The 72,089-nt window shown below is 42.8% G+C and overlaps 2 pseudogenes; both read left to right on the top strand.

The window, feature by feature from the left end:
* Positions 1-6,484: 6,484 nt before the first annotated feature.
* Positions 6,485-7,769, top strand: LOC147461521 (sm-like protein LSM1B pseudogene; annotated as a pseudogene).
* Positions 7,770-24,992: 17,223 nt separating this feature from the next.
* Positions 24,993-53,566, top strand: LOC147461522 (sm-like protein LSM1A; annotated as a pseudogene).
* Positions 53,567-72,089: the final 18,523 nt, after the last annotated feature.

The raw sequence follows: 72,089 nt of genomic DNA on the forward strand, positions 1-72,089 counted from the left end.
TCGAAGGTGGAGAGAGCTAGCGGGGAATGAGGATAGGGAAGAGGAAGAAGAAACATTCCATAGGAGAAAGAAGTAGTTCCTTCCTTATCATTACTCTTCTTGCTAGCATACATAATAGCATAATGATGGAGATGGAGAAGATGGAAAGCTTAAGCATTGAAGCATGACTTTTGGTTGGATTTGCATTCCATAGCCAAGAGTGTTGGTGTAGGCTTTCACTCTCACAATCTTGGAGAAGGAGGTGTTGGTGTAGGCTTTCACTCTCACAAGCTTGGAGAAGGAGGTGGTGTTGCTCAACTTTCAGCAAGTGAGAATGGTGTCTCCAATTATTGTGTGTGATGGTGTATATCCCCCTAGCACCCCTCTTTCTTGCTTTGGGCGAAAATTCTACTTACTACAAGCTCATTGGACCCCTCTCCCCTTAGCCAATCACATCCAGCATGCAGTCTAGCATATGGGTAGTCTTTTGACAAGTGTCCTCCTTACCCCTTAGAGAGAGAGATCTTGAAAATATCTAGATATTTTTTAGGTGGAAGTAAAAGCTCATTGGACCCCTCTTTAGCCCAGCCATTAGCATTCAAGCACCCATGTGGTTAAGCTTAGTGAGAGTTTGACATGTGTCCCATGTGCTCTTTTAGAATTGCCCTAACTTTGAGATTTTTATGCATAGGAAGTTTCTCAAGCAACTTCCTCATTAAGTGAGTAAGTTCTCTTTTTGACTGAAGCATCTTACCCCCCATGCATAGGAAGCTTCTCAAGCAACTTCCTCATTAAATGTGACAAGTACCTCAAGTACTTTAGTCATCAAGCATGACAAGTACCTTAGGTGAAGTTCCCACCTCAAGCACAACCCTAGATTTCCTAAGGTTCTCACCTCAAGCACAACCCTAGCTTGCCTAATTTTAGATCGGGTTCCCATTTTAACACTAACCATTGGAGGTCTTTAATGAAGCTTCATTAGTTAACCTTGCTCTTTGGCAGACCATCTCTCATTTGGGCCCCTTTACCATTGGACCCGTGTTGAGATAGATCTGTAAGCACATGTCTATATTCTAACCCTTGTTCCCGTTTATTATCCCATATTAAATGGGCAGTTTAATATATTTGATGACATTACCTCTCTCTTGAAATCATAGTCTCGTCCTCGACTATGAGGTAAAAGAGATAAAGTCATAGCCATTAGTCAATTTGTCTTAGTGGGTAGAGGATCCCTTTTTACCCTACGACATCATTCCAAGATAGATGACTAATCCATTTGGTGCTTGGGAGACATAGCTGCCGCAAGCATGTCTGCTCTTTAGTCCATTTCATCCTCCCAGGTAGAGTGACAAATTTTACATGGTGTTTGAGAGACGTCGTCATCCCAAACATGATTCTTAGTATGCATACTACTTAAATTTGTGCACAATAAAGAGACAATTAGTCTTATAAGACAAAAACATTAATCATTTGAAAGAAACATGTACATTTGGTTACTCTAATGCAGCATTGTAAGCGTTGTGACAAGGTTCATACTATCCTTAAGCTGGATTATTTGCATCCATCTAGCATCTTCAAAAGGATAATTTTTGAACTTAATAAGATACCGTTGGATAATCTTACCATGTCGTAGTACATGTCTTCATGCCGAAGAATAGCTTCGGGTTGTAGTACCTCTTCTTGATCTTCTATTTCGTGAGGGTCTTCAATAATTGGTTCATTTAGAGGTTCTCCTTTGTAGGGCTTGAGTAGGCTCACATGACAAGCATTGTGTATGAGCCAATGGTTAGGTAACTTGAGTTGATAAGCTACCTGATTGATTCGCTTCAAAATTTGAAAAGGACCATAGGATCTTTTTGCTAGTTTAGCATAATACTTTTGATGGCCTGTAGGGTTTTTGCCCGTCGTTTGCCTCAATAAACTTAAGTAAGATCCAATCATTTTCTTTGAACGTTAAGACCCTTCTATGCTTGTCAGCAGCAGCAGCTTTTTGGATTAGTTGGGAGATGGATATAGCCTCCTTAATCTTTTGAAAAGATGTTTGCAGGTCACGGCTATACTCATCGGCAGAGCGAAGATCTTCCCATGTACTTTGAGTAGCAAGGGACTTTTAGGTCTTCCTTCTATGATTTCAAAAGGTGCTTTTCCCGTAGAAGTATGGATAGTATTATTATACGCATACTCTACAAGAGGTAAGTACTTTTCCCATTGTGAGCGTTGATCTACTTCTGTGACATAGGTCTTTAGTAGATCAAGAATCGTAAGATTGGCTATCTCACTTTGGCCATCCGTTTGTGTATAGGCCGAAGAGAAATTCAATCTTGTACCTAGATTTTCAAAGAGACCTTTCCAAAAAGTACTAGTCATTCTACGATATCTATATGACACGATGGACGTTGGCAATCCATGGTGTTTGAAAATCTGTGATATGAAGAGAGTTGCCATTTGGTGTGCCTCAATAGTCTTCTTGACAGGGATAAAATGTGCTTGCTTGCTAACCTGTCGACTATTGTCCATATTCCCGTATTCCCATGGATAGATTTTGGTAATCCAAAGATAAAATCCATGGATATACTCTCCTATGGTGAATTACGAATTGGCAAGCTGGAGTAATCCGGGTTGCTTCCCTCTATCATGCTTGGTCTTTTGGCATACTACACATTTTGAAACATAGTCTTATATGTCCACTTTCATGGTAGGCCAATAAAAGTACGTCTCTACTGCTCGAAGAGTAGGTTGAATGCCTCTATGCCCCGCATAGGGAGGAGCGTGGGATTCATACATGACTTTCTCACGAAGGGAGTGGGTAACACATAGCCTATTGCCATGGAGAATGTAACTATCCTTCAAGGTGAATGGTTCCTCTGTCTTCCCCAAAGCAAGGACTGACATTATGTCTTTAAAATCAGGGTCAGTAGCATACTCATCTATCATAGATGAGTATATGTCTTTAAAATCAGGGTGAGTAGCATAGTCATCTATCATAGAAGATATATCATTGTGAGTTGCTATTGACACAACATTAACTTTTGGTCATCGCGAAAGTGCATCAGCCACTTGATTGTGCTTACCAGCAATGTGAGCAATGTGAAAATTAAATTGTGAAAGAAAATTTTCCCACCTCATTTGTTTGTCGGAAAGCTTTGTTTGCGTCATGAAGTACTTGAGACTTTGATGGTCTGTTCGTAAGATGAATGGAGTCCCCAATAGATAGTGCTTCCATGTGTCTAAGGCATGTAGAACAGCTAACATCTCTTTCTCATAAATGCCTAAGACCCGTTCATCCGTGTTGAGCCTTCGGCTCTCATAGGCTATGGCATGCCCTTCTTGAAGCAAGATTGATCCAAGGCAATCACCACAAGCATCACATTGGACCTCAAATGGCTTTGAGAGATCCGGAAGCATAAGGACTGGTTGGGAGATAGCTTCTCTTTGAGCTTGTCAAAAGCACTTTGCTCCTTAGCGGTCCATGAATACTTAACGTTTTTGTTTGTTAAGTCATGTAATGGTCCTGCTATTTGAGAGAATTTTGCTATGAAGCGTCTATAGTATGTACACATACCAATAAAGCTTCTTAGCTCATGTAGATTCCTTGGATTAGGCCATGCTTTTATTACCTCCAACTTTGATGGATCCATACGGATACCATCTCGAGAGATAATATGACCTAAGTATTGAATCTCTTGAAGGAAAAATTCACTTTTCTTTTGATTGAGAAAAAGCTTATTCTCCCTTAATGCTTGAAAAATCACTTGGAGATGTTGCTTGTGCTCCTCCAAGGAATTGGAGTAGATCTCGGGGGATTCACTCTATATACAAAATTGGACGCCACCTGCGAGTAGGAAAATTTGATAAAACCCCTATATACGACTCATATTAGGGAATATAACCCCCCTTTCTATGCTTATACGACAATCAATGAAAAAAACTATCATACCCCTATCTTACATATAAAATTTAGGTCTCACATGATCTAACTGAGTAAAACTAGTCAAAGAGTGTGTATCATAGTGGCTCGCACGTACTAAGGAACCACTTCTATTGATAACTAGATGTATCCTAAATGCATCTTAGTTTGACTTTCAAACTATGTGCTCGATCAGCCTGTACTCAGTCTACTCATCCAATTTTGACCCATCCAAAGTTGGTGTAAATCAACCCTTAAACTGCTCCAAATCAGCCCTTATCTATGACCGGCTTGATGAAAAATTTGATGTGTGACCTGATTAAAAAATTCCCCAAAATTTATCCAAGTTCTAGTGCAGACCGATGACCAATCGTTTTACAAGTAATCAACCCAAGTCAATCCACCCCCCTTCAAATATGATACCCCCCTCCCTTATTTTTAAGCTTGGGAGACAAATTATTGGGGGCCTGCCCCTAGCTTGTACGCTTATGTGACTTGTAAAAAAAAACCCCTCCCCTGCACTTACGTGGTGTGATAAGTTTTCCATGGTGAATCCCACGGGGAGTAGATGATGATATCATCAAAGAACACTCCAGTGAGTTTGCGGTAGGGTCTAAACTTTTTCTCCATTAATCGATTGAATGTAGCTGGTGCATTAGTCAAGCCAAAAGGCATGACTAGAGTTGTACGAAACTCCATCTTTAGGATATCTTCATTCACGATCCTTATTTGATGGTAGCCACTTTTAAGGTCAATCCTACTGAAGTAGGTAGAGCCTTGTAGCTTATCAAACAAGTCGTCTACTCGGGGTACGGGAAATCTGTTTTTGATAGTGATATGATTTAGTGCTACATCCCATGCTTCTCTTACCTTTTGTAGCTCTTGTTTCTTCATCTTGAGTTGCATGGGCATGAGAGCTTCACTAATACAAATTTTTGTACCCTTTTGGAACGAGTTTGTGTCAACGTCTATCGCATGTGTCAATGCAAGGGACTTGCCATACACTATGTGCGAGCCACAAATGGCTGCAAGCACACAACCAGACTAATCTAGAAAGTTCAAGAGAGCAAGGGTGTGTCACTCACCACCCTATGCTTGCCTTTGTGGAGGATTCCTCGCCGTGAACAAGAGGGAGCTACCAGCGTGCCGTGATCAACCGCCTTGCCGCCATCGTGCCATCATCGCAATGCTTGATCTCTCTCTCTCTCTCTCTCTCTCTCTCTCTCTCTCTCTCATGCATACACACACACAAGGAGATGAAGAAGAAGATGGAGATGGAGCAAGAGAACACTTTAATTGCACAAATGAGAGAATCAGGTTTTTAGGTTTAGATTGACTTTTATATGGGCTTGCTCGTTCACATTTGGGCGCCCATACTTAGCCAATCTTACCCAAACATTATAGTTTTAGAGTGCGCCTCTCATCGACGATCACTCTTACCCTTTTTCTATTGGAAGCTCGCTCCCTGACTCAACACAATGTAATGTTTGTGGATGTTTACTGGGCCGACGCCCATTTGCCAAGGTCAGGACCAAGCCATAGGGGGCGTTGGGCAGCCCTCAAGCCTCATAATCGCCCGGTTTTGACTTCACTGTCTCATGTCATATCTTAGACACCAAGCGATAGGGAGATTTAGGCAATCCCCAAGCCTCCTATTCGCCTAGTATTGACTTCACTTTTGTATGTCATATCTTCGACACCAAGGTCAACACCAAGTGATAGGGAGCTTTAGGCAATCCCTAAGCCTCCTATTCGCCTAGTATTGACTCAACTAGCTCTTGTAATGTCTTTAATCCCAAGGTCAACACCAAGAGATAGGGCGGTTTAGGCAATCCCCAAGCCTCCTATTCGCCTAGTAGTGACTCAACTACCTGACTTGTCGGTTAACATGCCCCCCTTCCTCATGTAGATTCCGTCCTCGGATATAACAATGCAACATCGAGATCCACGATAGGAGTACCTATAGCAGAAGAAAAACAACATTCTGAAAGCTCAAAGGCAACATGTGCAGGCGTGCAATAAGTGAGATGCATTGTCATCAAATATCTAATATCTAACCAACCCAAATGATTTTCTCATATTAAACTGATCATTTAATATGGGATAATAAACAGGAAAAAGGGTTAGAATATAGACATGTGCTTACAGATCTATCTCAACACGGGGCCAATGGTAAAGGGGCCCAACTGAGAGATGGTCTGCCAAAGAGCAAGGTTAACTAATGAAGCTTAAAAGACTTTAGGGTTAGCTTCATTAAAGACCTCCAATGGTTGGTGTTAAAAGTCCTTTTGACCTTAAGAAAGCTAGGGTTGTGCTTGAGGTGAGAACCTTAGGCAAGCTAAGGCTGTGCTTGAGGTGGGAACCCAATCTAAACTTAGGTGTATCCTCCCCATGTTTTCATAGTAGCCACCTCAATCTTATAAGTGACACGTGTCACAATTGTTTTATAAATTCATCCAACCATCTTCCTTCCCCCTCCCTTTGTAAAACTTGATACCCTCTTCGTCAAAAGAGTTTCTTTTTATGCCCGTTTTCTTGATCCCACGGGTCACCCTGTTCAGCTCTCTCATGCCAGATTTTCTTGCTCCGCTTGCAACTATGGTGGAAACCATAACTCTCACAGCAACTTTGAAGGGTCTTAGTGACTGGTTGAAAACCATTGCCTACCCCATTTTTGTTTGGTCGCTTACCAAAGATGATAGCTTTGGCTACACCAAGAAGCATCTGACAGGTCAATAGAACTTGATTCTACTGAACCCAATTTTTCCGCTGCTCCCAAATTGCTAGATTTTGCTTGTGCAGCCACACTTGCCTCCGATCTTCTCAAGGGTAAGATGAGTTGGTGATCGGCTCTTGTCTCTGCTGCACAGAGTGCCGAACGTGAAAAAGGGAGCTGGTGGACTCTATGGCGGCCTTAATAAAGCCGTCGATGCAAGTCGGGCAGATGAGCTCTCACTCCCTTTCACCACTGCTTGAGCAGGGTGTTGCTTTGATCCCTGCGTTGCACTGGTGGCACCAGTTCATGGGCAACTTTCTTCAAGATGTTGTTATCTCCTCTGACGAGTAGTTTGCTCCCTCTGAAAGATGGGATGGAGAATTGTGTTTGTAAGATCTCAGTTTCTTCAAGGCAAGCAATACGAGGCACGTCAAATCGCCAAGCAGCTTGTCCAAATCGTAGAACTAAGGCTTCATTATCCTCAATTTGGACTTGAATGTCTTCCACCTTGTACCCTGTGAGTAATTCATGGAATTGTACCTTGTTAGTATGATAATTTCGGACATACCAAGGCACTTGAAAACGGAAGTGAGTGCGGAAAATAGATGCAAATGCACTTCATCCTTATTATTTCCTCAATAATGTGTGGATGGAAGCTTCTCCAAAGTGAAGTAGAAACAATATCAACAACCAAAACTATAGTATTTCCTACCGTGAACTGAAGTCAAAGTTGATCATGTGCATTGTGTTTGATCATGTAGTTTTAGCTGATAATGTATCGATATAAAATGCTTATTGTCCAGATCCCTTCTTTGGTACTTTGCTTGCAGATAAACTTGACAAGAAATTATTGGCTATTTTACGAGATGGACGGAAGCTGACAAGAATTCTTAGGTCATTTGAACAATTTACAAATGTTGTCATTGAAGGTGCATTAGAGAGGATCATTGTTGGGGAGCAGTATTGTGATGTTTCTCTTGGGCTTTACATAATTTGCAAAGAAAATGTGGTGCTAACTGTGAAGTGAACTCAACTAGCGCTGAATTGCCACCACATATGCAGAGAGTAAGCCGTAATATGATTGAGCAGGCCCTCAAAGCGGAGAAAGAAGCAACTGAACTCAAAGGTTCAATGAGGAAACAAATGGAATTTCTAGATTTGGATTAAATGCTCGACTGGTACATAGACAAGACGGATTCTTTGAGGTTCAAAATAATATTTGCTAATATACATCGGATCAATCTTCATCAAGAACGTGCTTAATCAATTTCTGGTTTTAAAGCCTTTTGGCTCGCTTGTTTTAATAGCGAAAAGCACGTTTGAATACAAGTGAAGGGGGTGGTATTTCAATAGGTAACTTTTGTCTGTGGGGAGGGGTGGAGGGTAATACGAGAGAGAGAGAGAGAGAGAGAGAGAGAGAGAGAGAGAGAGAGAGGAGAATATATATATGTATGTGTATATATATTTATAAATACACAAGTAAGCACACACCTACACACATATACATATACATATACATACATACATACATATATATATATATATATATATATATATATATATATATATATATATAGAGAGAGAGAGAGAGAGATTAAGAAAAAAGCTCGTTCAAAAAATTGATTTTGGAGCAAAGCAAGCTTTTTTTTTTATTGCTCAATTGAGCAAAAATTTGAAAACAGCTACCTCCAGACCTTTCTCCAAAAGCTCCCTCAAAACCTCAACTCCTATCTATCAACTCTCTCTCTCTCTCTGTCTCTCTCTCTCTCTCTCTCTCTCTCTCTCTCTCTCTCTCTCTCTCTCTCTCTCTCTCTCTCGCTTGCTCGCATGTCACATTGAGGGGGCCGCCTCAGTCTTTGTTTACTTGCATCCATCCAAGGAGAAGTGACATTGGGCCTTAACCAAAACCTTGCCCATTTGAGCTAGCTAATGGTTGGGCATAGGTCAAATGGTAAGGTCTTCGCGCAAATTGTAATGCTCGTTAGAGTCCAATGCATGTATTGTCACTTCTTGTGATACTCTTTGTAGGGCCGAAGCCTTGGAAATCTGACCAAGGGTGTTCCCCCGCCCACCTTACACATTTTTGAGGCCATCTTTTGCCTTTTGCTTGTCAAATAGCAGTGTGCCAGCTTGGCATGGCCATCATATGCCTACCTCTGTGTGACATCTATCGAGTTTTCATAAAAAGCCTTTAAATAGTTACAATGCACCTGCTACGTTTTTGGTTGTTAATTGTGAATGTTATTTTTGCAATCTGGAAAAACTACAATTTTTTACAAGGTTTAGTTACAAAATTTGGAAAAAACTACAAAGTTTTGGCAAAAAACTGTAGCTTTCAATAGCTTGATTTTTCCTATTTGTTTGTTGGAAAAATGTCATTTGGGAACATTGCACCCACCTCATTCATGCTCATCTACCTTTCGCTTTTGCCTTCCCACTCTCAAATGGTGTATGAGTCCAAGAATGACACTTTCACCGATCTTGACAAGATTCAAGTGCCATTGTTTCACTATCAAGATTGACAAAAGTTAGAGAGGTACAAGCCTTCATAGGCCATTGTGAGTACTATAGAAGATTCATCTATATGTACGCAGTCATCACCAAACCTCTCTATGATCTTATCACAAAATTTGAGTGGACCGGAGAATATGAAGAAACATTTCACTTATTGAAGCAGAGATTGATTTTTGCTCCAATTTCTAAAATCTCTTGATTGGGCGAAGATATTCCATGTCCATGTCGATGCATCAACATATGCTATAGGATGTATTTTAGCACAAATTGGAGAGAGCAATGTGGATTCTCCAATTTGTTACTCTAGTAGAGGACATCTTAATAATGCAAATAACAATTACACGACAACGGAGAGAGATGGGTTAGGAGTGGTCTATGCTGTGAAAAAGTTCAGACACTACCTTCTCGCTAACAAGCTTGTATTCTTTGTGGATGATCAAGCACTATTATACTTGGTGAACATTCCCTGCAATACATAACATATTGTTTAATGGTTTATTATATTGCTTGAGTTTGATTTCATCATATTAGTAAAAGAGGGAACCACACACCAATGGGCTGACAATTTGTCTAGAGTAACTCATGGGGAGGCACCTAAGGGAGTTGATGATGACATGCCAGACTCTTATTTATTCAATATTGAGATGCTGCTAATGTGGAGTGAGCATGTCATATCTTTTCTCATGGCATTTGATCACCAAAGATTGAAAGGTAGCCCCATTAATCAATCATTGATCAAAGTAGAACACTAGTGCTAATAGCTGGAAGCCTATACAACAACAAGATGATGGTATATTGAGGCTATGTATAGAGCCAACACAGAGAAAGGTACACTTGAGCCAAGCTCATGTATACACCACCGGAATACACAATGGGAAACCACAAACATTTCAAAGATTAATGAGACTTGGTGTAAACTAGCCTAAAATGCAGAGAAGTGTTCATTACTACATTAGTTCATGAAAAATTTGTGCAGGTTAGGCACCTATGGAACATGCAATATTGTTCAGAGTAGCACTTGCATCTTAGTGGACTTTTTACATTGTGTATTACCGAACCAAAGGAATTTTACTAGTGGGGTTAAGTAGATGGAGAATGAAATCCATTCAAACTAAAGGGAAAGTATGATCAATTGCAAATCAGTACCACGAAATATGAATACATTTTGATTCTTGAGCAAGCACATCTTGGACAAGCAGGCGGATATTTTTTTGCAGATAGAACCCCGAAAACAGATCTTGTTGTTGCAGGATATAGAAGCATATGTGAAGAGATGTGACAAATGTCAACAAATGAAAGCACCTTTGCGGAGCGACAAAATGCCTTTACAAGCTATGATGAAAGCAAGGGATTTTGCCAAGTTTGACAATGACATTATCAGACCGATGACACCCCCCGCATATCATACGAATGCTCAATATATCATTGTGGCCACATGTTATATAACCAAATAGGTTGAAGCTAGGGCGACACATACAAAGGATGCAAAAACGACAGCATAATTCTTTTGCAAAAACATCTTTACAAGATATGGGCAAAATAGTGAGCGACAGAGAGACTCACTTCCTGAATGATTGAATTCTTGTTGAATGAGGGAATAAAAGACAAAGAGACATGACAAAAAGGACAAATACATGAAGAACAGTTGTAGCCAAAGGGATGGTGATTGCAAGCCCACTCACAAAGAGCATGACGATCACAAAGATAGAGACAATGGATGAACAAAGGCATTGCGATGATAGAAGCCTTTGCTCTTCCAAGGGCATCAACCATACACAACGTTCTCTCTCCCTCCCTAAATTCTTGGTTTTTTTTTTGGGCATTTACAAGCTCATTCACACTCGCATTGTAGCATTTGAGTTTGGCCCCATGGTTGTACATCCGGCAACATACGGTGCGCCCTCCAGATTTCAACTATGCATCACTTGTAGGGACCAATGGAGCCTTCTTTGGATTCTCTGGATCCAAGGTGTGCTTCACACAAACATCCACCAAATTCCCCTACGATGTACTTACGATGTGCTGCATTGTTGGGCACCATTGGTGATCCTTGCTCGGCCTCGTTCACGTTCATTGGCTTTTGGGGTGTTATTGATGATGATTATTGAAATCTAGAGATCTACAAATCCCACTCAAACAAATGGGAAATTTGTGAGCCACGTTTCTTGATGGCATCTCATCCTACTGGATGTCCTCATTTTCTATGTGCAATATGGATCTTGTTTGAGAATAAAATTGCTCAAAGAGAGTATTTTCCAATCATGGGATGAGTGAAACCCCACACAATCTCATCGCATCACACTCTGAAATAAAGGAGCTGCAGGATAATCTCTTGGAGAAGGCATCTTGCTTATTTTTGGAGTCATAGGAGCTACAAATGAGAGACCCTCCGCTTATGTGTGATGCTATTCAAAACATGTGCACCCAAAATCTTTACATTTCTTCATCATTGTTCATCTGTGTCTACTTCACCTGCCTCTGCTCTCACTCTTTAAGGACACAACTGATAAAATAGGACTCGCAAGCTTAAAATGTGTATTGGCTCAGGCAAGCTTGTGTGTGTATATAGCAAGCAATATTATAAGGGGTATCCCATTTGCATGTGCGACCTCATCTACGGGGGAGAGAGAGGGACCATCCTAGAAGCTATGTCACCTCAAGGAACTCCTCAAACCTATGAAAATTAGCCTCTCGACCCTCCAAAACCATGCCCAGTTCATCAGTAAACTCAACATTTAAAAGCTCCTCTCCCTGACTTGGCAAGTGTAATCCAACCTCTTGACAAGTCAAAAACTTACTCATGACCTCAGTATAGAAAAGGAACAAGGAGGGGGCAAGAGGTCATCCTTGTCATATTGACCTTGTAATCATGGAGTGTTCTACTCTTTCCATTGCCAATAGCACCTCGCTATACGCACGCTTGTAGAGATTTGACACCCAATAATCCAAGCATCTGAAAAGCCCATCCTGTGCATAGTGCCCTCAAGGAATCCCCAATCAACTCTCTCATAGGCCTTCTTAAAGTTAAGAAGGAGCACCACAAGATCCTCTCTTTGGCAACGAGCAAGTTCACTTGCCTCCTAGAAGGTGAAAATTCTGTCAAAGTATCCTATGCTACTTGAAAAAATCTGTTTGTGTCTCGTGTATGATGCTTTCAAGTAGTGGCTAAATTCTCGTCTATGTCTTGTGTATGATGCTCTCAAATAGTGGCTAGATTCTTAAATTGAGAGCCGTTGCTAGTATTCTATAGTTTGAATTGATAATAGTGATGGGTCGTCAGTGCCAAATCTCATCCAAAGAGGTCCCCTCCTTGGGAATAAGAGAAATCAAGCCATCACTCAAGCTATCCGGTATCTCACAAGTGTGTAGAATGTGCTAGTGTGCACTACATAAGTCTTGACCAACAAGCTATGATTACTACAAGAAGAATTTGGGAGTCAAACCATCCTCCCCTGTCAATTACCATGGTGGAGTGCCCTGAGAACCATCGTGCGTGAAGAAAAATAACTCGCCGGAAACCAAAATTTTCACGCCCAGTCTCGAGCCTAAGCCGCAATATTATAGGCCAGCCGGCGGCCGGAAAATGGTCAGAAAACGACCGTTCGGTTGGCCGGTAGTCAATGACCGGTGGCCGGTGGTCGAAAGTCAATGGCCGGTGGCCGAATTCAAAGGGGTGAACTGTCACCCCACATGTACACATTCAAAGCAAAGAAGACAATGGAGCATAATAGCCAAAGAAGAACCGAGAAGCACCCCCAAAGCGATCCATCAAACCACAAAAGTTAGCAAGTTCCATTGCACCAGAGAAGACCGCAACAAAGAAACCCACATCAGAACCTTCAAAGGCCACACCATGAGCAAAGCCACACCAGTCAAGCATTGCAGACAATAGACACCAGTAACATATCCCAGACAAACACAAGCCGACCACGCATCGAACACCTCTTGAGACCTTCTTCTTCATATGGCAGTCCTTGCATCAAGAAGGGATCAAATTGCATGGCTCGCTGGGAAAGACCAACCAAGATGAGCGGTTCATCGAGATAGGCCGTACATGTACCACCATGGAGCTCCCACCCCACCCAAGGACACTTCTAGAGCATCGCAAGCTACCTCCACCCAAAAGTAGCCCTAAGATTCCCTCTCGGAGAGAGGAGGCGGCCTTCCCACTTGCAATTCCAAAAAGAGGTTAGGTCTCTGCACCTGAAATAGTGGCAACAAGATACTTACCCAAGAGCCCATCCCCAGGGATCCTTTGCTTTGTGGACCTTCCCATCCTCACACATTGCTTCCCATCCTCACACATTGCCCAAACCCTAGATACAAAGCACCCTTGGCTTGGAGGAATACACCTCTTTTTTTTTTTTAAAGCAAGTATACCCAAATTTTTCAACAATTAAAGTACGTGAAGAAGTAACGGTGGACTTCTTACAACATGAACTTGCCATATCCAATGGCGAATTAGTAAAGAAAGAAAAGAATAAGGCCAAGGTCCTATTTAATCCAATCCAATACATTCAAAAGAATGGAAATAGGTTCACAAGTTGGGCTCATAAAACCATACTATCACCAGTCAAACCCATACATTTTCGTAACCATAACCTGGAGGATGCATGCAAGGCCATCTACACATTCATTAATTCGTTTTGCAAAAATGGCTTTCAGAGGGAGAAATTATGGAGGATTATTAGGAACTATTGAAGGGATTGCCAAATTTCTTCATATGTGTGGGACCCAACCAATCTCTTATAGAGAGTACTAATTGGTGGGCAGTAGGTCTTGAATGATCTTAGAGAGGGTAAAATTTAGTGGATTAGGACACCATTGGGGGCTTAGAGGGGTGGGGGCCTAGCCTCAGGACTAAGTGGCACGGACATGGGAGGGTGGGATCTACGGCCGGGAGATTGTTGGCCGTAGATCCCAATGGCGGCGCCGAAAGTAATCTAGGGTACCCTAGATTACTTTTGGCTGCCGCCCTTATGCATACATGTTTTAAGTAAATTACGGCCCCCACGTTTCACAACGCGCTCATGGCATAGTGGTTAGGGTATCCGCCTCTAGATTACTTTCAAAACTCGGGTACCCTAGATTACTTTTTACAAAAGTAATCTAGAGTACCCGCATTCCAGATCTACGGCCCTCAATCCCCTGGCCGTAGATCCCACCCTCCCATGCCCGTGCCATTTAGTCCTGAGGGGGGCCTAGTGCCCCCCAAAACACTTTGAGACTTGTGTCAGATGGATCACCCCCCCCCCCCCCCCCCCCCACACACACACACACATTATGCACCTATGCCCACAGTAATGCTCCCTTGCCATCAATCTAGGTGGGGCAATACCCTTTCAAAATGGGGAGAGAGAAAAAGTTTATAGAGAAAATCAAAATCCATATTGCATTATTGCAATGATTTATGCCATATTACATAGAAATGCAATGCTACAAGGAGAGTAGGAACACATCCCCTTATCCATGCCATTATTGAAGCTAACGAGGTTTTCTTTCCAATGATGGTCCACATTTCCATGACTTCAAACATAGTGATGCACATTAGCAAATGGTTGCATGTATACCCAAGCACCTTTGATAAATGTTTGTGGCACCCATTCACGATGCACACCTCTTGTGTTGTGAGCTCACCCTTTGGCCACCTTTAGGGAGTAGAGCTTGCCATGTGTGAGTAACGGAAAATAAGAGAAGGAGGAGGACCTTGCTTGGTTCTCCAAGGTAGGTGGGACAAGGGGGACGAGATTTCTTCGTGTGGCAATGGGAGGTGGGAGGGGAAGAGAAAGGGGAGGAGTTTGGTTGATGTTGCAATGTAGGTAGGAGAAGGTGGATAAATTTCCTTGGTGTGGCAATGCGAGATAGTAATGGCCATTCGCAAATGGTTGCATGTATACCCAAGCACCTTTGATAAACGTTTGTGGCACCCATTCACTATGCACACCTCTTTTGTTGTGAGCTGACCCTTTGGCCACCTTAGGGAGTAGAGCTTGCCATGTGTGAGTAAAGGAAAATAAGAGGAGGAGGCGGACCTTGCCAGCAACACTAAGATGCAGTAGTACCTCAGTGTTGGGGGTTACAACATCTGCCATTTTTTAATGTTTCTTTGCTATAGGAGTGCAGGGCTTTGGTGAAGGAGTCAAGACGTTCTTCTTTCTCTTTCTAGCAGGGGAGTCCGAGGGTGGATCAGGCGAGGGAGATTAATGACAGGCCCTCTTCCGCCTCCCAGTAATTGTGGATGATTTTTCTTCAGCTGTGCAGGAGCTGCTTGGCCACCTGAGTTGCCCCCTCTCTGCAACCGTCGACGAGCAGGAGGCGTCATGATTGTGGAGTAAGGTGGCCCCCCCGCACTACTTTCACACACACAGTTGAAACTGAAAAGATAATTTTTAAATTTTTTAAATCCAGCTCGCTACTCAAGCCTTTTGATGAACAATTTTCAAATAAAACCTTATAAAATATTCTCAATGTTTACTCACCTAGCTACCAACCAGCCCACCCCCTAGCTACCACCCCCAAAAATGGGTAGCTAGTGTACCACCTATTCATGCATCCACCCTCCTAGGGATAACTACTCTTTAATCGACATTTTTTAATTAATGTTGGACAATCTAGTACTTACTTTAGCCCTAGCCCTTGTGTACTTCTCTTAGAGTCAACCTAATAGACCCTAACTCAATTGCATTTTATTGAGGTACTACGCTTATTATAGTTGGCAATGTTACAATTCAGTAATTTTTTTTGCATTTCCTAGAATATCATGTATGCATGTAATGGAAATGGCCTATGAACTTTGAGAGTAGCGGAATTATGAAATAAGGTGAAGCACTTTTAAGAGATTACTTTGTGAGCGTAGCGGGTGAACTTAATTGATGGTAGCAACATAAACATGGTACCTAGTTAACTTGGCATAAACAATACTTTTGCAAGAGAGAGAGTTTAGACAACATGACAATAGTTGAGGACCGGATTATATGGAGCCGGTCCCCCCTCCAATAGGCATTTGTATTATAGTTTCTTCCATCCAGAGAGACTTGGTACAATACAATCTTTGTGCTCCTTGTGACCTTGGTGATGCAATGAAAATGGAAAGCTTCATGCATCACAAACAATAACATAAGCATTGAAGCATGACTCTTGGTTCAATTTGCATTTCATAGCCAAGAGTGTTGGTGTAGGCTTTCACTCTCACAAGCTTGGAGAAGGAGGTGGTGTTCCTCAACTTTCACCAAGTGAGAATGGTGTCTCCAATTATTGTGTGTGATGGTGTATCCCCCCCTAGCACCCCCCTTTCTTGCTTTGGGCAAAAATTCTACTTGCTACAAGCTCATTGGACCCCTCTCCCCTTAGCCAATCACATCCAGCATGCAGTCAAGTATATTGGTAGTCTTTTGACAAGTGTCCTCCTTACCCCTTAGAGAGAGAGAGCTTGAAAATATCTAGATATTTGTTAGGTGGAAGTAAAATCTCATTGGACCCCTCTTTAGCCCAACCAATAGCATTCAAGCACCCATGTGGTTAAGCTTAGTGAGAGTTTGACATGTGTCCCTTGTGCTCTTTTAGAATTACCCTAACTTTGAGATTTTTATGCATAGGAAGTTTCTCAAGCAACTTCCTCATTAAGTGAGTAGGTTCTCTTTTTGACTCAAGCATCTTACCCCCCATGCATAGGAAGCTTCTCAAGAAACTTCCTCATTAAATGTGACAAGTACTTCAAGTACCTTAGTCATCAAGCATCACAAGTACCTTAGGTGGAGTTCCCACCTCAAGCACAACCCTAGCTTGCGTAAGTTTAGGTCCGGTTCCCACCTCAAGCACAGCCCTAGTTTGCCTAAGTTTAGATCGGGTTCCCACCTCAAGCACAGCCCTAGCTTGCCTAAGGATCTCACCTCAAGCACAACCCTAGCTTGCCTAAGTTCAGATCGGGTTCCCACCTCAAGAACAACCCTAGCTTGCCTAAGGTTCTCACCTCAAGCACAACCCTAGAAATCTTAAGGTCAAAAGGACTTTTAACACGAACCATTGGAGGTCTTTAATGAAGCTATCCCTAAGGTCTTGTAAGCTTCATTATTTAACCTTGCTCTTTGGCATACCATCTCTCATTTGGGCCCCTTTACCATTGGCCCCATGTTGAGATAGACCTGTAAGCACATGTCTATATTCTAACCCTTGTTCCCGTTTATTATCCCATATTAAATGATCAGTTTAATATGAGAAAATCATTTGGGTTGGTTAGATATTAGATATTTGATGATATTACCTCTCTCTTGAAATCATAGTCGTCCTCGACTATGAGGTAAAAGAGATAAAGTCATAGCCATTAGTCAATTTCTCTTAGCGGGTAGAGGATCCCTTTTTACCCTACGACATCATTCCAAGATAGATGACTAATCCATTTGGTGCTTGCGAGACATAGCTACCACAAGCATGTCTGCTCTTTAGTCCATTTCATCCTCCCAGGTAGAGTGACAAATTTTACATGGTGTTTGAGAGACGTCGTCATCCCAAACATGATTCATAGTATGCATACTACTTAAATTTGTGCACAATAAAGAGAGAATTAGTCTTATAAGATAAAAACATTAATCATTTGAAGAAAACATGTACATTTGGTTACTCTAATGTAGCATTGTAAGTGTTGGCAAGGTTCATACTATCCTTAAGTTGGATTCCTTGCATCCATCTAGCATCTTCAAAAGGATAATTTTTGAACTTAATAAGATACCATCGGATAATCTTACCATGTCGTAGTACCTTGTCTTCATGCCGAAGAATAGCTTCAGGTTGTAGTACCTCTCCTTGATCTTCGATTTCGGGAGGGCCTTCAATAATTGGTTCATTTGGAGGTTCTCCTTTGTAGGGCTTGAGTAGGCTCACATGAAAAGCATTGTGTATGAGCCAATGGTTAGGTAACTTGAGTTGATAAGCTACCTCATTGATTGGCTTCAAAATTTGACAAGGACCATAGTATCTTTTTGCTAGTTTAGCATAATACTTTTGATGGCCCGTAGGGTTTTTGCCCATCGTTTGCCTCAATTGAACCTTAGGAAACTTAAGTAAGATCCAGTCATTTTCTTTGAACGTTAAGGCCCTTCTCTGCTTGTTAGCAGACCAGCTTTTTGCCTTAGTTGGGAGATGGATATAGCCTCCTTAATCTTTTGAAAAGATCTACTTCTGTGACATAGGTCTTTAGTAGATCAAGAATCGTAAGATTGGCTATCTCACTTTGGCCATCCGTTTGTGGGTGATAGACCGAAGAGAAATTCAATCTTGTACCTAGATTTTCAAAGAGACCTTTCCAAAAATTACATGTCATTCTAGGATCTCTATCTGACACGATGGACGTTGGCAATCCATGGTGTTTGAAAATTTGTGATATGAAGAGAGTTTCCATTTGGTGTGCCTCAATAGTCTTCTTAACAGGGATAAAGTGTGCTTGCTTGCTAAACCTATCGACTATTGTCCATATTCCCATATTTCTATGGATAGATTCTGGTAATCCAAAGATAAAATCCATGGATATACTCTCCCATGGTGAATTAGGAGTTGGCAATGGCTGGAGTAATCCGGGTTGCTTCCCTCTATCATACTTGGTATTTTGGCATACTACACATTTTGAAACGTAGTCTTGTATGTCCACTTTCATGGTAGGCCAATAAAAGAACGTCTCTACTCCTCGAAGAGTAGGTTGAATGCCTCTATGCCCCGCATAGGGAGGAGAGTGGGATTCATACATGAATTTCTCATGAAGGGAGTGGGTAACACATAGCCTATTGCCATGGAGAAGATAACTATCCTGCAAGGTGAATGGTTTCTCTTTCTTCCCCAAGGTCATCGTGAAAGTGCATCAGCCACTTGATTGTGCTTACCTGCAATGTGAGCAATGTGGAAATTAAATTGTGAAAGAAAATTTGTCCACCTCATTTGTTTGTCAAAAAGCTCTGTTTACGTCATGAAGTACTTGAGACTTTGATGGTCTGTTCGTAAGATGAATGGAGTTCCCAATAGATAGTGCTTCCATGTGTCTAGGGCATGTAGAACAGCTAACATCTCTTTCTCATAAATGCCTAAGACCCGTTCATCCGTGTTGAGCCTTCGGCTCTCATAGGCTATGGCATGCCCTTCTTGAAGCAAGATTGATCCAAGGCAATCACCAAAAGCATCACATTGGACCTCAAATGGCTTTGTGAGATCCGGAAGCATAAGGACTGGTTGGGAGATAGCTTCAAAGAATACTCCAGTGAATTTTTTGTAGGGTCTAAAAATTTTCTCCATTAATCGATTGAATGTAGCTGGTGCATTAGTCAAGCCAAAAGACATGACTAGAGTTGTACGAAACTCCATCTTTAGGATATCTTCATTCACTATCCTTATTTGATGGTAGCCACTTTTAAGGTCAATCCTACTGAAGTAGGTAGAGCCTTGTAGCTTATGAAAGAGATCTTCTACCCGGGGTACGAAAGCTGTTTTTGATAGTGATATGATTAGTGCACGATAGTCCACACATATGCGGTATGTACCATATTTCTTTTGCACTAAAAGGACTGGAGAGAAAAAGGGAGAGGAGCTAGGCCTCACCATTCCTTTGTCTAACAGTTCTTGTACTTGCCTCATGATCTCCTCTTGTTGAGCTTGTGAAACTCGATAGGGAGGTTTGTTAGGCGGTGAGCTTTGTGATAGGAGCTCAATTTGATGGTCATCATCCCCTCGTTTTGGAGCTAAGTCCATAGGGATATCATCAATGAACACATCTTGGAATCCTTTTAGAAAGTCAGACAAGTCTAACTCTTCTTGATTCCTACCATTCACCTTTGATATGAAGTTGACACCAGAACCAGGGTCAAACAGGATGAAAGCATCATGCTCCCTTACCTTTCCCCAAGCATAGGAGAGAGGTGATCCTTTGCAATGAGTATCCTCTTCTGAAGCTTCGATAGTGAAAGCTCTAGGAGTCTCATTGCGAGAATTTCTTTTGGGGCAAGAACAATAGCCATGTCCTTGATACCCACACTTAAAACATTTGTGATCCTTGCGAAAAGTTTCAAGCTCTTCAGGAGAGAGTTTATTTTTACCTTTGTAAACTCCTTTCTCCTTGGACCGATTGTTGTTGTTGTTGTTGGAATGGCCGTGGGAAAAATTTTGGGCATTAATTTTTCCCTTTGCATCACTTTTCTCTTTATTTTCCATGGGTTTGGCATTCCATCTAACCCCTTGTTGGAAATTGATGCATGAAGCAACCATGGTATGGTGGATTACTTCGCTGATAGAGTCAGGCCATTGAGAGTTGACATACTCGGCCATCTCCTCAGGTAATCCTGCACAGAATTGTTGTTTTTGCTCAGCAAAGTCAATCTTTTGAAAGACAGTAGCCTTGAGATGTAAATCCCAAAACTTGTCCACATATTTGTGGATAGAATCATGAGAGAGAAGCCTTAAACTCCGCCATTCGGTGATCACTTTGTCCTTTGCATCACTTGCAAGGAATTGATTCATGATGGAAACTCGTAGAGTTTTCCATGTCTTTGGTGCTTCGCCATTGCCTCAAAGACTATAGCCCACCTTTGACGAGCCGATTTTTGGAAGTGCATAGCTAGATGGTATAGCTTGGAGGACTACGTGAAGCCCTCGTCTCCAAAGGCCGCATCAAATTTTTGGATGAAGGCCAATACTTTATTGGTAGCACCAAAGGTTCCATCATAGGTGAGAAAAGGGATACTCTTTCCTCCCTCTTTGAACTTCTTGAGCTTTTGTGACCTTTGCCATGCAGGGTAAGATTTGCGATGTCCTCCCCTCTTATATTCTCTAGGAGAATAGCCATAGCTTTCATCGGTAGAGGAGGAAGGTGAAGAAGAAGGAGAAGAGGGTGATCTCTTTCTTTCCCTTTTATTCCTTGGTTTCCTCTCTTCCCTTTTGGAGTGACGATGAGGAGAAGGACTATGGGTTAATCGTTTCCTCTTGGGAGGAGCTGGTGATCGTTTAGTCCTCCTTCTTCGTGGAGCCACATCTTCGGAGGAATTTAGGGATTCATTGCTTTCTTGATCTTTGGATTCCTCCTCTTGTATGGGAGAGAGTCTTCTTTTGGGGGTCTCTTTAAGAGGCCTCGTAAGCTCTCTCTCCTCTTGGAGAGGCAAGGAAATCCCATAAGCACAAAGTTGTTGAGTAACTTTGGCTTGCAAAGTGGGGTTGTCCATAGCTTGTTGCAACCTAGTGACAAGATAATTAACAAACATGGGAGCATCATCATTGGCACCTTCATGTGCAAAATCAAAGTTATCAATGTTCATTCTCCTCTCTTGATTATTGTCAGCCATGCTAATTAAACTTACGTGTTTACTTAGTGTATGCTTTGGCAATTCAAAACCTTAGTTGCTACTCCTCCTAGCCTTTGAAAATAGGCACTTAATTATCTACACCCACGGCTCGAATTGGTTAATTATAGAGAGTAGTGGAGTGAGTCTAACATAGCGAAGTTGTCGAGGGATAGCTACTTTCAGACTTCTTATGGCTCAATAATGGTAAAGCCATAGGCAACAAGTCTAAATAGACTCCATTATTAAGTCCAAAGCTCCCGAGGTGTGCACCATATCCCACATAGTGGGCTCAACAAAACCGATAGTAGATCCCAGTCCCACTTACCCTAATATAATTAACAAAATCAACCATTAATAGGCTACTTAAGGACCTCTCTTCTTAAGCAAGAAAAGAGAAACCAAATGCTCTGATACCAATGTAATGGAAATGGCATATGAACTTTGACAGTAGCGAAATTAGGAAATTAGGTGAAGCACTTTTAAGAGATTACTTTGTGAGACTGGCGGGTGAACTTAATTGATGGTAGCAACATAAACATGGTACTTAGTTAACTTGGCATGAACAATACTTTTGCAAGAGAGAGAGTTTAGAGAACATAACAATAGTTGAGGACCGGATTCATATGGAGCCGGTCCCCCCTCCAATAGGTATTTGTATTATAGTGTCTCGCATCAAGAGAGACTTGTTACAATACAATGTTTGTGTTACTTGTGACCTTGGTGATGCAATGAAGATGGAAAGCTTCATGCATCACAAACATAACATAACATAAACTTGAAGAAAGCATTAACTATCTCAAGCCTCAGTCCCAAGGCCTCAAACACCTTCGAAGGTGGAGAGAGCTAGCGGGGAATGAGGATAGGGAAGAGGAGGAAGAAACATTCCATAGGAGAAAGAAGTAGTTCCTCACTTATCATTACTCTTCTTGATAGCATACATAATAGCATAGTAATGGAGATGGAGAAGATGGAAAGCTTAAGCATTGAAGCATGACTCTTGGTTGGATTTGCATTCCATAGCCAAGAGTGTTGGTGTAGGCTTTCACTCTCACAAGCTTGGAGAAGGAGGTGGTGTTCCTCAACTTTCACCAAGTGAGAATGGTGTCTCCAATGAGTGTGTGTGATGATGTATATCCCCCTAGCACCCCCGTTTCTTGCTTTGGGTGAAAATTCTACTTGCTACAAGCTCATTGGACCCCTCTCCCCTTAGCCAATCACATCCAACATGCAGTCAAGCATATGGGTAGTCTTTTGTCCTTACCCCTTAGAGAGAGAGAGCTTGAAAACATCTAGATATTTGTTAGGTGGAAGTAAAAGCTCATTGGACCCCTCTTTAGCCCAACCAATAGCATTCAAGCACCCATGTGGTTAAGCTTAGTGAGAGTTTGACATGTGTCCCATGTGCTCTTTTAGAATTGCCCTAACTTTGAGATTTTTATGCATAGGAAGTTTCTCAAGCAACTTCCTCATTAAGTGAGTAGGTTCTCTTTTTTACTCAAGCATTAATCCCCATGCATAGGAAGCTTCTCAAGCAACTTCCTCATTAAATGTGACAAGTACCTCAAGTACCTTAGTCATCAAGCATCACAAGCACCTTAGGTGGAGTTCCCACCTCAAGCACAGCCCTAGCTTGCCTAAGTTTAGGTCCGGTTCCCACCTCAAGCACAGCCCTAGCTTACCTAAGTTTAGATCAGGTTCCCACCTCAAGCACAGCCCTAGCTTGCCTAAGTTTAGATCGGGTTCCCACCTCAAGCACAGCCCTAGCTTGCCTAAGGTTCTTACCTCAAGCACAACCCTAGCTTGCCTAAGTTTAGATCGGGTTCCCACCTCAAGCACAACCCTAGCTTACCTAAGGTTCTCACCTCAAGCACAACCCTAGCTTGCTTAAGGTCAAAAGGACTTTTAACACTAACCATTGGAGGTCTTTAATGAAGCTAAACCTAAGGTCTTTTAAGCTTCATTAGTTAACCTTTCTCTTTGGCAGACCATCTCTCATTTGGGCCCCTTTACCATTGGCCCCGTGTTGAGATAGATCTGTAAGCACATGTCTATATTCTAACCCTTTTTCCGGTTTATTATCCCATATTAAATGATCAGTTTAATATGAGAAAATAATTTGGGTTGGTTGCACATGCTGCCTTTGAGCTTTCACAATGGTGTTTTTCGTCTGCTATAGGTACTCCTATCGTGGATTCCCATGCTGCACTGTTATATTTCGAGGACGGAATCTACATCAGGAAGGGGGGCATGTTAACCAACAAGTAAGGCAGTTGAGTCACTACTAGGTGAATAGGAGGCTTGGGGATTTCCTAAACCTCCCTATCTCTTGGTGTTGACCTTGGGGTTAAATACATTACAAGAGGCAGTTGAGTCAATACTAGGCGAATAGGAGGCTTGGGGATTGCCTAAATCTCCCTATCACTTGGTGTTGACCTTGGTGTCGAAGATATGACATACGATAGTGAAGTCAATACTAGGCAAATAGGAGGCTTGGGGATTGCCTAAAGCTCCCTATCGCTTGGTGTTGACCTTGGTGTCGAAGATATGACATGAGATAGTGAAGTCAACACCGGGAAAATATGAGGCTTGGGGGCTGCCCAACGCCCCCTATCGCTTGGTCCTGACCTTGGCAAATGGGCGTCGGCCCAGTAAACATCCACAGACACTCTTGTTGGTCCAATAGAAAAAGGGTAAGAGTGATCGTCGATGAGAGGCGCACTCTAAAACTGGAACCTATAATGTTTGGGTAAGATTGGCTAAGTGTGGGCACCCAAATGTGAACGAGCAAGCCCATATAAAATTCAATCTAAACCTAAAATACCTGATTCTCTCATTTGTGCAATTGAAGAGTTCTCTTGCTCCATCTCCATCTTCTTCTTCATCTCCTTGTGTGTGTGTATGCGTGAGAGAGAGAGAGAGAGTGATCAAGCATTGCGATGATGGCACGATGGCGGCAAGGCGGTTGATCACGGCACGGTGGGAGCTCCCTCTTGTTTGCGGCGAGGAATCCTCCAGTAAGGCAAGCATAGGGCGGTGAGTGACACACCCTTGCTCTCTTGAACTTTCTAGATTAGTCTGGTTGTGAGCTTGCAGCCATTTGTGGCTCGCAAACAGTTTATGGCATGTCCCTTGCATTGACACATGCGATAGACGTTCACACAAACTCGTTCCAAAAGGGTACAAAAATTTGTATTAGTGAAGCTCTGACGCCCATGCAACTCAAGATGAAGAAACAAGAGCTACAAAAGGTAAGAGAAGCATGGGATGTAGGTAAATGGGACGTCTAACATGGTGGTAGAGCCATCATTGAGGAGTTTTTGACACAAAAATCCCCCTAGAATCCTCTTGTATCCTCCCCATGTTTTCATAGTAGCCACCTCAATCTTATAAGTGACACGTAACACAATTGTTTTATAAATTCATCCAACCATCTTCCTTCCCCCTCCCTTTGTAAAACTTGATACCCTCTTCGTCAGAAGAGTTTCTTTTTATGCCCGTTTTCTCGATCCCACGGGTCACCCTGTTCAGCTCTCTCATGATAGATTTCCTTGCTACGCTTGCAACTATGGTGGAAACCATAACTCTCAGAGCAACTTTGAAGGGTCTTAGTGACTGGTTGAAAACCATTGCCTACCCCATTATCTCCGCCTTACGTGACAATTCCAGTTTTGTTTGGTCGCTCACCGAAGATGATAGCTTTGGCTACACCAAGAAGCATCTGACAGGTCAATAGAACTTGATTCTACTAAACCCAATTTTGCCGCTGCTCCCAAATTGCTAGATTTTGCTTCTGCTGCCACACTTGCCTCCGATCTTCTCAATGAAGCGGATCGGGGAGCACCACAGACGGAGAGTGAGAGAGAGAAGGAGACACACGACACACAGATATGGGTGGGGAGACTCAAAGAGTGAGCAGCCCCCTATACACTTATGCTATGTATAAGGTATACAAGTCAGTGGGCGCCCAGACTCTGGGCGGCCGGGCAAGGCACAGGCGCCTATACCCCAACAACCTCCCACTTAAAGGCGACTGTGCCTTTAAGCAAGAGAATCTAGTCTAAAGACTACAAAAGGCGAGAGAAAACTGCTCTCAACCGATGCCCACTGGCTGGCTGTGATCGTGTGCATCCGCTGTCCTGCTCCCGTGTAAGTCCATACACCACCAGACGTACCGCAAGTATGTACGCAATACCTGCATATCTCCCTCATGCACTATGCCATCATCAGTCAACAAACGACTGACAACCCCAACTGCAAATGCTCTCACTGCAGCTGCGATATCTGTCCTCACGATCAACATCTCATACATGAGACCACCGAATGCCGATGCAATGCTAGCGGGCCCTGCTAGCTCTACAGAGCATGCATCAACATATATATCCCTGGCAATAGGCATCTCTGACTGACAAGGCGTGTCAGCCACATGCATCTCCTGACTGTCTGCAAAAGACGCATCAACCTGTCGTGCAACCTCAGAGCAAACCAGCTGCTCTAAGTGTCTGCTGGAAGACATATCCTGCACAATTATATCCCCATGCTCACTGTCGAGCATAGAAAGGAATGATTGCATAATCGCTGACGTCTCAGCCTCCTCTGCAATCATCCACTGCAAACATGACCACTCAATCTGCTGTGACTCACTAGAGCTCTCATGCTCTAACTCCGTATGCATAGACTCTTGCACAACGTCCTCCTGTTGTGACTCACTAGAGCAAGACCGCTCTACCTGTCTATCCTGCATAGAAGTATCTCGCACAACTAAGTCTCTGCTTTGCTCAGTCACTAGCAAAGCATGCATGTGTGACTCTGTCACCTCTCTGTGTGACTGCTCAAGTCGTGCCTCAACTGTGTGCACAACGAGCTCACTACTCTGCACTCCATCCAAAGCATCCTGCAACCCATAAGCAAAAGAGACTTGCCTGCTCTCTCGCTGTCTACCTGGCTGCATGATCACAGAGACAACACAGTCTCTCGCGTGATCCACATGTAATGGGTAACCTATACCACTCCTGGCACCTCTCGCAATCACTAGAGAACCCAAATGCAACGCAAAAGATCGCTCAAGCAGCGATACCCGACATCCACTATCCCGTAACTGTCTGACTGAGATCAAATCCCGTCTCAGATCTGGCACATAATGCACATGACGCAGGGTAAATCTCATACCAATGGGCAAGGACAAACATACGTCTCTTGCACCCTCAATGTCATACAAAAAACCATCAACCATGTGCACACAACCAAGTCTCCCACTAGAAAACGTGCTAAACCACTCACGATGCAACGTGACATGGAAAGTAGCATCTGAATCTAGTAACCAATGTGAAGACAATGTGCAATCCGTAGACATAAGATCGTCTGAAGACAAGCTAGATGTAAATGTGACATCGCCGTCACAAGCATACTCAGTAACCACCGTATTGATCTCACTAGCATTTGTCGTGTCCAAATCTGCATCACGCATCTGTCGCCTCCGTTGTCTCAAACACCTGAAACATCGACGCCTAATGTGCCCTCTATGTCCACAATGCCAACATGTCAAGTCTCTATACCGTCGAGACTTGCGTGTGGGATCAATCTCTCCCATGGACATAGAAGTGGGACTAGACTCCCCTGTAGACATGGATGTCGCATACATAGCATGTAAACTCTGCCATAAAGCATGAGTTGTAGTCTCCCTCGAGACCTGCCAGTAAACAGACTCAACCAGATGCAAATGAATCGTAGACATGGCTAACTCATCAAGATCCTGCCAATCATCATCACGCATAGAATTGGGCTTCGCTAATAAACCACGCAAGGGTTTATCCTGCCCCAAATCCTCCAATGCAACAAGCATATGTTCCTTCCAAGCAACAAAATCTACACCATCAAACTGTGTCAGACCATAACGCTAGAAAAGAAATGAAAAATCCGCCATAATGCTCGCAAAAGAGCAACCAACAATGAGTAGCAAATGTCAACCAAATCAGCCCTAAACTGGCTCAAATCGCATCAACAAAAGTCTGCAAATATGGCTGTAAAATATGGCTACAAATCAGCCCCAAAACAGCCCCAAAATTCAGCTCTTAAACAGCTGCATAAACAAGTCACAAATGTATCCCAAATCAGCCTACAACTGAGCCATACATGGACACCTGCAAAGAGGAAACAATGGTTGAAAATTCAGCACCCAAATAAGCCCTCAAACCTGCCTGTAAACTTGTAAACCTGTAGCTGAAACCTAATGAAAAACCTCAAGCTATTAGTGCTCGAATCCGGCTACCTAGCTCGTAGCCACACAAGCATACATCACAATACTCACTCCTGTGATTGTGACAAGATAACTGTACGCCTGTCAAACCGTGAGCTAATCACCAAGCTCACACTGTGCGGTATCGATGCATACACACGCACAAATCTCCCACTTGCAGAGAACACCGCACGCAAATGCTGAGCGCAACCCGCAATCTCTACCTAGATCGCATAAATGATGCGCATAAAACTCCTGGGAAAATTTCGCCAGAGTTTCGTCAGTAAAACGGCCACAAAACCAGTAACCAAACTGACTGCACGTTCAAAACCATGAGCAACCAAAGCGCATCAAACCGCACTCCAAATGCATGCACCAATCTCCACACTTTGCATACATCATTGCAAACACCCGCAAATCTAGTACACAAATATCTGCTCTACCTGTGACTGCCAAAAAACATGCTCGAGGCATACATTGCCGAGCTCAAAATGCAATCACATTAGTCTCCCTGAGCATCAAACCACATAAGGCATACATCGTATCCTCCCACCTGTGAGGAAACTTGCAGCAAATATCACTCTCACATCTCAGAGCAAACCATGTGTGGAATCCTCGACACACAATAAATAACTGCTGCTGCTGCAAAAAATTCAGCATTCAGAATTTTAAAATTTTGATATAAAGAGCGCGTCCGGAGCGTGCCAAAACCCCAAGGTAGACTCCTGGATCACATGTATCCGAGTCCGGGTGTGAAAGCTATGCCAAAAACCTCCGTATCGACCCAAAAACGCAGCATAAACTGCCAAAAGAGGGCTGCAAAATGCAGCTCCTCAACCGTAGCTCGAATGAGGTTTCTGATTGCTCGAATGGCTTTGAAAGGGGGGTAAAGCGCCAGGACACTTGGTGGAAACGCTCTCGGAAAGCTGAATTTGCCGATGCCGAAGTCGAAACCCTGTTTGCACTCTTAAAAGTGCACGCGCGCGGACGCGATTTCGGGAATGAAACTGGCTCTCCGCTGTCGTCTTGACTATGCACACACGCGCTCCCTCCGCACCTACGCTCTGATACCAATTGTAGGGGATCGGGGAGCACCACAGACGGAGAGTGAGAGAGAGAAGGAGACACACGACACAGATATGGGTGGGGAGACTCAAAGAGTGAGCAGCCCCCTATACACTTATGCTATGTATAAGGTATACAAGTCAGTGGGCGCCCAGACTCTGGGCGGCCGGGCAAGGCACAGGCGCCTATACCCCAACACTCAAGGGTAAGATGAGTTGGTGATCGGCTCTTGTCTCTGCTGCACAAAGTGCCGAACGTGAAAAAGGGAGCTGGTGGACTCTATGGCGGCCTTAATAAAGCCGTCGATGCAAGTCGAGCAAATGAGCTCTCACTCCCTTTCACCACTGCTCAAGGAGGGTGTTGCTTTGATCCCTGCGTTGCATTGATGGCACGAGTTCATGGGCCACTTTCTTCAAGATGTTGTTATCTCCTCTGACGGGTAGTTTGCTCCCTCTGAAAGCTGGGATGGAGAATAGCGTTTGTAAGATCTCAGTTTCTTCAAGGCAAGTAGTACGAGGCACGTCAAATTGCCAAGCAGCTTGTCCAAATCAAAGAACTAAGGCTTCATTATCCTCAATTTGGACTTGAATGTCTTCCACCTTGTACCCTGTGAGTAATTCATGGAATTGTACCTTGTTAGTATGATAATTTCAGACATACCAAGGCACTTGAAAATGGAAGTGAGTGCGGCAAATAGATGCAAATGCACTTCATCCTTATTATTTCCTCAATAATGTGTGGATGGAAGCTTCTCCAAAGTGAAGTAGAAACAATATCAACAACCAAAACTATAGTATTTCCTACCGTGAACTAAAGTCGAAGTTGATCATGTGCATTGTGTTTGATCATGTAGTTTTAGCTGATAATGTATCGATATAAAATGCTTATTGTCCAGATCCCTTCTTTGGTACTTCGCTTGCAGATAAACTTGACAAGAAATTATTGGCTATTTTATGAGATGGACGGAAGCTGACAGGCATTCTTAGGTCATTTGAACAATTCACAAATGTTGTCATTGAAGGTGCATTAGAGAGGATCATTGTTGGGGAGCACTATTGTGATGTTTCTCCTGGGCTTTACATAATTTGCAAAGAAAATGTGGTGCTAACTGTGAAGTTAATTCAACTAGAGCTGAATTGCCATCACATGTGCAGGCCCTCAAAGCGGAGAAAGAATCAACTGAACTCAAAGGTTCAATGAGGAAAAAATGGAATTTTTAGATTTGGAGTAAATGCTCGACTGGTACTTAGACAAGACGGATTCTTTGAGGTTCAAAATAATCTTTGCTGACATACATAGGATCAATCTTCATGAAGAACGTGCTAATTAATCAAATTGTGGTTTTAAAGCCTTCTCGTTCGCTTGTTTTAATAGAAAGCGAAAAGCACATTTGAATACAAGTGAAGGGGGTGGTATTTCAATAGGTAACTTTTTTCTGTGGGGAGGGGTGGAGGGTAATACGAGAGAGAGAGAGAGAGAGAGAGAGAGAGAGAGAGAGAGAGAGAGAGAGAGAGAGAGAGAGAGAGAGAGAGAGAGGAGAATATATATATGTATGTGTATATATATTTATAAATACACAAGCAAGCACACACGTACACACTTATACATATACATATACATACATACAGATATATATATATATATATATATATATATATATATATAGAGAGAGAGAGAGAGAGAGAGAGAGAGAGAGAGAGATTAAGAAAAACGCTCCTTCTAAAAATTGATTTTGGAGCAAAGCAAGCAAGCTTTTTTTTTGTTGTTCAATTGAGCAAAAATTCAAAAACAGCTCCCTCCAGACCTTCCTCCAAAAGCTCCCTCAAAACCGCAACTCCTCTCTATCAACTCTCTCTCTCTCTCTCTCTCTCTCTCTCTCTCTCTCTCATGTCACATTGAGGGGGCCGCCTTAGTCTTTGTTTACTTGCATCCATCCAAGGAGAAGTGACATTGGGCCTTAACCAAAACCTTGGCCATTTGAGCTAGCTAATGGTTGGGCATAATAGGTCAAATGGTAAGGTCTTCGCGCAAATTGTAATGCTCGTTAGAGTCCAATGTATGTATTTTCACTTCTTGTGATACTCTTCGCAGGGCCGAAGCCTTGGAAATCTGACCAAGGGTGTTCCCCCGCCCACCTTACACATTTTTGAGGCCATCTTTTTCCTTTTGTTTGTCAAATAGCAGCGTGCTAGCTTGGCATGGCCATCATATGCCTACCTCTGTGTGACATCTATCGAGTTTTCATAAAAAGCCTTTAAATAGTTACAATGCACCTGCTATGTTTTTGGTTGTTAATTGTGAATGTTATTTTTGCAATCTGGAAAAACTACAATTTTTTACAAGGTTTAGTTAGAAAATTTGGAAAAAACTGCAATGTTTTGGCAAAAAACTGCAATGTTTTGGCAAAAAACTGTAGGTTTCAATAGCTTGATTTTTCCTATTTGTTTGTTGGAAAAATGTCATTTGGGAACATTGCACCCACCTCATTCATGCTCATCTACCTTTCGCTTTTGCCTTCCCACTATCAAATGGTGTATGAGGTGATCTTCTTTGTGTCTCCACACAAGGGGTGCATGGATAAACTAGTGAGGGATGAGCACGAGGATAGGGATGAGCATGAGGATAGGGATGAGCAAGCAAGCTGCATGCGTGGAGGGGAGACCGTGGAAGAGGTAGAAGAACAAAAACGGAGAGGCGGCAGGGGCAATAGGTTTTGCAATCAGCTAGGCGAAAGCAATCATTGCAAATGTTTTTGCTCACATATAGGCACTTATGTTATTAATTTGAACCTTCTTGTATGTTCAAGCCTTCCTATCTCTCTATATACTAAACAACGACTAGCCACCAAAGAAGCAATTAGGAGCTCATCGTCCACCATGTGTCCCTTTCTCTCCCTCTTTACATCACCCCTATTAGGTGCAAGTGATGAAGAGCCTATGGAGGGTGACAATGAAGCTTCACCATGGCTAGAGATGAGCACACAGATTGGGTGTCACCCATTGTGATAGTATCCAAGAGTTTATCTACAAGATTAGGTACATAGATTGGGTGTCACCCATTGTGATAGTATCCAAGCTAGAGTTTATCTACAAGATTGAGCACACATATTGGGTGTCACCCATTGTGATAGTATCCAAGAAGAACAACAAATTGTGAGTTTGTTTGAATCTCAAATAGGTAAATGCTGCTACCATCAAAGACAACTATCTCGTACCAATTACTAACCATGTGATTGAAATAGTTGGAGGCAAGGAAGATTATAGCTTTCTTAATGGATTTTCAAGCTACAACCAGCTTGTTATAAAGCTTGAGGATCAACATAAAATGGCCTTTGCCAAAAAAAAAAGGGCATAATTGCTTATGGAGTGATGCCATTTGGCTTGACCAATGCACCTGCCACATTCCAAAAGGCTGTTGAGTCATGCATTCAAAGAGTATCTAAGACAATTCTTATAAATATACATGGGAAATCTATGCACGCATTCTCTCTTGAGAAACAACCACATAGAGCACTTGAAGAGGATCGTTCAGAAGTACACAACCTATCGTATCTTCTTGAAGAGAGAGGAATGTGTCTTCATGGTAAGACAAGGGAAAATTATAGGGCACATTGTGTCCAAGAATGACACTTTCACCGATCTTGACAAGATTCAAGTGCCATTGTTTCACTATCAAGATTGACAAAAGTTAGAGAGGTACAAGCCTTCATAGGCCATTGTGAGTACTATAGAAGATTCATCTATATGTACGCAGTCATCACCAAACCTCTCTATGATCTTATCACAAAATTTGGGTGGACCGGAGAATATGAAGAAACATTCCACTTATTGAACCAGAGATTGATTTTTGCTCCAATTCTGAAATCTCTTCATTGGGCGAAGATATTCCATGTCCATGTCGATGCATCAACATATGCTATAGGATGTATTTTAGCACAACTTGGAGAGAGCAATGTGGATTCTCCAATTTGTTACGCTAGTAGAGGACATCTTAATAATGCAAATAACAATTACACGACAATGGAGAGAGATTGGTTAGGAGTGGTCTATGCTGTGAAAAAGTTCAGACACTACCTTCACGCTAACAAGCTTGTATTCTTTGTGGATGATCAAAGCACTATTATACTTGGTGAACATTCCCTGCAATACGTAACATATTGTTTGATGGTTTATTATATTTCTTGAGTTTGATTTCATCATATTAGTAAAAAAGGGAACCACACACCAATGGGCTGGCAATTTGTCTAGATTAACTCATGGGGAGGAACCTAAGGGAGTTGATGATGACATGCCAGACTCTTATTTATTCAATACTGATATGTTGCTAATGTGGAGTGAGCATGTCATACCTTTTCTCATGGCATTTGATCACCAAAGATTGAAAGGTAGCCCCATCAATCAATCATTGATCAAAGTAGAACACTAGTGCTAATAGCTGGAAGCCTATACAAGCAACAAGATGATGGTATATTGAGGCTATGTATAGAGCCAACACAAAGAAAGGTATACTTGAGCCAAGCTCATGTATACACCACCGGAATACACAATGGGAAAGCACAAACATTTCAAAGATTAATAAGACTTGGTGTAAACTAGTCTAAAATGCAGAGAAGTGTTCATTACTACATTAGTTCATGAAAATTTGTGCAGGGTAGGCACCTATGGAACATGCAATATTGTTCAAAGTAGCACTTGCATCTTAGTGGACTTTTTACATTGTGTATTACCTAACCAAAGGAATTTACTAGCGGGGTTAAGTAGATGGAGAATGAAATCCATTCAAACTAAAGGGAAAGGATGATCAATTGCAAATGAGTACCACGAAAGATGAATACATTTTGATTCTTGAGCAAGCACATCCTGGACAAGCAAGCGGATATTTTTTTTCAGATAGAACAGCGAGAACAGATCTTGTTGTTGCGGGATACAGAAGCATATGTGAAGAGATGTGACAAATGTCAACAAATGAAAGCACCTTTGCGGCGCGACAAAATGCCTTTACAGCTATGATGAAGGCAAGGGATTTTGCCAAGTTTGACAATGACATTATCAGACCGATGACACCCCCCGCATATCATACGAATGCTCAATATATCATTGTGTCTACATGTTACCTAACCAAATAGGTTGAAGCTAAGGCGACACATAAAAATGATGCAAAAACGACAGCGGAATTATTTTATGAAAACATCTTTACAAGATATGGGCTACGGATCAAAATAGTGAGGGACAGAGAGACTCGCTTCCTAAATGATTGAATTCTTGTTGAATGAGCTCATGCGAATTCATTGCATGTCTGCACCATATCACCTCCATATCACCCTCAAGCTAATGGACAAGCAAAGAGCACGAACAAGATTCTATGCCGATACTCACAAAGATAGTGAGAGAGTCAAGAATAAATTGGGACCAAAAGTTACATTCATCTCTTTAGGCGTATTGAGTTGCTGAGAAAAGAGTTGAATTTGAAGCAAGCTTTTTGAGAGAGCTTTGGAGTGAGCTTTTTTCAAATATTGCTCAGTTCACCAACTCTAGAAAAAAAGCTCGCTCCAAAAAAACTTGCTTTGAAAAGCTCCCTTCAAAAAGAGTTTTTGAAGCAAGCTTCCGAAGTGAGATTCTCTCTCTCTATCTCTCTCTCTCTCTCTCTCTCTCTCTCTCTCTCTCTCTCTCTCTCTCTCTCTCTCTCTCTCTCTCTCTTACTTCCCTTTTGTCTCTTGCTACCTCTCCCTATCTCTATTTGCTATATCTATATCTATCTCCCACTCCTTCAATATCTCTCTCTTGCTCTCCCTCCCCCCCCCCCCCCCCCCCCCCCCCCCCCCCCCCCCCCCCCCCCCTCCCTCTCTCTCTCTCTCTCTTCCCTCTATCTCTCTCTGTCCACACCTCACATTACACATAGACTACTACAAAATAAAAGAATGCTACAAATAATCCTCTCTCTCCACACTTGGGAAACATATTAATGGAAATTTCTAGAGGTAGACTTACTACATTTGAAGGTTTTTACACAACTTTATAGGGTTACTCACCTTCAAATAACAAACTGAAAGGTTAAAGAAGAATTAATAACACCAAAGCTAGGTTTTACTCAACCACAACCGTGATCATTATTATGTTACAGGGTGCTCTTTATTTCATTAGCATCATCCCCCTCATCATGGTGATGATGATCGTTATTTGGACGGTGATCATGATGTAGATCATGATGCTCGTGATGTTTATCTAACACAATTTTGTTCTTTGTATCGTCAAATTTATTGCCATCATTGTCATCATCTTCATCATCATCAAGATGTAGCTACCGTTCCTTTGAAGCTGGCGATGATCGCCACGATGATGAAACTCGTGATAGACATGATTACCATGAAAGAGGGAATAAAAGACAAAGAGACATGACAAAAAGGACAAATACATGAAGAACAGTTGTAGCCAAAGGGATGGTGATTGCAAGCCCACTCACAAAGATCATGAAGATCACAAAGATAGAGACAATGGATGAACATAGGCCTTGCGATGATAGAAGCCTTAGCTCTTCCAAGGGCATCAACCATACACAACGTTCTCTCTCCCTCCCTAAATTCTTGGTTTTTTTTTGGGCATTTACAAGCTCATTCACACTCGCATTGTGGCATTTGGGTTCGGCCCCATGGTTGTACATCCGGCTACATACGGTGCGCCCTCTAGATTTCAACTATGCATCACTTGTAGAGACCAATGGAGCCTTCTTTGGATTCTCTGGATCCAAGGTGTGCTTCACACGAACATCCACCAAATGCCCCTACCATGTACTTACGATGTGCTGCATTGTTGGGCACCATTGGTGATCCTTGCTCGGCCTCGTTCAAGTTCATTGGCTTTTGGGGTGTTATTGATGATGATTATTGCAATCTAGAGATCTACAAATCCCACTCAAAACAAATGGGAAATTTGTGAGCCACGTTTCTTGATGGCATCACATCCTACTGGATGTCCTCATTTTTTATGTGCAATATGGATCTTGTTTGTGAAGAAAACTGCTCAAAGAGAGTATTTTCCAATCATGGGATGAGTGAAACCCACACAATCTCATCGCATCACACTCTTAAATAAGGAGCTGCAGGATAATCTCTTGGAGAAGGCATCTTGCTTATTTTTGGAGTCATAGGAGCTACAAATGAGAGCCCCTCCACTTATGTGTGATGCTACTCAAAACATGTGCACCCAAAATCTTTACATTTCTTCATCATTGTTCATATGTGTCTACTTCACCTGCCTCTGCTCTCACTCTTTAAGAACACAACTGATAAAATAGGACTCGCAAGCTTAAAATGTGTATTGGCTCAGGCAAGCTTGTGTGTGTATATAGCAAGCAATATTATAAGGGGTATCCCATTTGCATGTGCGACCTCATCTACGGGGGAGAGAGAGGGACCATCCTAGAAGCTATGTCACCTCAAGGAACTCCTCAAACCTATGAAAATTAGCCTCTCGACCCTCCAAAAACATGCCCAGTTCATCAGTAAACTCAGCATTTAAAAGCTCCTCTCCCTGACTTGGCAAGTGAAATCCAACCTCTTGACAAGTCAAAAACTTACTCATGACCTCAGTATAGAAAAGGAACAAGAAGGGGGCAAGAGGTCATCCTTGTCATATTGACCGTGTAATCATGCAGTGTTCTACTCTTTCCATTGCCAATAGCACCTCGCTATACGGACCCCACATGTACACACTCAAAGCAAAGAAGACAATGGATCATAATTGCCAAAGAAGAACCGAGAAGCACCCCCAAAGCGATCCATCAAACCACAAAAGTTAGCAAATTCCATTGCACCAAAGAAGACCACAACAAAGAAACCCACATCAGAACCTTCAAAGGCCACACCATGAGCAAAGCCACACCAGTCAACCATTGCAGACAATAGAAACCAGTAACATATCCCAGCCAAACACAAGCCGTCCAGGCATCGAACACCTCTTGAGACCTTCTTCTTCATATGGCAGTCCTTGCATCAAGAAGGGATCAAATCACATGGCTCGCTGGGAAAGACCAACCAAGATGAGCCCTTCATCAAGATCGGCCGTACATGTACCACCATGGAGCTCCCACCCCACCCAAGGACACTTCTAGAGTATCGCAAGCTACCTCCACCCAAAAGTAGCCCCAAGATTTCCTCTCGGAGACAGGAGGCGGCCTTGCCACTTGCAATTCCAAAAAGAGGTCAGGTCTCTGCACCTGAAATAGTGGCAACAAGCTACTTACCCAAGAGCCCATCCCCAGGGATCCCTTGCTTCGTGGAACTTCCCATCCTCACACATTGCCCAAACCCTAGATACAAAGCACCGTCGGCTTGGAGGAATACACCTCTTTTTTTTTTTTTAAAGCAAGTATACCCAAATTTTTCAACAATTAAAGCACGTGAAGAAGTAGCGGTGGACTTCTTACAACATGAACTTTCCATATCCAATGGCGAATTAGTAAAGAAAGAAAAGAATAAGGCCACCAATCCAATACATTCAAAAGGGTGGAAATAGGTTCACAAGTTGGGCTCAAAACACCATACTATCACAAGTCAAACCCATACATTTTCGTAACCATAACCTGGAGGGTGCATGCAAGGCCATCTACACATTCATTAATTTGTTTTGCAAAAATGGCTTTCAGAGGGAGAAATTATGGAGGATTATCAAGAACTATTGAAGGGATTGCCAAATTTCTTCATATGTGTGGGACCCAACCAATCTCTTATAGAGAGTACTAATTGGTGGGCACTAGGTCTTGAATGATCTTAGACAGGGTAAAATATAGTGGATTAGGACACCATTGGGGGCTTAGAGGGGTGGGGGCCTAGCCTCAGGACTAAGTGGCACGGGCATGGGAGGGTGGGATCTACGGTCGGGAGATTGTGGGCCGTAGATCGCAATGGCGGCGCCGAAAGAAATGTAGGGTACCCTAGATTACTTTTGGCTTCCGCCCTTATGCATACATGTTTTAAGTAAATTAGGGCCCCCACATTTCACAATGCGCGCATGGCATAGTGGTTAGGGTATCCGCCTCTAGATTACTTTCAAAACTCGGGTACCCTAGATTACATTTTACAAAAGTAATCTAGGGTACCCGCATTCCAGATCTACGGCCCACAATCCCCTGGCCATAGATCCCACCCTCCCATGCCCGTGCCATTTAGTCCTGAGGGGGGCCTAGTGCCCCCCAAAACACTTTGAGACTTGTGTCAGATGGATCCCCCCCACACACACACACATTATGCACCTATGCCACAGTAATACTCCCTTGCCATCAATCTAGGTGGGGCAATACCCTTTCAAAATGGGGAGAGAGAAAAAGTTTATAGAGAAAATCAAAATCCATATTGCATTATTGAAATGATTAATGCCATATTACATAGAAATGCCACGCTACAAGGAGAGTAGTAACACATCCCCTTATCCATGCCATTTTTGAAGCTAACGAGGTTTTCTTTCCAATGATGGTCTACATTTCCATGTCTTCAAACATAGTGATGGACATTAGCAAATGGTTGCATGTATACCCAAGCACCTTTGATAAACGTTTGTGGCACCCATTCACTATGCACACCTCTTGTGTTGTGAGCTGACCCTTTGGCCACCTTTAGGGAATAGAGCTTGCCATGTGTGAGTAACGGAAAATAAGAGGAGGAGGAGGACCTTGCTTGGTTCTCCAAGGTAGGTGGGAGAAGGGGGATGAGATTTCTTGGTGTGGCAATGGGAGGTGGGAGGGGAAGAGACAGGGGAGGAGTTTGATGCTGCAATGTAGGTAGGAGAAGGTGGATAAATTTCCTTGGTGTGGCAATGCGAGATAGTGATGGACATTAGCAAATGGTTGCATGTATACCCAAGCACCTTTGATAAACGTTTGTGGCACCCATTCACTGTGCACACCTCTTGTGTTGTGAGCTGACCCTTTGGCCACCTTAGGGAGTAGAGCTTTCCATGTGTGAGTAAAGGAAAATAAGAGGAGGAGGAAGACCTTGCTTGGTTCTCCAAGGTAGGTGGGAGAAGGGGGATGAGATTTCCTGGTGTGGCAATGGGAGGTGGGAGGGGAAGAGAAAGGGGAGGAGTTTGGTTGATGCTGCAATGTAGGTAGGAGAAGGTGGATAAATTTCCATGTGTGGCAATTGGAGATGGAAGAAGGTGGATAAATTTTCTTGGTGTGGCAATGGGAGATGGGAGAAGGTGGATAAATTTTCTTGGTGTGGCAATGGGAGATGGGATAACTTTGCCTGGTGTGGCAATGTAAGATGGGAGATGGAAGGGGGAGGGAATGCAGAAGAGGTTGCTTGATGTTGCAATGGAGATGATGTAGATGGCGTAGGCAGTCTCACTGGCAGAGGCAGTTTCACTAGGTGGGAACCAGCTCCTCGAAAGCCGAGCAGCGGATCAGTCAGTAATTACCATGACGATTACCACAGTAGCTCCAAGAGGCTATAAAAAGGACCCATTACATTGTAATCGGGTTAACAATTGTTGGATGTACTTTTGGGCTATTTTATCTTTTGACTTCCTACTCTTAGTGTGTGGTTGTAGTCCTGAAGCTGTTCCTAAGCTACATTATCCCCACTTGTGCTCTTACTGTGTAATTCCTAATACAGTAGTCGAGTATACTTCAACCAGATATGATTTGTATCCATTCCTTCTGAATCTGAATCTGAATCTGATTCTGAATCTGAACACGAATTCTGTATCCATTCCTTCTGGATATGCTTTGTATCCATTCCTTTTGAATCTGAATCTGAACACTAATTCCAGTCATTTAGCTTGTCTATTTCTCAGCAGATGTATTCCAGTTCATGTAACTGTTCTAGGTTAGTTTCTATCTTTTCCTCCAATTTTACTGATTGAACTAATGAATCACCAGTAGCTGTAAACTCTAGCACTGGACTAAGGTATCTAAAGAGATCAGCTCCAATTCCATTTTGGCGATCACGGTGGCTCGAGTTGTTGCTCGTTGACCAGCAGACTCCTCTCCCAGTTTGAGTTTCAGTTGCAGTAATGGCACCCAAACCCAGTTGTGGCCGGAAACCATCCTACCGTGTTGATCCTATTCCTGAGGAGTCAGAAAGAGACTCTGATCCCAAGGATGAACAAGTAACTGGAAGTGAGGCTCAGGAGGAGCACAATCATGCTGATGAGGCACCTGACTCTCATCATTCTAGTCAGTTCAGAAGACGCAGGGCTGAACGAGAGGAACGCAAGGCCAAGAGTTCTCGGACCACACAGGGAGACAAAGGAGCCAAAGGAAGTAAAGGAAGTCATCATACTTCCAGTAGAAAAGCGAGGGAGGAAACAACAACTGAGACGGAGGTAGAAATGGAGACCAATGGAGCCTTCTTTGGATTCGTTGGATCCAAGTGTGCTTCACACAAACATCCACCAAATTCCCCTATCATGTACTTACGATGTACTGCATTGTTGGGCACCATTGGTGATCCTTGCTCGGCCTCGTTCAAGTTCAATTGCTTTCGGGGTGTTATTGATGATGATTATTGCAATCTAGAGATCTACAAATCCCACTCAAACAAATGGGAAATTTGTGAGCCACGTTTCTTGATGGCATCTCATCCTACTGGATGTCCTCATTTTTTATGTGCAATATGGATCTTGTTTGTGAAGAAAACTGCTCAAAGAGAGTATTTTCCAATCATGGGATGAGTGAAACCCCACACAATCTCATCGCATCACACTCTGAAATAAAAGAGCTGCAGGATAATCTCTTGGAGAAGGCATCTTGCTTATTTTTGGAGTCATAGGAGCTACAAATGAGAGCCCCTCCGCTTATGTGTGATGTTGCTCAAAACATGTGCACCCAAAATCTTTACATTTCTTCATCATTGTTCATCTGTGTCTACTTCACCTGCCTCTGCTCTCACTCTTTACGGACACAACTGATAAAATAGGACTCGCAAGCTTAAAATGTGTATTGGCTCAGGCAAGCTTGTGTGTGTATATAGCAAACAATATTATAAGGGGTATCCTGTTTGCATGTGCGACCTCATCTACGGGGGAGAGAGAGGGACCATCCTAGAAGCTATGTCACCTCAAGGAACTCCTCAAACCTATGAAAATTAGCCTCTCGACCCTCCAAAAACATGCCCAATTCATCAGTAAACTCAGCATTTAAAAGCTCGTCTCCCTGACTTGGCATGTGTAATCCAACCTCTTGACAAGTCAAAAACTTACTCATGACCTCAGTATAGAAAAGGAACAAGGAGGGGGCAAGAGGTCATCCTTGTCATATTGCCGTGTAATCATGGAGTGTTCTACTCTTTCCATTGCCAATAGCACCTCGCTATACGGACGCTTGTAGAGAGTTGACACCCAATAATCCAAGCATCTAAAAAGCCCATCCTATGCATAGTGCCCTCAAGGAATCCCCAATCAACTCTCTCATAGGCCTTCTTAAAGTTAAGAAGGAGCACCACAAGATCCTCTCTTTGGCAACGAGCAAGTTCACTTGCCTCCTAGAAGGTGAAAATTCTGTCAAAGTATCCTATGCTCCTTGAAAAAATCTGTTTGTGTCTCGTGTATGATGCTTTCAAGTAGTGGCTAAATTCTCGTCTACGTCTTGTGTATGATGCTCTCAAATAGTGGCTAGATTCTTGAATTGAGAGCCGTTGCTAGTATTATATAGTCTGAATTGATAATAGTTATGGGTTGTCACTGCCAAATCTCATCCAAAGAGGTCCCCTCATTGGGAATAAGAGAAATCAAGCCATCACTCAAGCTATCCGGTATCTCACGAGTGTGTAGAATGTGCTAGTGTGCACTACATAAGTCTTGACCAAGAAGCTATGATTACTACAAGAAGAAATTGGGAGTCAAACCATCCTCCCCTGTCAATTACCATGGTGGAGTCCACTGAGAACCATCGTGTGTGAAGAAAAATAACTCGCGGGAAACCAAAATTTTCACGCCCAGTCGCAAGCCTAAGCCGCAATATTCTCGGCCGAAAAGTGGTCGGAAAACGACCGGTCGGTTGGCCGGTAGTCAATGACCGGTGGCCGGTGGTCGAAAGTCAATGGCCGGTGGCTAATGGCCGAATTCAATGGCCGGTGACCGAATTCAAAGGGGTGAACTATCACCCCACATGTACACACTCAAAGCAAAGAAGACAAGGGAGCATAATAGCCAAAGAAGAACCGAGAAGCACCCCCAAAGCGATCCATCAAACCACAAAAGTTGGCAAGTTCCATTGCACCAGAGAAGACCGCAACAAAGAAACCCACATCAGAACCTTCAAAGGCCACACCATGAGCAAAGCCACACCAGTCAAGCATTGCAGACAATAGACACCAGTAACATATCCCATCCAAACACAAGCCGACCAGGCATCGAGCACCTCTTGAGACCTTCTTCTTCATATGGTAGTCCTTGCATCAAGAAGGCATCAAATCTCATGGCTCGCTGGGAAAGACCAACCAAGATGAGCGCTTCATCGAGATCGGCCATACATGTACCACCACGGACCTCCCACCCCACCCAAGGACACTTCTAGAGCATCGCAAGCTACCTCCACCCAAAAGTAGCCCCAAGATTCTCTCTCAGAGAGAGGAGGCGGCCTTGCCACTTGCAATTCCAAAAAGTGGTCAGGTCTCTGCACCTGAAATAGTGGCAACAAGCTACTTACCCAAGAGCCCATCCCCAGGGATCCCCTGCTTCATGGACCTTCACGTCCTCACACACTGCCCAAACCCTAGATACAAAGCACCCTCGGCTTGGAGGAATACACCTCTTTTTTTTTTTACAACAAGTATACCCAAATTTTACAACAATTAAAGCACGTGAAGAAGTAACGGTTGACTTCTTACGACATAAACTTTCCATATCCAATGGCGAATTAGTAAAGAAAGAAAAGAATAAGGCCAAGGTCCTATTTAATCCAATCCAATACATTCAAAAGGGTGGAAATAGGTTCACAAGTTGGGCTCATAAAACCATACTATCACAAGTCAAACCCATACATTTTCGTAACCATAACCTGGAGGATGCATGCAAGGCCATCTACACATTCATTAATTTGTTTTGCAAAAATGGCTTTCAGAGGGAGAAATTATGGAGGATTATCAAGAACTATTGAAGGGATTGCCAAATTTCTTCATATGTGTGGGACCCAACCAATCTCTTATAGAGAGTACTAATTGGTGGGCAGTAGGTCCTGAATGATCTTAGAGAGGGTAAAATTTAGTGGATTAGGACACCATTGGGGGCTTAGAGGGGTGGGGGCCTAGCCTCAAGACTAAGTGGCACGGGCATGGGACGGTGGGATCTACGGCCGGGAGATTGTGGGCCGTAGATCCCAATGGCGGCGCCGAAAGTAATCTAGGGTACCCTAGATTACTTTTGGTTGCCGCCCTTATGCATACATGTTTTAAGTAAATTAGGGCCCCCACGTTTCACAACGCGTGCATGGCATAGTGGTTAGGGTATCCGCCTCTAGATTACTTTCAAAACTCGGGTACCCTAGATTACTTTTTACAAAAGTAATCTAGGGTACCCGCATTCCAGATCTACGGCCCACAATCCCCTGGCCGTAGATCCCACCATCCCTGCCCATGCCACTTAGTCCTGAGGGGGGCCTAGTGCCCCCCAAAACACTTTGAGACTTGTGTCAGATGGATCCCCCCCCCCCCCACACACACACACACATTATGCACCTATGCCCACAGTAATGCTCCCTTGCCATCAATTTAGGTGGGGCAATACCCTTTCAAAATGGGGAGAGAGAAAAAGTTTATAGAGAAAATCAAAATCCATATTGCATTATTGAAATGATTAATGCCATATTACATAGAAATGCCATGCTACAAGGAGAGTAGGAACACATCCCCTTATCCATTCCATTATTGAAGCTAACGAGTTTTTCTTTCCAATGATGGTCCACATTTCCATGACTTCAAACATAGTGATGGACATTAGCAAATGGTTGCATGTATACCCAAGCACCTTTGATAAACGTTTGTGGCACCCATTCACTATGCACACCTCTTGTGTTGTGAGCTCACCCTTTGGCCACCTTTAGGGAGTAAAGCTTGCCATGTGTGAGTAACGGAAAATAAGAGGAAGAGGACCTTGCTTGGTTCTCCAAGGTAGATGGGAGAAGGGGGATGAGATTTCTTGGTGTGGCAATGGGAGGTGGGAGGGGAAGAGAAAGGGGAGGATTTTGGTTGATGCTGCAATGTAGGTAGGAGAAGGTGGATAAATTTCCTTGGTGTGGCAATGCGAGATAGTAATGGCCATTAGCAAATGGTTGCATGTATACCCAAGCACCTTTGATAAACGTTTGTGGCACCCATTCACTGTGCACACCTCTTGTGTTGTGAGCTCACCCTTTGGCCACCTTAGGGATTAGAGCTTGCCATGTGTGAGTAAAGGAAAATAAGAGGAGGAGGCGGACCTTGCCAGCAACACTAAGATGCAGTTGTACCTCAGTGTTGGGGGTTACAACATCTGCCATTTTTTAATGTTTCTTTGCTATAGGAGTGCAGGGCTTTGGTGAAGGAGTCAAGACGTTCTTCTTTCTCTTTCCAGCAGGGGACTCCGCGGGTGGATCAGGAGAGGGAGATGAATAACGGGCCCTCTTCCGCCTCCTAGTAATTGTGGCTGATTTTTTTTCAGCTATGCAGGAGCTGCTTGGCCACCTGAGTTGCCCCCCCTCTACAACCGTCGACGAGCAAGAGGCGTCATGATTGTGGAGTAAGGTGGCCCCCCCGCACTACTTTCACACACACAGTTGAAATTGAAAAGATAATTTTTAAAGTTTTTAAATCCAGCTCGCTGCTCAAGCCTTTTGATGAACAATTTTCAAATAAAACCTTATAAAAGATTCTCAATGTTTACTCACCTAGCTACCAACCAGCCCACCCCCTAGCTACCACCCCCAAAAATGGGTAGCTAGTGTACCACCTATTCATGCATCCACCTTCCTAGGGTTAACTACTCTTTAATCAACAATTTTTATTTAATGTTGGACATTCTAGTACTTACTTTAGCCCTAGCTCTTGTGTACTTCTATTAGAGTCAACCTAATAGACCCTAACTCAATTGCATTTTATTGAGGTACTACGCTTGTTCTAGTTGGCAATGTTACAATTCATTATTTTTTTTTGCATTTCCTAGAATATCATGTATGCATGTAATGGAAATGGCCTAGAACTTTGAGAGTAGCCGAATTATGAAATTAGGTGAAGCACTTTTAAGAGATTACTTTGTGAGCATAGCGGGTGAACTTAATTAATGGTAGCAACATAAACATGGTACTTAGTTAACTTGGCATGAACAATACATTTGCAAGACAGAGAGTTTAGAGAACATGACAATAGTTGAGGACCGGATTATATGGAGCCGGTCCCCCCTCCAATAGGCATTTGTATTTTAGTTTCTTCCATCAAGAGAGATTTGGTACAATACAATCTTTGTGTTCCTTGTGACCTTGGTGATGCAATGAAAATGGAAAGCTTCATGCAGCACAAACATAGAATAACATAAACTTGAAGAAAGCATTAACTATCCCAAGCCTCAGTCCCAAGGCCTCAAACACCTTCGAAGGTGGAGAGAGCTAGCGGGGAATGAGGATAGGGAAGAGGAAGAAGAAACACTCCATAGGAGAAAGAAGTAGTTCCTTACTTATCATTACTCTTCTTGCTAGCATACATAATAGCATAATAATGGAGATGGAGAAGATGGCAAGCTCAAGCATTGAGGCATGACTCTTGGTTCGATTTGCATTTCATAGCCAAGAGTGTTGGTGTAGGCTTTCACTCTCACAAGCTTGGAGAAGGAGGTGGTGTTCCTCAACTTTCACCAAGTGAGAATGGTGTCTCCAATGAGTGTGTGTGATGGTGTATATCCCCCTAGCACCCCCCTTTCTTGCTTTGGTCAAAAATTCTACTTGCTACAAGCTCATTGGACCCCTCTCCCCTTAGCCAATCACATCCAGCATGCAGTCAAGCATATGGGTAGTCTTTTGACAAGTGTTCTCCTTACCCCTTACAGAGAGAGAGCTTGAAAATATCTAGATATTTGTTAGGTTGAAGTAAAATCTCATCGGACCCCTCTTTAGCCCAACCAATAGCATTCAAGCACCCATGTGGTTAAGCTTAGTGAGAGTTTGACATGTGTCCCATGTGCTCTTTTAGAATTACCCTAACCTTGATATTTTTATGCATAGGAAGTTTCTCAAGCAACTTCCTCATTAAGTGAGTAGGTTCTCTTTTTGACGCAAGCATCTTACCCCCCATGCATAGGAAGCTTCTCAAGAAACTTCCTCATTAAATGTGACAAGTACCTCAAGTACCTTAGTCATCAAGCATCACAAGTACCTTAGGTGGAGTTCCCACCTTAAGCACAGCACTAGCTTGCGTAATTTTAGGTCGGGTTCCCACCTCAAGCACAGCCCTAGATTGCCTAAGTTTAGATCGGGTTCCCACTTCAAGCACAGCCCTAGCTTGCCTAAGGTTCTCACCTCAAGCACAACCCTAGCTTGCCTAAGTTTAGATCGGGTTCCCACCTCAAGAACAACCCTAGCTTGCCTAAGGTTCTCAATTCAAGCACAACCCTAGCTTTCCTAAGGCCAAAAGGACTTTTAACACTAACCATTGGAGGTCTTTAATGAAGCTAACCCTAAGGTCTTGTAAGCTTCATTATTTAACCTTGCTCTTTGGCATACCATCTCTCATTTGGGCCCCTTTACTATTGGCCCCGTGTTGAGATAGATCTGTAAGCACATGTCTATATTCTAACCCTTGTTCCCGTTTATTATCCCATATTAAATGATCAGTTTAATATGAGAAAATCATTTGGGTTGGTTAGATATTAGATATTTGATGACATTACCTCTCTCTTGAAATCATAGTCGTCCTCGACTACGAGGTAAAATCCATTAGTCAATTTGTCTTAGCAGGTAGAGGATCCCTTTTTACCCTACGACATCATTCCAAGATAGATGACTAATCCATTTGGTGCTTGGGAGACATAGCTGCCACAAGCATGTTTGCTCTTTAGTCCATTTCATCCTCCCAGGTAGAGTGACAAATTTTACATGGTGTTTGAGAGATGTCGTCATCCCAAACATGATTCTTAGTATGCATACTACTTAAATTTGTGCACAATAAAGAGAGAATTAGTCTAATAAGACAAAAACATTAATCATTTGAAAGAAACATGTACATTTGGTTACTCTAATGTAACATTGTAAGTGTTGACAAGGTTCATACTATCCTTAAGCTGGATTCCTTGCATCCATCTAGCATCTTCAAAAGGATAATTTTTGAACTTAATAAGATACCGTCGGATAATCTTACCATGTCGTAGTACCTTGTCTTCATGACCATAGTATCTTTTTGCTAGTTTAGCATAATACTTTTGATGGCCCGTAGGGTTTTTGCCCGTCGTTTGCCTCAATTGAGCCTTAGAAAACTTAAGTAAGATCCAATCATTTTCTTTGAACGTTAAGGCCCTTCTGTGCTTGTCAGCAACAGCTATTTGCCTTAGTTGGGAGATGGATATAGCCTCCTTAATCTTTTGAAAAGATATTTGCAGGTCACGGCTATACTCATCGGCAGAGCGAAGATCTTCCCATGTACTTTGAGTAGCAAGAGACCTTTAGGTCTTCCTTCTATGATTTCAAAAGGTGCTTTTCCCGTAGAAGTATGGATAGTATTATTATACGCATACTCTACAAGAAGTAAGTACGTTTCCCATTGTGAGCGTTGATCTACTTCTGTGACATAGGTCTTTAGTAGATCAAGAATCGTAAGATTGGCTATCTCACTTTGGCCATCCGTTGTGGGTGATAGGCCGAAGAGAAATTCAATCTTGTACCTAGATTTTCAAAGAGACCTTTCCAAAAATTACAAGTCATTCTAGGATCTCTATCTGACACGATGGACGTTGGCAATCCATGGTGTTTGAAAATCTGTGATATGAAGAGACTTGCCATTTGGTGTGCCTCAATAGTCTTCTTGATAGGGATAAACTCTGCTTGCTTGCTAAACCTATCGACTATTGTCCATATTCCCGTATTCCCATGGATAGATTTTGGTAATCCAAAGATAAAATCCATGGATATACTCTCCCATTGTGAATTAGGAATTGGCAATGGCTGGAGTAATCCGGGTTGCTTCCCTCTATCATACTTCGTCTTTTGGCATACTAAACATTTTGAAACATAGTCTTGTATGTCCACTTTCATGGTAGGCCAATAAAAGTATGTCTCTACTCCTCGAAGAGTAGGTTGAATGCCTCTATGCCCCGCATAGGGAGGAGCGTGGGATTCATACATGACTTTCTCACGAAGGGAGTGGGTAACACATAGCCTATTGCCATGGAGAAGATAACTATCCTGCAAGGTGAATGGTTCCTCTTTCTCCCCCAAATCAAGGGCTAACATTATGTCTTTAAAATCAAGGTCAGTAGCATACTCATCTATCATAGAAGATAGATCATTGTGAGTTGCTATTGACACAACATTAACTTTTGGTCGTCGCGAATGTGCATCAGCCACTTGATTGTGCTTACCAGCAATGTGAGCAATGTGAAACTTAAATTGTGAAAGAAAATTTGCCCACCTCATTTGTTTGTCGGAAAGCTTTGTTTGCGTCATGAAGTACTTGAGAGTTTGATGGTCTGTTCGTAAGATGAATGGAGTCCCCAATAGATAGTGCTTCCATGTGTCTAGGGCATGTAGAATAGCTAACATCTCTTTCTCATAAATGCCTAAGACCCGTTCATCCGTGTTGAGCCTTCGGCTCTCATAGGCTATGGCATGCCCTTCTCGAAGCAAGACTCTGATCCAAGGCAATCACCACAAGCATCACATTGGACCTCAAATGGCTTTGAGAGATCCGAAAGCATAAGGACTGGTTGGGAGATAAGCTTCTCTTTGAGCTTGTCAAAAGAACTTTGCTCCTTAGCAACTTAATGTTTTTCTTTGTTAAGTCATGTAATGGTCTTGATATTTGAGAGAATTTTTCTATGAAGCGTCTATAGTATGCACACATACCAATAAAGCTTCTTAGCTCATGTATATTCCTTGGATTAGGCCATGCTTTTATTACCTCCAACTTTGATGGATCCATACGGATTCCATCTCGAGAGATAATATGACCTAAGTATTGAATATCTTGAAGGAAAAATTCACTTTTCTTTTGATTGAGGAAAAGCTTATTCTCCCTTAATGCTTGAAAAATCACTTGGAGATGTTGCTTGTGTTCCTCCAAGGAATTGGAGTAGATCCCGGGGGATTCACTCTATATACAAAACGGGACACCACCTACGAGCGGAAAACTTTGATAAAACCTCTATATACGACTCATATTAGGGAATATAACCCCCCTTTCTATGCTTATACGACAATCAATGAAAAAAACTATCATACCCCTATCTTACATATAAAATTTAGGTCTCACATGATCTAACTGAGTAAAACTAGTCAAAGAGTGTGTATCATAGTGGCTAGCACGTACTAAGGAACCACTTCTATTGATAACTAGATGTACCCTGAATGCGTCTTAGTTTGACTTTCAAACTATGTGCTCGATCAGCCTGCACTCAACCTACTCATCCAATTTTGACCCATCCAAAGCTGGTGTAAATCAACCCCTAAACTGCTCCAAATCAGCCCTTATCTATGACCGGCTTGATGCAAAATTTGATGTGTGACGTGATTAAAAAATTCCCCAAGAATTATCCAAGTTCTAGTGTAGACCGATGACCAATCGTTTTACAAGTAATCAACCCAAGTCAATCCACCCCCCTTCAAATATGATACCCCCCTCCCTTATTTTTAAGCTTGGGAGACAAATTATTGGGGGCCTGCCCCTAGCTTATATGCTTATGTGACTTGTAAAAAAAAACCCCTCCCCTGCACTTACGTGGTGTGATAAGTTTTCCATGGTGAATCCCCTGGGGAGTAGATGATGATATCATCAAAGAACACTCCAGTGAATTTGCGATAGAGTCTAAAAATTTTCTCCATTAATCGATTGAATGTAGCTGGTGCATTAGTCAAGCCAAAAGGCATGACTAGAGTTGTAAGAAACTCCATCTTTAGGATATCTTCATTCACTATCCTTATTTGATGGTAGCCACTTTTAAGGTCAATCCTACTGAAGTAGGTAGAGCCTTGTAGCTTATCAAACAGATCTTCTACCCGGGGTACGGGAAATCTGTTTTTGATAGTGATATGATTAGTGCACGATAGTCCACACACATGCGGTATGTACCATCTTTCTTTTGCACTAAAAGGACTGGAGAGCAAAAGGGAGAGGAGCTAGGCCTCACCATTCCTTTGTCTACCAGTTCTTGTACTTGCCTCATGATCTCCTCTTGTTGAGCTTGTGAAACTCGATAGGGAGGTTTGTTAGGCGGTGAGCTTCCTGATAGGAGCTCAATTCGATGGTCATCATCCCCTCGTTTTGGAGGTAACTCCATAGGGATATCATCAATGAAAACATCTTGGAATCCTTTTAGAAAGTTAGACAAGTCTAACTCTTCTTGATTCCTACCATTCACCTTTGATGAAACATTAGAATCTTTTTGGGATTCTTTGACAAAAATCATGTACACAGAAACTGATCTTTTCATTGATTTACCAAGGGCGAGAGGATTTACAAGTGGTATAGTACGACCAGACTCATTAGCATCTATATACATAGTCTTTCCCCTGTAGGTGAAGTAGATTCTCCTTTCAGGGAACTTCATGTTGGCAGCCATGCGGTTGAACCATGGTATCCATTTGATAACATCCTCATGTTGGAGAGGAGAGATAAACAAGTCTTCTTTGTCGACATAGCTTTGGACATGAAGCCTCAACTTCCCAATCAAGGGAGTAACGGAGGCTTGTTTTCCCTTGAAAGCGGCATCGGCCGTTACAGCATCTCCCATCTCAAAAGCTTGAATGCCCAACTTGGTGGCCAACTCCATTGATATGAATTTGAGACCAGAACCAGGGTCAAACAGGATGAAAGCATCATGCTCCCTTACCTTTCCCCAAGCATAGGAGAGAGGTGATCCTTTGCAATGAGTATCCTCTTTTTAAGCTTCGATAGTGAAAGCTCTAGGAGTCTCATTGCGAGAATTTCTTTTGGGGCAAGAACAATAGCCATGTCCTTGGTCCCCACACTTAAAACATTTGTGATCCTTGCGAAAAGTTTCAAGCTCTTTAGGAGAGAGTTTATTTTCACCTTTGTAAACTCCTTTCTCCTTGGACCGATTGTTGTTGTTGTTGTTGGAATGGCCGTGGGAAAAATTTTGGGCATTAATTTTTCCCTTTGCATCACTTTTGTCTTTATTTTCCATGGGTTTGGCATTCCATCTAACCCCTTGTTGGAAATTGATGTGTGAAGCAACCATGGTATGGTGGATTACTTCGCTGATAGAGTCAGGCCATTGAGAGTTGACATACTCGGCCATCTCCTCAGGTAATCCTGCACAGAATTGTTGTTTTTGCTCAGCAAAGTCTATCTTTTGAAAGACAGTAGCCTTGAGATGTAAATCCCAAAACTTGTCCACATATTTGTGGATAGACTCATGAGAGAGAAGCCTTAAAATCCGCCATTCGGTGATCACTTTGTCCTTTGCATCACTTGCAAGGAATTGCTTCATGATGGAAACTCATAGAGTTTTCCATGTCTTTGGTGCTTCGCCATTGCCTCAAAGACTAGCCCACCATTGACGAGCCGATTTTTGGAAGTGCATAGCTACATGGCGTAGCTTGGAGAACTTTGTGAAGCCCTCATCTCCAAAGGCCGCATCAAATTTTTGGATGAAGGCCAATACTTTATCGGTAGCACCAAAGGTTCCATCATAGGTGAGAAAAGAGATACTCTTTCCTCTCTCTTTCCTCAAGTACCTTAGTCATCAAGCATCACAAGCACCTTAGGTGGAGTTCCCACCTCAAGCACAACCCTAGCTTGCCTAAGTGTAGGTCGGGTTCCCACCTCAAGCACAGCCCTAGCTTACCTAAGTTTAGATCGGGTTCCCACCTCAAGCACAGCCCTAGCTTGCCTAAGGTTCTCACCTCAAGCACAACCCTAGCTTGCCTAAGTTTAGATCGGGTTCCCACCTCAAGCACAACCCTAGCTTGCTTAAGGTCAAAAGGAATTTTAACACCAACCATTGGAGGTCTTTAATGAAGCTAACCCTAAGGTCTTTTAAGCTTCATTAGTTAACCTTGCTCTTTGGCAGACCATCTCTCATTTGGGTCCCTTTACCATTGGCCCCGTGTTGAGATAGATCTGTAAGCACATGTCTATATTCTAACCCTTTCTGTTGTTTATTATCCCATATTAAATGATCATTTAATATGAGAAAATCATTTGGGTTGGTTAGATATTAGACATTTGTTGACAATGCATCTCACTTATTGCACGCCTGCACATGCTGCCTTTGAGCCTTCACAATGTTGTTTTTCTTTTGCTATAGGTACTCCTATCGTGGATCCCGATGCTGCACTGTTATATTCCAAGGACGGAATCTATATCAGGAAGGGGGGCATGTTAACCGACAAGTCAGGCAGTTGAGTCACTACTATGCGAATAGGAGGCTTGGGGATTGCCTAAACCTCCCTATCTCTTGGAGTTGACCTTGGGGTTAAAGACATTACAAGAGCCAGTTGAGTCAATACTAGGCGAATAGGAGGCTTGGGGATTGCCTAAAGCTCCCTATCGCTTGGTGTTGACCTTGGTGTCGAAGATATGACATACGACAGTGAAGTCAATACTAGGCGAATAGGAGGCTTGGGGATTGCCTAAAGCTCCCTATCGCCTAGTGTTGACAATGGTGTCGAAGATATGACATGAGACAGTGAAGTCAACACCGGGCGAATATAAGGCTTGAGAGCTGCCCAACGCCCCCTATCGCTTGGTCCTGACCTTGGAAAATGGGCGTCGTCCCAGTAAACATCCACAGACATTACATTGTGTTGAGTCAGGGACCGGGCTTGTTGGTCCAATAGAAAAAGGGTAAGAGTGATCGTCGATGAGAGGCGCACTCTAAAACTGGAACCTATAATGTTTGGGTAAGATTGGCTAAGTGTGGGCACCCAAATGTGAACGAGCAAGCCCATATAAAAGTCAATCTAAACCTAAAATACCTGATTCTCTCATTTGTGCAATTGAAGAGTTCTCTTGCTCCATCTCCATCTTCTTCTTCATCTCCTTGTGTGTGTGTATGCGTGAGAGAGAGAGAGAGAGACAGAGAGAGAGAGTGATCAAGCATTGCGATGATGGCACGATGGTAGCAAGGTTGTTTATCACGGCACGATGGTAGCTCCCTCTTGTTCGCGGCGAGGAATCCTCCACAAAGGCAAGCATAGGGCGGTGAGTGACACACCCTTGCTCTCTTGAACTTTCTAGATTAGTCTGGTTGTGTGCTTGCAGCCATTTTTGGCTCGCACACAGTGTATGGCAAGTCCCTTGCATTGACACATGCGATAGACGTTCAAAGAGGGAGGAAAGAGTTCAAAGACGTTCAAAGAGGAAAGAGAGAGAGAGAGAGAGAGAGAGAGAGAGAGAGAGAGAGAGAAAGAGGAGAATATATATATGTATGTGTATATATATTTATAAATACACAAGCAAGCACACACGTACACACATATACATATACATATATATCTATATATATATATATATATATATATATATATATATATATATATATATATATATATATATATATATATATATATATATATATATATAGAGAGAGAGAGAGAGAGAGAGAGAGAGAGAGAGAGAGAGAGAGAGAGAGCAGGCCCTCAAAGCAGAGAAAGAAGCAACTGAACTCAAAGGTTCAATGAGGAAACAAATGGAATTTCTAGATTTGGAGTAAATGCTCGACTGGTACTTAGACAAGAAGGATTCTTTGAGGTTCAAAATAATCTTTGCTGATATACATCGGATCAATCTTCATGAAGAACGTGCTTAATCAAATTGTGGTTTTAAAGCCTTCTGGTTCGCTTGTTTTAATAGCGAAAAGCACGTTTGAATACAAGTGAGAGGGTGGAGAAAGAAGCAACTGCACTTAAAGGTTCAATGTGGAAACAAATGGAATTTCTAGATTTGGAGTAAATGCTCGACTGGTACTTAGACAAGACGGATTCTTTGAGGTTCAAAATAATCTTTGCTGATATACATCGGATCAATCTTCATGAAGAACGTGCTTAATCAAATTGTGGTTTTAAAGCCTTCTGGTTCGCTTGTTTTAATAGCGAAAAGCACGTTTGAATACAAGTGAAGGGGGTGGTATTTCAATAGGTAACTTTTGTCTGTGGGGAGGGGTGGAGGGTAATACGAAAGAGAGAGAGAGAGAGAGAGAGAGAGAGAGAGAGAGGAGAATATATATATGTATTTGTATATATATTTATAAATACACAAGAAATCACACACGTACACACATATATATATATATATATATATATATATATATATATATATATATATAGAGAGAGAGAGAAAGAGAGAGAGAGAGAGAGAGAGAGAGAGAGAGAGAAAGAGAGCGAGAGAGAGAGAGAGAGTGATTAAGAAAAAAGCTCGTTCTAAAAATTGATTTTGGAGCAAAGCAAGATTTTTTTTTAATTGCTCAATTGAGCAAAAATTTGAAAACAGCTCCCTCCAGACCTTTCTCCAAAAGCTCCCTTGTTGGACGGGAAGCGACTCACACACCCATGAAGTGCATGCAAACACTACCTAGATCAACATAATGTCAATCGAGGACACAGATGACACGATAGGCACACGGAGGAATGGCCCCACTTTTTCCAAACCTCTTTGGTTGCAATGGCCACACCAGCTCCACTGTCAAGGATTGCCATGGTTTTTACACCATTGAATTCCAAAGGAAGGGTGGTGTTTCCATCTTCTCCCTCATAATACTCGCCTACCTTGTTTAATGGCACTGGCCTAGTATTTAGTTGAGGCATTTCAAGCTCTTTGATGCCTTCCTCGATTTGAGTCATTGGGGTTTTTACACCAAATTTCTCTAGACATTTACCCACATTAGCCCACATGTTTGGTCTTATTCTGAGCAACTCGGCTAGCATTATTGTACAGGTGACTGGGGTAGATAGAATATCGACTAGCCCCTTTGAATCGATGGCCTTGTTGGGAGACAGTCTCTTTGATGGGACTGCAACCACATCTGACTTGGTCTCGTACTCTCCCATGTAGGACGGTAGTGTTCTTAGCGAATGGGGTTGACTATCCATAGATTGTACAGATCCTATGTCGCCCCAATTCGATTGCACGTCTAGATTCATTTGAGATCCAGTCTCAAATTCCTCTATTGGTGGTAGAAACACTCCTCGTTCATCACCAGTCTTGTCTACTCGTCTTCTTAGGTCATCGGCTTTATTGGTCTCTCTGACTTGTTTCCACAATTCGTCAAGACCATCTATCTCTTTACAATCCTCAGGTATAGCTTTATGAAATCCCTCGGAAGAGTTATCCATGGTATTCAGTACTATCCTTGGTTCTAATGCTGGGTATTTGAGTTTTGGTCTGTGATCATGACTAGAATCTAGCTCTTTTAGTTCCTGGTTTGGTGGGATTACTTGTTTAGGCATGACACGGCTCACATCCTCAGGTTGTGCAACTGGTGGTTCTAGTAAAGCTTGGGCTGTTTGAATCATTTTCTTGCACATTTCAAACCTTTTCTTTTCTAGTTCTGTATAGGGATATGTCATCCACCTTTGTTCTTAGGTTTGGTTGTTTTTGTGCCACGCATCATAGGCTTTCAAGAGGGCATCTAACTTCTCGTTAACCTTCTCTGCCAACACAGATCCTCCTGAACTAGCACTTCTCGGTTTCTCATCTGTGGATGGTTCTTCTAGAGGTTTAACCATCTGTGTAAGAGAAGGTGCCTCCTTTTTCTCATGTTGTTTTATCTTATCCTCAGCTTCAGTAAGCTTCTCAGCTAGGGATTTTTGCTCTCATTCCCTTCGTGCTTTCATCCTAGTCTTTCTAGATTTCCAACTATTTCGTTTGCTCTTGGTTTTCTGACTAGGTGCGTCTGTCGTTGGTCCATCATCTGTCTTTGGACCCGTGTCACTTTCCGTGTTCTTTGTCTCTGGATTCTCATCAGCTTTCTTTTGAGCTTGCGCTCTCGTAACCACTTGAACTAGTACGACATTTTCATTTTCTGAGCTACTTGGGAGCTGAACAATCCCTGATACATTTTTCGTGATTTTCCTGATTTGATTTGATTTTTTCGGGCAATCATGGATCAAGTGAGTGATGCCACACTCAAGACAATAGGAATTTACTTCAGTGATCTCCGTATGAGGACATTGTTTGACCAAGTGGTTGTCACGACTTTTGTGACAATCTGTCTCTGGTTGACGAGATTCTTTTAGCATTTCCTCTTGGCTATAAGCAAGCTTTGACCTAGATAAGCCGCTATTTGCAATGAATCGCAATGTCCTTTCGTCCATTTCATACCTTCTGTCTTTCGACTGAAACCCAGGAGGTGGAGGTTGTACCGGCCTCACCACTCCATGTGTTTCTCTCACATTTTGTTGCTCCAAAGGGTAGTACTCACTTTGGTTGCTATACCACATTGTAGCTGGTACTGGCATTGGTTTATTTGATGCTTCCATCATTGGTATGTATCTCATGTCTATAGGCATTCTAGCACCTGGCAGCGGAGGTTGTTGTCCTAACACAAGCTGTGGCCTTAAAACTCCTACTGGTCTTGGCGCATTCCCCGTAATGTATCTAGGTGGAGTAGGTGCTTCTGGAACAGGTTGTACATACCTCTCCCTAGCATTTTCCATGCTATAATAGCACTCTTCCTCCGTATGGTTCGTCCATTTTCTCTCAATTTCACACCACTTCGGCTCTCCCGAATCAGACCTTACAAGAGGAATCAACCTCTTGACCAAGTCGTCGATAAGCTTTTCTTGATCAATAGGTGCTGTTGGCTTGGCAATGGACTGACTTATCTGTGAAACACTGTGCTGAGAGGATGTGTCATCTCCTTCACTCTTTAAGTCCTTTTCTTTGTATGCCTCAGAGTTATCCACTAGATAAAGAGCTTCTTTGATCAACTCGTTTAGCGTCATCCTCCTTATCATATGCAGATCCTTCTGAAGGCCCGCATGTCTCATTCCCTGGATAAATATCAGCATCAGTCGTGCTTGCGTAGGTAATTCCGCTCTCGGACAGACCTTAACATATCTCTTGAGCCGTAATGATGCTTTGCGTACTGATTCATCCTCTTTCTGTTTGAATCTATGGATTTGCGAGACCGTGTTGTGAGCAATGCCATTTGGCGATAATTCTTCAATAAACTCCTCAAACAGCTCATCTAGGGTCTCAAAATCCCATTTTTTCACCGAGTCGAACCAAGTAGCTGTATCATCTTCTAGAGTCAATCCAAATCCTGCAAACTGTGTTGCAAAATCTGAAACTTCCTCTGCTCTAATCACTCTTCTAAAAGCCGCTACATGATCTCTCAGATCTTCATCTCCGGAGTATTTTCTGTTTACCCATTTCTGGACTTGGGATGGTCTAACTCGTCGATTGTCTACAAGTCTAACCAAAGACTCTCCCAATCCTTCTCTCGTTATCGCTCTTGAAGGGAATACTGGTGGCTCTCTTCTTGGAATTCCTATAGGAATTCTCGTGTTTGGTGGAGGCATTTGTGGTCCTTCATTGACCAAATATCCACCTCTTTCTAGTACAGTCTGTGGATTTGTTCTTTCTACAACTCTGTATTCCCGTCCATACTTGTCGATAACTATAGATCTCCATTGACAGTCGACTCCGTATGTGTAGACATATAGGAGCTTGTAATCCGTTATCTCTTCTAGGTATGGATCTGAGAACCTATAAAGATTGACCTCATTGTTGTCAATGTATCTATATAGTCCTTCACTCTCATGACCAATCATCCAAACTCTCTCAACAGGATGGGTCTTTATCAATTGCAAGTTTGGAAGATCCATTGTGGGAGGTGTTAGAAGCTGGACACACCCCACGGCATCTAACTACTCGGCGGATTATTATTTTTTGTAATTAGTCATTCATTGAGGAAAACCCGGTTTTTCACCTTGTAAATATTGGGACTTACAGAAGTTTCCAGATTGTATCCCAGTTTTGATAGTTAGAAGGAGTAGATGGATGATTTTGGAACTTTAGGGTTTGAGAAGTTGTAAGGTATATATATCACTTTTTGACCTTAATGAAGGACCTTTTGTCATTTTAAACAAGTTTAAGTTTGTGAGTGAGCGTACTGTGTATGTGAGAGAGAGTGTGAGCTTTGTCTTGACGCTACGTGTGTTACGGTGGTCGGAATCGAGTGCGGAGAAGTGCAGCGTGTTGCCCCCGACTAGAGCTACGAGCCGATACCAACATTGCGCGCATACGGTCCGGCTTCGGGAGCTTCTTCTACGAGCTTCATCGGTTGTTTGGGTGAGCATACGTTGTCCGATTTTGCATTGCAGCATATCCACACGTTCACATTGAGTAGAACCACACATTAGGCACTTCAGATTTTGGAAACGAAGACCTGCAAATTTCGGCCAGACATCCTACGTGTTTCTGCACCGGGTGTTTTGGGTCGTGACTTTGGTTCACAGACCTTAGGGAGAGTGGCCTATAGGTATTCGTAGGGTCTCCTTCAAGTTCTGTGGTGTTTCCGAAGTGTTTGACAGGTGTTCGGCTCTAGCAAGCGTTGTAGGAAGCATCCTCTTTTGTTCTCTTGAAGACTGTGACTTAGACAATTGGTAGGGGCCTCTGTAGGAACTAGTTAGGAGTCGGTCGAGTGTAAGTTGACACCTTATGCTTGCTTCCACGTGCCTGCGGGTCGAGCTTCGTCCTTAGCTGACATTACTTGTTAGGTGAGTTCTCGCTGTGCTAACGTCAGTCGCGGCGTATCCGTCAAACATTGGCGCCGCTGCCGGGGACGAAAACCTTAGGTAGGTGACCGAGACTAATCCTTGAGGATTGGGATTTTTGGCTTGCCAAGAGTCTCGCTTTACATTTAGATAGGATCAGAGGGTGGAGGACTCTCTAGGTCTTAGAGGGAGTTTAGGAAGCGTGTGTCTGGCCTAGATCCTTCGACTGAGGTAGAGGAGGTACACTTAGGAAGTTTTTTAGTTAGTAGTCGAGTTCTAGAGTAGGAACAGGGAGTGGGAGAAGCGGTGTGAAGAGAGCTTGAGAGTCCAGAGAGGCCAAAAGGCAACCAAAAACACCAATTATCACCATTTCTTCATGGTAGGTAGGAGTAGAGTAAGTAGAACATCATGATTCAGATCTAGAGCATTTCATGCATGTATACTTGCTTGGTAGAATCATTACAAGTTTGTAAAAGACGCAAAAGTGTGGTTGAAAGCCTAATCGAAGTCCAAAGAATACTGTGAGTGTTTCTGATAGGCCTAAAGAGCATCAGCAGCATTCCTGTCATGAAAAACTTTAATTTTAAGCTAGGAGACATCCTACGCGTAGTATGTCTATAGGCCAATCTGGGAGGAATTTTGGAATTTTGAGGTGACCAGTGTGTTCTGAAGGTAGGGTTTACCCTAATTTCAACTGCAAAGGGAAAATTTGGCCATCTCTTGACAGGATAAGGCCAGATAGACTGAAATTGCTAGACATCCTACCCAATTAGTGCAAAAGCATCAACTTGAAACCAAAACCTTAAGATGGCTGCATGAGTGTGCCTTGCATGATATATTGAGTGACTGAAAGGGTCTTCACCTCATTCGGGTAAGAAAATTGGGCTCAAAGTGGACTTTAGCACTTTTGACTGAAAGAAGAAAAACAGCAAAAGTTTGAGACTTTTGACATCCAAACTGAGATCTAAGCATACCACTGGGATACTGACATCAGGGGGAAGCTGTGGAACAAATCTGGGGTCAAGCGGGCCAAAAAGACATTCTACGCGTAGGATGTCTACTGAGTGATTTAGGACTCCAAACTGAAATCTGAGTATACCAAGATGATCAGCAGCTCAATAAGAGCTGAAGTCTTGAGTTTAAAGCCATTTTGAAGAAAAAGACATTCTACGCGTAGTATGTCTAATGCAAGAAAGTGAAGCCATAATTGGACTTTGAGCATTGTAAGGGGTTATATAGCCTAAGGCAATCCTGCTAGTCAATTTTGGTCCAATTTGGAGTTGATTAGACTGATCAACACCATCATTAGGCCGTCGGAACAGATTTCTGACTCATTGACCAGCTTCTAGAAGTCCAAATCAAAAAGTAAAAACAGTTGTAAGCTCAGCACAACAAGGGGAAAATACAGTGCAGAAATCCAGGCTAAATGCAGCATGAGACATCCTACGCGTAGGATGTCTATTAGGGCATTCTGGAGAGAAAATTTGACTTGGCCTAGACAGTGAGGTTCTATTTGGCTTAAGGTCTCTAGAACTTCTTTCAGAGGTAAAATTGGACCGCGACTGCCCATTTGACAAAGCAAATACTGAATTCAAGCTTTTTCACATAAATTGGCCAACATCTAGGAAGGTTACTGTTTCAGATTAGCAACCTAATCAGGAACATCAACAATGTATAGAATACAGTAGTGGTTGAGATTAACTCTCCAGTTATACCAATCATTACTAAGATCACCTCCAGCAGATAAATGCGTTGATCCAATTGCCGAAATTAAAACTCTTGTGTACAGATATATTCAGCAACAAAGCAAGACGTTATGCAGAAATTGATCCATTGCCAGGTTAGTGGTTGAACTTGTGATAAGTTGCATTGATAAGTTTGATGAATTTAAGATCAGGAAGATACATTGTTAGAGACCAGAAAGTGGCAGGTGACCAAGTTAGCGTAGTGTCCACTGAAGAGAGTGTAACTCAGGCAAGGTTAGATCCGCTAGCACCGATTATTGAGGAAGGTAGTGATACTGACACGTCGTCAGACAAATCTTTCTTCATGATGGGGAGCCAACAGCCAGGAAGTTTCACCTATGAGGGACCTATGCGAGGAGGAAGTACCTCCCAAAATCCTTCTAATGATTCCAGGCTTACTGTGATCTTCTTGGAGGGAACAAACTCAAGAGGAGCCCTAGTCTATTCTGACTGTCGAGGTCGCAAGTGCATTTGTATTGAAGAGAGGCCAGCACAAAGATTGGAGATAATCCACGTGTATGATGATGGAGATAGATTCCGAGACGAAAAGGGAAACCACTATTTAATAGTTAGCAACCCTGAAGATTACAACAGATATGGAGACAACGTGGCTAAAGGGAAAATGATTTCAGAAACTCAAGAGCCTCCACCAAACATTGATCGGCATGGAGCTATTTTCATGAGCGATAAGAAAACAATCAGGGTTCCAACTTATAACGAGAATGTGGGAATCTACAAACACGAGAGCGAGGGTATTGTCTCTTACTTTCGCAGTAAAGAACCATATGTAGACGAACTAAGCAAAGACAAAGTTCTTTACTTATTCTCTTATGAAACTGCTACGGAGAAGGGCAGAGTTTTTGTTGATAGATATGGACGAGAATACCAACGTATTCTCCTAGAGGAAGTAGAAAGAGCAACAGGTCCAGGAGCATCAGCATATGCCCCTGAGGAAATGCCGAGAGCCGTCCACACCCCAAGCAAGTCAACGAATCCATTCTCAGATGAGTATGACACTACATCACATTCCCCCAGACCGCGAGCATTCAACAACCAAGACCAACCAGTAAACCAGCCATCATTGCAGGCATGGCTTAGACAAAGTGCGACAATGGAACCAGACAGAAACCGAGAGGGTTATCCAGCGGCTCGAGGGCTCAGGGATTTGCAAGAACCACCACACTATTCAAGGTATCAAGCAGAGAGTAAGCCAAAGACACAAGGGTCGATCGAACTTGGAGGACCACCCATGGAACGAGTTCGAAGAGAAGGACCACCTTCGGCGAGAACCTTTAGAAATTATGGCTTAGGAGCACCGTTGGGCGAGGAACCAGCCTATTACAGAAGGCCTGAGGAGGGGTATAGACTTGGAAGGGGTGATCCCATGATGAGGTTTGTAGACCATCGCAGAATTAGACCTTCTCAAGTGCAAAAATGGGTAAACAGGAAATACACAGGAAACAGAGACCCAAGAGATCATGTAGCAGCCTTTGTACGTGTGATTAGAGCTGAAGAGGTGTTAGACTTTCCTACCCAATTCGCAGGGTTTGGACTAACCCTAGAGGATGATGCTGCAACTTGGTTTGACTCTGTAGAGCGTAGAGACTTTGAGTCGATGGAGGAAGTGTTTGACGAGTTTATTGAGGAATTCTCTCAAAGGGGAATAGCTCATAATACCGTCTCACAAATCCATAAATTCAAACAAAAAGATGGAGAATCTGTACGGAAGGCAGCCCTAAGACTAAAGAGATATGTTAAGTTCTGTCCTGTTGAAGAACTGCCAACTCAGTCCAAACTTATGCTGATATTCATCCAAGGACTAAGGAATACAGATCTCCAAAAAGACTTACATATGAAGAGGAGCACTACGTTGAATGAGTTGACCAAGGAAGCCTTGTACCTTGTGGACAATTGTGCGGTTTACAAAGAAGGGGAGTTCAAGGACCTTGATGACGATTCATCTTCACAGCAAAGTGGGAGCAAGTCCTCCAAGACAACACTGAAAGGAGAAATATCGGTAAACCAAGAACAACTTGTAGATGAAGTGCTAAAAAAGATCAATTTGTACGCCAAACCCCAGGCTAAACCGCCCAAGTGGTGTGCTATTGAACAAAAATGGACAAACCATAGGACCGAGGAATGTTACTATAACAAGGGATATGTGAGGGAGAGACCTTATGCTCCCCAAGCTCCTGTAGCTTCCCCTCAAGTTCCACCTATGCCTAGATATCAAGCAGGCAACTTGCCAGGACCTGTAGGTGTAGAGAGACCACAACCGGTGTTGGGGCAACAACCACCCCTACCAGATTACGACCAGTTGGTGTAAGATACACCCCAACGGTAACAGAACCAAAAGAAAAGGCTTTGGTGCCTATGCATGCATACTATGAGGATCCCAATGGATATGCGGCGAACCCTATTTATTATCCACCGGAGGAACCCTTGACACCAGATCCATGGAGCATGATGGGGAATCAAGGACCTCCAACTGCTATACAGGCCGCAGGAGAAGGAAGATATAACTTAGATGAACGAACATTGTTGTTCATAGCCAATGGAGGCATGGGCGGACAGAGACAGACTTACCAGCAACGGGGAGCTCAAGGAGCACCTCAACAACCCAAGGGCCCCTGTTACAAGTGTGGCGGAGACCATTGGCTGAGAGACTGTCCCCATGATGAAATCATTAGAGTCAATGCGTATTGCCCAGAATGTGGAATTACTCATTTGATTCTCGATTGCCCTAAAAACCCGATTAAAGGAGCAAAAACCACCTTGAACCTGTTGGAAACAGTACCTTCCAGTGGAGTATCAGAAAGTGAAACAGTCATACCTGTTCAGGCGGTGACACGGGCCCAAGCCCAAAGAAGGACGAATGAACCCATAATAGAAGAACCAAAGACGGATGCCCAAAGTTCAGAAACAAAAAATCCGAGAAGCACTTTGAAGGCAAGAAAGGCGCGTAGGAAAGCCAGGAAAGAATGAGAGCAAACCGCCCTATCCGATGAGTTGAAACATACAAAGAACAGGTTGGAGCGGTTAGAAGATCTAGCCAGCCTAAGCTCACACACCACAGCAGCCATAGCACCAAAGGAAATAGCTGAGCCCAAAAGTGCAGGATCAGGAAGATCTATGCTAGCAAACAAAGTAAACGAGCAGCTGGATGCGCTTCTAAGAGCTTATGAAGCTCGGCTTAAAAAAAACCAGACCCAGGAGCAAAGATGGATGACATATCCATATGCGGAAATAGAAAAACAAAGGTTGGATATGTGTAAAAAGATGATCGAGACGGCTCAATCATTGATGGAAGACCCGTTGGAAAAACCGGCAAATTGCCATGATGTGCCAGTTCCAACCCCTATCCGACCAATAATAGAGAAACATGAGGAAACAAAGGAAAGACTCACTAATGAATATGAGTCCAGAGGAGAGCCTATCATAGTGCCCAATACCACCGAAGGGGCAAGTGACGGGGTCCGTCCTAGAATATCGGCAGAGATGGGAGAGGACGGTAATGGTCTAGATGATCTGTGGAAGAAAATCAGAGAGGCCAACGAGGCTAATAGAATGAATGACCACATGAATAGCACGAGAAAAGGAAAGAATGTGATCCTACCTCCTATTGAAGAATTTGAGGCAAGATCACAAATAAACTTTGAGGTGCATTCACAAGGGGGAGACCAAGGATCTATTAGTTTGGGACACAGCCAACCAGACTCTTTGAGAACTTTACCCTCTTACCTAGGAGAATACGAACCTAAGTCGGAAGTGAGGGCAATTCCATCTCAAAGATTTTCTTCTAACAAGGTGATGGAATCACAAGGATTGATTGAGCTGTTAGCCACCCCGGTGGCATGCACAATCACGTTAGCATAACTCCTAAAGCTAAGGCCAAACATGTGGACCGCAGTAGGAAAATGCCGGGAAAAATTTGGAGTAAAAAACCCCACCTTGAAACTACAAGAAGGAATCAGGGAGTTGGACAAGCCTAATCTAAACACTACGCCGGTATCATTGAATAAGGTTGGAGAATATTGTGAGGGAGAAGACGGAAACACAACGCTACCTGTAGAATTCCAAGGAGTGGTTTCCAAAGCTATTCTTGACAGTGGAGCGGGAGTTGCTATCGCCACGAAGGAAGTCTGGAAAAAATGGGGAAAACCAGCTCTGAGGGCTACCCGAATGAAGCTGCAGTTGGCAGATGGTTTCATGGAGAAGCCTCTCGGACTCTTGGAAAAGGTAATTGTCACTTCGTGCGGGATCGAGTATGAGCATACATTTGCAATAGTCGGTTTCGACAAAAAGAACAATTATGAGATAATCTTGGGACGACCATTCATGAGACAACTGAAGATGGTCCAAGATTGGGGTTATGACCACATATACCTCAGACATGGCGAGACGACAACTAAAATACACTTGAAAGACCATAGTTACAAGGATGTAAACCAAACACCTATGGAAGAGTTTGATTCGGCTACAATAGCAGGATCAGAACTACCAGCATGGTTGGGGCAACCAAAAGAGCTATGGATGTGCGGAGCTTCACATTGTGGAAGCTTAAGAAAAGAGGATTGCATCTTAGAAAGAGCAATTGAAGACAAAGAGTATATTTCGGAGCCATTCCCTGAAGATGCCTTGGAGCCTCTAGAATGGGAACACATACTGGCAACGTTAGATGTATGTACCATTACCGACAGTCCAACAACAAAATTTTGCGATAAGGATGGTTACGATGTGCTACCCTATTACATGGTAAGCGTGATGCCAGAAAAAGAGACGGTAGCACCTCCAGAACAAGAAGAGTTTTACAACTCTTCTGAGCAAGTGGAAGTAAATGATGAGGCAGATAATGAGTGTTCGAACACCTCCAGTGAGCGTGGGAATGAAGCAGAGAATATCAAGTTTTATGATTTTGCTAATCAACACCCTAGACGCCAAGAACGCTATAGGAAGAAAAGAGCCGAAAATAAAGTGAGACAGAACCTGATGCCCAGGATAAAAGGAAAAACTCACTATTTGATGCTTGTAAAAGCAGAGAATTGTGTGAAAGATCAAATATCAGGAAAATTCTCAGAAAATCGAAAAGAACGAACGCGAGAACAAGCGAATCGAGAAAGAAAAACTCGGGCTCAAACAAAATCACAAAAATCTGAAAAAACAAAAAAAGAACCAACAAAATACCAAGAGTGGACCAAACTAGAGCGTAAACAGAAATACCAAGAACTGAAACGGTCTTTGAGGGAGATCTGGACCACTGAAGAGGATAGTGATGGTAAAGGGGAGTCAGAAAAGGGCAACATGAACGTACCACCTCACTATAGGAAATTTACTATCCAGGAAAGAAAAATCATCTTGACACCACCAATCAGGGAGAGAACCAACCAAGAATCTTACGACGGGCCTGAAAACGCAAAAAGAATAGACCTCGCGGAACCAGGTGAAAAGCCTCAGCCGGTCTATATAGCTAATGATTTAGAGCCTGAGGAGGAAGCACAACTTACACAACTTCTAACGAAATATAAAGATGTGTTTGCTTGGTCCTATAAAGACCTTAAAGGAGTTGATCCATTAATATGCCAACATACAATTCCTTCAAAATCAGATGCAAAACCTAGCAAACAATGTCCTTATACATATAATGACACATTTGCCAAACGAATCAAAGAAGAGATTGATAAGCTGATGGACGCAGAGTTCATCTATGAAATTGAACATACAGAGTGGGTTTCACCCATTGTGGTTGTTCCCAAGAAGAATGGAAAACTGCGAGTGTGCGTAAACCTCAAAAAGGTGAATGCGGCAACCGTAAGGGATAATTATCCCTTGCCAATTACAGAACATGTCCTTGAGCGAGTGGCCGGGAAACGAGCTTATTCCTTTCTGGATGGGTTTTCAGGATACAACCAATTGGCAATAGCAAGGGAGGATCAACACAAAACAGCTTTTGCCACAGAATGGGGGATTTATGCATATCGAGTTATGCCATTTGGCCTAACAAATGCACTAGCCACTTTCCAGAGGTTAATGACTCACGCTTTCAAGGAATACCTAAGAATATTCTTAGAAATTTACATGGATGACCTATGTGTACACTCTCTTCTGCGAGAAGAACATATTGACCATTTGCAAAAAGTCTTTGAAAAGTGCAGAACATATCGAATCTGTCTAAACCCGGAAAAGTGTGTATTTATGGTTAAGCAAGGACGAATCTTAGGACACATTGTCTCAAGAAACGGCATAACCACAGACCTGGACAAATTCAAAGTCATTGTAGACCTACCCAGGCCTACTAATGCAAAACAAGTGCAATCCTTCATGGGGCACTGTGGATATTATCGAAGATTCATATACATGTATGCGGTTATCACACAACCTTTGTATCATTTGCTAGTCAATTTTGAATGGACCAATGAGTGTGAGACTTCATTCCAAAGGCTGAAAGAAAACCTTATATCCGCACCTGTGCTAAAGGCACCAGATTGGGACAAGATATTCCATGTGCACATTGATGCTTCGGCATATGCCATTGGTAGCATTCTAGCTCAACCTGGAGACGGAACAATGGATTTTCCAGTTTGCTATGCGAGCCAACAGTTAAACAATGCAGAAAAGAACTACACAACCACCGAAAGGGAAGGGTTAGGAATGATTTATGCTGTGAAGAAATTTTGGCATTATTTGCTTGCAAACAAATTTGTGTTCTTCACGGATCATCAAGCTCTTTTATACCTAGTAAATAAACCTTGCAATACAGGGAGAATCGTACGCTGGTTTATTATATTGCTAGAATTTGACTTCACAGTGGTGGTCAAAAAGGGGAAAACTCATCTGCGAACTGATCATCTTTGAAGAATACACAACGGGGAAGCCCCTCAAGGGGTAGATGATGACATACCAGATGCTTATCTTTTCAACATCGAAATGGTACCCAAATGGTCTCAGGAAATAGTTAGCATTCTATCCTTTGGAAGTGAGTTTGATAATACAGGATGTAGAAACAAACAGCGAACAATTCTACAAACAAAAAACTTCCAGTTGATAGCAGGACGGCTGTATCATCTTGAATCTGACTTAATCCTACGATTATGTATAAATCCGGAAGAATTCAAGTGCTACCTGGAAGAGGCTCATGTCCAGGGTTGTGCATTTCATTGTTCAACAGTGAAAACACACCAAAGACTGAAACAATTAGGAGTTTATTGGCCAACTATGTATGTGGATACACATTCTTACGTTACCAATTGTACAGTATGTAGTGCCAAGCGACCAGTGGATCACGCAACATTGTTTCGGGTGAACATAGCACCTGCATGGAGTCAATATATCATTGACTTTCTAACCACCATGACATTCCCTGAGAACACTACAAGAGCACGGGAGAAAGCTATAGAGCTGGAAGCTCGTGACTTTCAGTTAATTGGAAATCAACTCTATAAACGGGGCAAGGACAACCAACTCCGAATGTGTGCAAGTGAAAGCGAATACCTGCTGATTCTAGAACATGCACATAGCGGAGTAAGTGGAGGCCATTTTTCGGGCGATAAGATGGCAAAAATTGTCTTAAATGCAGGAATCTGGTGGCCTACATTGCACATGGATGCCGAAGAGTTTGTCAAACGTTGTGATGCATGTCAACGCACCAAGGTACCAATCGAAAGAGATGAGATGCCATTAAGGCCAATGATGGGGGCAAGGGCATTTGCAAAGTGGGGAATTGATTTTGTGGGACCTATATCACCCCTGCATATCGCACCCATACCCAATATATCATTGTGGCTACGGATTATCTCACAAAGTGGGTCGAAGCCAAAGCAACACAAAAAGCTGATGCACGCACCACGGCTCAATTTTTGTATGATAATGTTTTTGTACGTTACGGGTTACCGATAGAAATTGTCAGTGACCGTGGAACACAATTCCTCAATGAAGTCATTGAATATCTACTAGAGGATTTCATGGTCATACATCGAAAATTAGCACCATACCATCCACAGGCCAATGGGCAAGCGGAGGCCACAAATAAAACACTATGCACGGTCCTCACTGAAATAGTGTCACATTGAAGGACCGACTGGGATCAGCAGCTACACTCAACACTATGGGCATACAGGGTAGCTTACAAAACCTCAATAGGAACAACACCATACAACATGGTGTTTGGGCTAAACGCTATACTACCCATAGAGTTTTTAATCCCAACTCTACGCGTAGCAACAAACTTGGAATGGACAGGGCATGAACTCTCTTCAAGAATTAATGATCTTGAAAAGCTAGATGAACTCCGCTTACGAGCGGTCACTTCGATCTATGCTAAAAAGAGAAGGCAAAAGGAGTTTTTTTATAAACATGTGCGTACCAAAGAGTTTAAAACAGGAGATTACGTACTTGTTTATACATTGAAGCAACATGCCAAGAAAGTGAAAAAGCGAGGGATGGGACCATTTGTGATTCATGATCTATCACAAAGTGGGGCCCGTCAAGCTTGCTACATTAGCAGGTGAAGAAATGTCAAACTGGATTAGTGGGTGTCGACTAAGGAGATATCACCTTCCACTCACACAGGAGATGCTCCAACAAATTCATCAAGGAAAGCAAAGAATGAAAGAAAAAGAGAGAGTACGGGAGGAAGCTCAAACCAAAGCACAAGAGCACATTGCAAAAAGACGGCTTCTGCGACAACAACAACAAAGTAAACCACCATTGAGAATCAATGCCATTCGACTCATGAACTTGGAAGAAGACACAGTCGAGCCAATAATTACAGTCAAGGTGGGCAATGATCAAGTTGAATCACCAGCCTTGCTCGATTCGGGTGCTCAAGCAAATTTGATCTCTTACGGATTATACCAACAGCTCCAAGTCGCAGATCAACTTCATCCTACTCCCCAAGTGCTGGAAAGTAGCACATCACATCCATTGAAAACATTAGGGTGGATTATATTGCATATACAGTTACATCAATATATTTACCCACACAAATTCTATGTGGTGACAGATGAAAGCACACAACAACCAATGCTACTAGGGAAACCTTGGCAAAAAGCATACAATGTCCAAATAGACTGGAAAGCACAGGCGGTCAAAATCCAACACGAAAACGAACAGCAGGTGGTAGCTTTTGCTCAAAAGGAACATCCGGATCAAATGCAAGCCATGTAATCACTGGAAACAAATACCCAAGAACACATACCCTCAACGATCAACACGAAACCTGAGACCAACTACCAGCTAACGGCCAACCATGCTCATCACAGATAGCTGAAATCACCAACTACACTGCAAAAATCTAGACTACCACAACAAGGTAAACAAGTATGGATGCGGAAGGATAGAAACGCCATGAGGGGGAAAACACAATGTGACAACCGAATTCTAACAAAGCAGATGGTGCAACCAAAAACCAAGGTAACCAAGCAGATATGGATTCCAAAGAAAATGCTTAGCCAAAACCCTCATGTCACTCACATTTGGATACCAAAGCAAAAGACAAAGCAAATACCTACGGTACAAGCAACGATGGAAAGTAGACATCTACAGGTCAACCGGGCAAACAAATATAAGTGGGTGCCGATGACAAACCAACAAGGGGAAAAGTTGGCCGCACCACACTACCAATGGAAAGCCAAGGCCATACGGCCCATAGCTATCACATCCTCCGAAATAGCTACGACTCCATCAACAATGTCGGCAACGCAGTTGCCTCTGACCAAAAAGACCATTAAACAAAGAGCAGTAGAGTTACAGATGCTACTTGCCAAGAAAACAGGAAACCTCGACGGCGAATGCCAATAAGCATCTTGCTTATTCCCTTCTCTTACACAGCATTAATTTTTCCATGCATTGACCGAGTATGCATAAAATAGGGCCACATTAATCGGCCACGCATTAGCACGACTTTTTCAACCTATGCACGGCACATACTCCGAGGCGAAACCTTGTTGTCCAGGAGGACTCCGACTAGGAGGGGGGGAGGCATTCTCAATGCGGAACCAATAACAAAAATAGCAAATAAGGGCACAATTTTCGACTATTTTCAGGGTTGACGTTTGATTGCGAAATTTTCTGGAGTAACCCAAGTATACATGCCCTTATACAGCATGAAGCTACAGGAATATGGGGCCAAACGCCAAATTAAGCCCCTAGGTGTGTGTATATATATAGAAATAGCCATTTTTCAGGCAAAATATTGGTAAAACGGAGAAATCTGGCTACAAAAATTTCATGAGAGTGTATATAATGTGTTGCGGTGATGTTTGTGATCTATTATGAATTATGGGGATTTTCTGGGTTTGATTTGCTATTTTCCTTTTAATTTTGCTAATTTTCGGTAGAAAAACTTCAAAAATACAAAAAGCAGGTGAAAAACAGTCGTAATGAAAAACAAAAAATATGGGGATGACCAATGACTAAAGAACAACCTACGTCGGTACAGTGGGGGTGCAATTATGAGACTGAAGCGGAAAGTGTGTTTTGGCCGAAATGACAAATTTTTGGTAAACAGAGCAAATGGAGTCCAAATCAAGAATTTTTTGAGCCTAAACCGCATCTTGCAGAAAGATAGGAGCACATGTCAAATTTCATGAAAAATGGTTCGGGGGCCTCCATTATAAGAATTTTTCACCCCATTTTTAGCTCATTCTCACTATTAACCTTGTGGAGAGAGCTTCTGCCACCTAGAGCGGATCGACCTTCCAACAGCTTCTACGACGCGCACGTCTACCCGACCAGCTCCAGACATGAGAGGTAGGCTCACCACCTTGAGCTTTTCGCGCATGTTTGTCATTCTGTCACGAAAACTAGCGTAGAGGTCACACACAAAGCGAGCGGTAGAGACCTACAAGTAGAAATGGCGGCCTAACGGCTAACCCGAAAGCAACAAGACTTCATCAACAGCTTACCCTAGTCTAGGAGACCCTTCCTGGATAGCCAATGGCAGTGGGAAAACATCGAGTGAAACCCTAATTCCCAGAAACCCGCAAGAGGCCACCAAATGGGAAATCGGCGAAACGGCGATCAAATGCTACCAAAATTTATGGGTAGGAGCATATCGACATGCTCGACAAGTCCATATGACCCGCATGACCAAAAAGTGACCCGAAGCGGCACTAAACCTCAGAAACGACATCAGACAGACAAAGCGTCAAAATGCACTTGTGGCCAAACCGCAAGTCCGTTTGCCACCAAACTTCAAGAGCGGCTTTCCTAGACCATCAACAACCAAGTCCTATGGTGGTGGACCACCACAAATCATCAAAGGTATGTAAACGCCTCCACGGGTGCTTCTAGAGCGACAAATTGCCAAATGAAGCTCCGGTGAAGCCAAAGTCGACAAAAATCATACGGCAAGGATCCCCAAAGGATTTGGAAGCTATGAAGACCAACATCGAGGAATTTCATCGCCAAAAAGCACTCCAAAAGTCAGAAAATGGCTCAGAGGCTCTGAAGTCCACACAGGGAGTTTTTACTTACCCAATTGACTTTTTTGTTGAAATTAGGCTTAAAAGGGACTTAGGGGAGCAAAGGGCAAGCACTGGGAGCACTAACAAGAGAAAAATCACCAGGAGACATCCTACGCGTAGGATGTCTCAAGGGCAATTCTTGGCACAAAACCCAACAATTCTTGCCATGCACATGTTCTGAATGACATTCACAAGCCCTACACCAAATTTCATCACCTTTGGAAGAGATTGGACCTCATATGCATGGAAAAACGCAAAGATAGGGCATAAAGGCACTAAAGGGCCATTAACCTACCAAATCTTTTCCAAAT

This window comes from Adiantum capillus-veneris, chromosome 3, assembly GCF_014529385.1.
Source record: "Adiantum capillus-veneris isolate H3 chromosome 3, ASM1452938v2, whole genome shotgun sequence".
Lineage (NCBI taxonomy): Eukaryota > Viridiplantae > Streptophyta > Polypodiopsida > Polypodiales > Pteridaceae > Adiantum > Adiantum capillus-veneris.